Below are 72,089 nucleotides of genomic sequence, written 5' to 3' on the forward strand. Positions count from 1 at the left end.
AAAAAAATAATAATAATAATACACATTTAATTAAACTCTTAAACTCATCATAACGGTCACATAAATATTAAAAAGTCCCTTAAATGCAATCTTGGGATCTTGCATTTTCAAAAATGTAATGAAGCTAACTTTATGCCGCGAGTCAAATGCCTGGCTATTGAGAAAAAGTACCAAATTGTGTGCCAACTGTGAAGCCTAAGTCTAAAAACTTTCCTGTCACTCAAATTTAAGACAAACACCTTCAATGCTGAGAAATCCATGTTCACTGAAATCTTGAAAAGAAAAACTCCCACAAGCTCTCTTCTGTCAGTGTGCATGGATTCACTGCTGTTTTTTTAGGGCCAATATTAATATTAATGTCCATGTGAGAGTACCTCTATACAGGGGGAGTGGCGGTGGCTGTATAAGCCGTGTAATATAAGATGACATGTGGGGCAGATCAACAGCTCTCGTCACGGTCTTTCCTGCTGAGATGTCTCTTCACCTTCCAGTCCAGACTTTATCAATTACTGTGCCACACAGCGACAGCCTGCATTCACAATGACTCCGCTGCCATCAAAACATCAATGCACGTTTAGCGGTTCCTTGGAGTCAGAAGAGGGTATGTTCATTCACGACAAGGAAATCTTACTAGTTTGACGTTAATCCACACTCTCTACTGGCCTAACAAGGGGACTAGCCCGTTCTCATCCCAAGACGTCATCTAGACGCCCTAGGATCGTCATCTAACTGACGTTAAAGGGTATCCTAAAACGTTGGATGTTGACGTATGGTCAAAAGCGTCAGTTAGATGACGTCTTGGGATGAGAATGTGTTGAGGGGACAGACTCTGTTAAACTCTTAGTCATGCTGTTGCTAGACATGGGTGATCATAAAAACGGACTGCACATGACAAATATGTAAGTAATGTCCATGTTTGACATCACATTAAAGTAGGGATGCACCGATATGAAAATTTTAGCCGATACCGATAACCTATAATTCTTAATATTTGAAAGCTGATAACCGATATATCGGCCGATAAACTTAAATCCAAATTTTTATCTAATTTTGAGAGCCTGATTACAAATACAAAAGTCTCACAATTAAATCCATGTCCCAAGCGCACAATTATAATGATGTTCTCATTATAGTGTTGTATAGCCGATATGACAGATTTGCGCTGCACATGTTGTACCGAACCGTATTTTCATTTTTTGAAGAGATTTTAAATCATATTTCAAGAAATTCAAAAACATAAACAGTGCGCAACAAGTGTCTCAGCTGAAGGGAATAATACATTATATATCGGCCACATTTTCTTACCAGGCCGATAACGATAACATTAAAAATGAACATATATCGGCCGATACCGATATGCTGGCCGATATATCGTACAACCCTACATTAAAGTAAACACCTAAATGCAAGTGCAGAGGAAGTCTGGGTTAGGGGAGTTCTAGAAAATGTATATCATATCAAATAGTTCAGAATTGCTCATTACTTATTTTGCAAAAGCTATTTTCACCAGAAAATGACAAAGAAAAGTACATTTATGAAAGACTTTATCTTGAGGTATATATTTAATAGTCAAATGTGTCTTTAAACCAGAGCATACTTAACAAATCAAAAAGGGATTTACAGCTTAACGCACCAGAATAACTTTTTAAAGTTTTAGAGATAACTTTCTCTCTCTCTCTCTCTCTCTCTTTACAAACTAGGGTCTGAAGACAATTTCAGAAAAACAAATTCCAATCTGCAGAATATTATTATTATTTTAACTATTTTATTCAATTGACAGCCATATTTTTAACAGTAATAAACAAAAACCTAGCTGCATTTAGTTCTATAAAGAAAGCTAAACAGAACAATACTTTTGAAACTTAAAAAACTCATGGGGAGGTCAAATTTATTTTGAAAATAGTGCTTTACAAATTCATTTGAACTGGTTTCTCTTGTTTCTCGTATACATCTAACATCTATTTCCGCCACAGAATAAAAAATATAATTGGTAATTTCAACTTTTTATCACTCAATTTTTTCATAATTGTGAGTTTACAAAAGACCTCATTCAGACAACTTAAAGGGATTTGTAAATCAATACGCTGATCTGAAGAAACCTATAATGAAATTTCACGAACTTTCAATGCTCTCCAAAGAAGGCCTGTGAATGGACTTTGATACAAAGACCTAAGCTGCTGGACACACACACAAACATCGAAGAACCTTTATTATTATTGCTATTAGTATGAACATGTGCTACAAGGTTTCCCCACCTCTGCACATACAGGCCTGTATACAGGTCCGCTGTAGAGGTAACTGATCCCTGCAGAGTTGCCTTCGTCTCATGAGGTTAAAATCATTTCGCTGCACAGGCCTGGAAATTGCCTCTCACTTAGACAACTTCAGGTGGGGTAGAGCCCAGTAATCTGCTGCACTTAATGAAAAGTTTAAAACAGTGGGTGAAGGGTCAGGACCTCCCAGCCGGCTGGAGTTCCAGTGTAAATTGTCTGAATTAAGCGCGAGTATACGGTCTGAAATCGTATCCCTGCGAGGAGCAGAACATGCAGTAAAGGCGTTACAGCTCGTTAACTTCCCCCTCAAAACAGATTATCCTGCTACTGCCCATCAGGGAACCGCCCGCGTCCGATTGGCCGAGAGGGCGTTCGTGGGTATTGATCAGGCAAAACCAATCGTGCGGGTTTATGTCCACTGTTATGGCAAATATTTATGGAGGACACATTAGCCAATCATTGAACAGCGATAATGGGGAGAGTGCAGCTGGGGCATGATCTCATCGGGTGAAAATTGGTTGAAGGGCCATTTATACGACAAACTAAACCAGCTGTCGGTGTGCAACTCAATACATGGGCTACCGACTCTGGAAACTTTAACGTAAACTCACTCAAACGAGTGCTGTTTCCGTCGTCGTATGATTCTCAAAGCCCTAAGATGAAAACTACACATGTAGTTATGGCTTTAATAATTTCTCTAACCCTAATTTATACCATAATGTATGTCTAACAAGCAGCCGTTACCCAGATCCCCACCCCACCCCGTCTTACATCTTGTCATCTTCACGAAGGCCGAGGGTCTGAGAGCTTTGAAAGATCTCTGCATTAAGTCAGCGTGGCCTCTAATGATTAGTGTGAGTGGGGAGCTTTCATTTCCCCAGTCCTGGAAGATCACAGGGGACGAATCGCAACACCCTTCTCCCTCTGCGCCGAAAGGAGGTGATTAAAAACTTAGCTGTGAATTGGACCATCAGAGCCCTTTAAGAACCTGTTCTCTCCTCCTCTCTTCTCACTGAGAGGAGCTACCTGGGTCTTTTACAAGAGGATACATCATTAAATGAGGATGAGAGAGAGTTAATCATTTTCACAGTCACCTCCCCACATTCATTCCCACAATCCACCCATTTGCACTCGACATACTTCAGCCATTCCATTCCTCAAAGCTCCATTTTAAAGCCCAATTTAAATGTATGTTTCATTATGGATGCATAGCTCATGTGAGGTCACGTCATATAGCTATTCAAATGATCTAGTCTTGTCTTCTTTTCATGTGTTGCCGTGAAGCACGTTTTGATTTCATCAGGCGTGAAGAGAGTAAAACATGAATCAGCCCACGTAATACTGCCCTCTAAAAAGGTATAAACAATGAGAAGTAATTTTGGGCAAACACCAAATTATATTAATAAAAGACTGCATTTTAGAGATCTAAAGGTGCTTAAATATATGAAAGGGAATAAATTATCTTAATCATTTTTACACTATCATTCAAAAGTTTAAGGTCGGTCTCTTGTATATTTTCACAATAATATTGATCCTCATTAAAGAGATCAAACTTCTGTGCCAAACCACTCTCTTAGAAAAAAGGGTTTATTGGGGTTCTATATATGAAGCATAGGGTTCTTTACTCAACTCCAAAGAACCCTTTATGCTAAAAAAAGGTTAGAACCTTTTTCCTGGTTACAAAGACTTATTTTTGATCCCTTAAAAAGGGGTTCTGTATAGAACCTTTTAGGGGTTCCAAATACCTAACGCTGATAGAACCTTTTCAGGTTCTATATAGAACCTTTTCAGGTTCTATATAGAACCTTTTCTTCTAAGAGTGCAGCGACTTTTGAATTATACCAACCCCAATCTGATTTCTGACGTGTGATGCAGCCATAACACCATGTTCGTTCGTTGGCCAGAGTAGAACTGGTCCTCAACTGAATTTATTTTTCTCCATTCTGTCGCTGATGAAGTTTGGGTTCTTTGCCACTATGGCCTGTGGTTTGCTTAGTTTTTAACAATATTATTGATCTTACTGCACCGACCCTACTGGATAATAACTGAACGATGACATCAGTGTTTTCTGCAGAACTGCTTTATAGCTGAATTGAACTAATTTAATAATTGATGACCTTTATAATGGAACTGAACACTGAACTGACTTCAGCTGAACAATGACACTTGCTTTACAGCCAAAGTGAACTCTTTTTGCATTATGTTACTGTTAACCAGTGTAAAGCTGCTTTGAAACAATCTGCATTGTAAGTGCTACAAAAATAAAGGTGACTTGACAATATAAAGAATTTATTTTCTATTTTCATATATTTTAAACATATGATGGCAAAGCTGAATTTTCAGCATTATTACTCCAGTCTTCAGTGTGATTCTATGCTGATTTGCAAGAAACATTTCTTATTTTTATCAATGTTGAAAACTGATTTGTGTTGAAACTGATACTTTATTTTCAGGATTCTTTAACTGAATGTTCAAAAGAACTGCATACATTGGCCAATGAAGAATTGAATGCATCCTTGCTGAATAAAAGTACAAGAAATCTTACCCCAAATGTTATGTTCTGAATGTTAGTGTGCATATGGTCATCAAATAGGTCATAAAAGTTGGTGAATCAAAATGTTATCAACGAGGTCCATCATATTTTCCCAAGAGTTCCAATAGACTTCTCTGAAAACAAGGCTTTAGCTTTGTTGCTTTTAGGGTGTCAGAAGTTGTTGACTCTCCAAGCATGGCAGTGTTGGATCTGTTCGTGATTGTTAGTGATTCACTCCTTGTTTACATATGTAAAATGAGCCCACCTAATTGTCTAGTCCAATATTCCCTCTCACAGACTGCTGTTTGGTCATTAGAACCAATAAGAAACATGTTTCATGGCATTTGTTTGACTGTTTCGAGTGCTTGACAACATTTGCTACTCATTTTAGAAAGTTCAGTCTGTTTTTACATGAGAACTACCTAAATCAAGATTTCAAAAAATATTTATTTTAAAAATTGTTTTAAACATACTGATAAAATGAGTGGCAAATCATCATACGAGAATGATTTCTGAAGGATCGTGTGACACTGAAGACTGGAGTAATGATCCTGAAAATTCAGCTTTGATCACAGGAATAAACTACATTTTTTAAGATATTTGAATAGAAAACACTTATTTTAAACTACAATAATATTTCACAATTTTACTATCTTTACTATATTTTTAATCAAATAAATGCAGCCTTGGTGAGTTTACGAGATTTTTGAATTATTTACTATCTTCCTTTCAGTAATATTATGTCCAATCTCCTATAAACTCCCATAGTGCAACTTAAGCACCCAAGACAAAACATACGGCATTTCTTCATAACCGAGGTCTCCCTTAAGCCCTCGCCTCTGTAGGCCTGCGAGCATGTGCATGTGAGGCGTGTGCGTAATGTGTCTGTATTCCTCGGTGTGTGAGTTCAGGAGGTGAGGCTGTGTCTGTAATCTCAGACGGTGAGGGTGAGTCCTGACATGCTCCTTTTTCTGCTCCAGGAGTCACATCATCAGCGAGAGCCTCATTTTGCATACTAACAAGAGAGGAGAGGGAAGTCGCACTTGTTCGAGAGGACACACATGGAAACCGCCCTCCCTGTCTACCCACACACCTCTCGGGTTCGCAAGCAGATGACCTGCGGTTCAGCGACGCAAGAATGTCACATGAATATACATTTAGATGAATCTGAATCTCAAAAGTGCTTTGATATACATCAGTAATGACCTGAAAGCATACATTTGTACTTGCCAAAAGATTAATACTCAAATACAGTGTCCTCGAAAAGTTTGGAAACACTCAGATCAGTTTATTAGAAAGATTTCTGAAGGATCATCCGACACTGAAGATTGGGGTAATGCTATCAGAAATGTCCTACTTCCCACTTCTTAAGTCGTGATCACTAGCATGTCATATTCAAGTGCTTTCTTGTCAGAAATAAACAGGAACCAGATTTATAGCCAATTTATAGGGACATCATATTAAAACCAAAATGATATTTAGCATCCCTTTCACTGACAACCAAATAAACATTAATCAAGCTTGCTGGCGATTCTGGAATTTCAGGCTATTTTTCGCTTCAAATTATTATTTATTAAGTAGTTATCTTTTACTTTAATGATAAGTCACTGCTATAGCTATTTTGACAAAAAAAATAAAATAAATAAATAAAATAAAGTGTGCAATCATTCTCCCTTGAAAATATTCCCCATGTTTAAAGCTTATATCCCACCCCAACTCGCAACTTGGGCATCAAAATGATCCCCGAACTTACCAGTGGTAAATACCACGTGAGAAGGCGTTTATGTCCAATTTTTAACTAGGACATAGCATTTACGATAATACCAGTATACTTGAAGGCATCATAATGGCTGCTAAAAAAAAATTGATATTGTCAAAAAGAAAACAATTACTGCCCCCCTTCAATGATAATTGACCATCAAATTCATTTAAGGCATTTAGACCAAGGATACGCTGGATAATAACATTTCCAAACTTTTCCTATAGCATTTCCAAACATTTGGAGGGCAACTTGCAGCTACGGATTTTGATTTTCTGCCTTGTAGCATTCTGGATTGTGTAGACTTAATTTAATGTCAGAATAATTGTAAGACAAAGTTTAAAATGAGAAATTAAGTCACAATTATAAAATATAAAGTAACATTAAAAAAATGCTAAGAAAGTTAGTTAAATTTGGTTAAACTATCAGAATATTTATAGCCAGCTATAATAATATAATTCCAGATCAAGCACTGAGGTTTACACCTCTGAAGTGTTCAACAGGCGTGCATGCTAACTAGTATATGCTAGCTATCTCAGTTTCAGAACAAATTACAGCCTTTAAGCCACACTCTCTGATACATAGCACATCGAAGCACATTAATGGTTTTAATATTTCACAGAAAGAGGGAATCACTGTATGGAAAAGACAGACAGAAATCCAGATAATAGCTTTCAGTTTCATTAAGATAGAAACAGTCTGTGCGTCTTATAATCGAGAGACAATTTGCAAATCATTAAGAGAAAAGTAAGATTACGTTAAAACACTGAGGATCCCATTTCTCAATGGATTCATAATCTTTTTGATAATAGCGATTCAAGGTTGACACAGACTCAATTGGACAGAGAAACCGCCAGTCAGAAAGCAAACACAACTCGCACTTTAACGAGAGAGAGAGAGAGAGAGAGAGAGAGAGAGAGAGAGAGAGAGAGAGAGAGAGAGAGAAAGAGAGAGACAGAAACAGCCACATAATCTCCTATTCAGAGCAGGTACTAATGAAGAATTCCATATATTCTGAAATTTAATTAAAACCCCAAAGATTTCAAATTAGATGCAATTTGAAATGCCTGGGGCAGAAATACATGCACTTGCGTGGCAAGGGTATCAGACTGAAAGTTGATATCGTAATTGGTCTTGATGTATTTTCTGTGTTGCCAGGCTGAGGCGAGGAGCTCATAACCATAGACAAATTCTCAGTAGATTACCTGCTCATTGAGAATGCCATCACTCAGGTCTGCTCTCCTCTAAATTACCCCGCCACTAAAGCTCTCTTAGTGAGACGCAGCTGGCCACCAGCAACACACATGCGTTATGCATGCCGCACCCACTGCACGCAAATATGCTCGGCTGAATATTAAAATATAATTGCCATTCATCCTAAGTAGCTTAAACCATTTCAATATTTTCTTTTTAAAACGATTTGGAGTCTCTGCAGTCATTATTTTCAAAGAGGCAATTCATAGTCTAATGACAGGAAAGCGAACGCAAAGGTTTACTCAAATGTGTGCTTATATGCTTTTACTTGTGGTTTGTTTGAGCTTTTATTAGACAGCCTGAAATCTAATGACACAACAAAGTACCAAATATGATAAACACAGAAATGTCCAGAGTCTGTTCCATTCATTGCTGTAAATGCACGAGAACACACATAGACTCAGGCTCATACGTATGAAAAAAAATTATTATCGTAACCTTAGTTGGAAATAAAGCACCATATACTGTAGTTACAAACGTTACTGCTCCTACTGTCTAATCATAATGAATTAATATACCATATCCTAGTATCTATGAGGAATGTTAACATGGCAACAATAGTTTGTTACACAAAACAATCTATGCAAGCCAATCTAGTTTTGCAAATTCAATTTCACGCACCATTGTGATTCGAAATCAAAGCACGACCTTAAAATACAAAAAAAGAGTATGTTTCAATCTTCCCATTTCCATAAGAGGACAGTGATAATTCCTACTGGAAATCCAAAATTAATTCATATGGGTTCTCCTAAAATCTTTGTGGTTAGACTTTCTTTGAGGAAAAAATGATCATGCAGCCACAGTTTCAGATTAACGCCTCAGTTACGTATGTAACAACAGTTATTGTTGTTAAGTAATCGTAATTAATTAATATACATCTCCTAAAATCTTGGGGCGAACATAGTAACAATAGTTTCTGCTAAACGAAACATCATAGGCTGCCACTGAGTTGAGATTAGCCTGGAATATTCTCACCCAAACTACTGACTCCTGCTGCTTCTGATTGCTTTTTGATGTAAAATCTGTCCATAATTGCTGGTCTAGGATCAGTTTTCTTCGTAATAATAGCATATTGACGAAACAGTTTGGTGTTTGAGCTCTTGTGAGCATCAAAGATTTGCAATGGCCGATCAGAAGTGTTTTAAGTTCAAATCCACTCGCGTCTCAAAACACCGGTGTTTTTGTCCAGTGCTGAGATCTGCACTCTCACAAATCCTCTCGTTATGAATTAACTTATAACAAACAAAGTGTAGACATTATGTATAGGCTAACTGCATTCAGCTCATGCTAGGACTTTGTGATATGGCGATGAATTTAATGCAACAAATGTATATTGCATTCTCACCATAAGAGGAACTTTAGACATTAGAATACATTGTCCTCATCTACAGCATGTTTATAGTCAGCTACCTGAATAATAATAATCTGGTTTACTGGCAAAGAAATTTGAAGGTAATGTAACACGGCCACAGCAATACAAAAATGCAGAAGATGAAACAGTGATAGTTCCTATACTGTAAAATATTACACTCTTAGAAGAAAAGGTTCTATATAGAACCTTAAAAGGTTTTATCAGCGCTACGTATTTGGAACCCCTAAAAGGTTCTATACACTCTATACAAAAAAGGGTTCCTCTGGGTTCTATATAGAACCCTGGGGTTCCATCCTGGCCAATAGAACCTTTTGCCAAAAAAAAATAAAAAATGAAGCGGGGGATGGAACCATTTCTAAATAGAACCATTTCTTCTGCGTATAGGTATAAATTGGTGAAAACTCTCATCAGCCATATTTAATTTGGCATGAATGAAAATGAAGCTGAGAGGGATAGACATACATATTTAAAAAAAAAAAAAAGATTTTTCAGTGGAATATGTTTATACACCGACCAGTACACTCCTTTGAATGAGAATGTCTTTGTTCATTTTTATAACATTAAACATGGCATCTACCCTGACTTGGATACATGGTTACCATGGTACATTTTTGTAAGGACTGTGTGTGTGGGGGGGCATTATTTATTTCTGCTAAATAAAGCTTTATTCATCATTCCTTGCTTTCACACACTTTATTTTTTGCACTAATACATGAAGTGTTGAGGAATTAAAGTGCATCTGTTGGAGTCTTCAGGGAACCAGGAAAGCAGCGTTCCTGAGTGTTTCTGGGAGGCATCGCTCTCCCCTCACATACATTCTCACTTGAGATTGTAAAAATGTCAGCCTGCCAATCACGAGTATTTGAATTTTCTGTTGACAGGCGCAGGCACCTGGAGGATGTGAATATGATAAGTTGTCACCTCGTCATGGAGATTCTCCATTCGGCCTGCAGAGTGAGACAGTAATAATTTTACAGACCTTCACAGTTTCAAAATAACTTTTAATATTATAGCGGGGAAAAAAAAGCTGTTGAATTATAAACGCCTGCCGCTGCGGTTCTTCGACACCACCATCTGTCTTTTTGATGGAGATGAGGAGAGAGAGAGGTGCAGAGGTCAGCCTGTAACGTGGGGACGGCGAAAAACCCACAGCAGCTGCCGGAACGCAGAGACCGGAGACTATTTTCATATGCACTTCTCATTGAGAAGCAAATCAAACTGTGTGGTCGATCTGGGGTGAAGGAAAGTCACTTAAATTCTTAACCACAACATGGGGCCTAACTGCATGTCACCCCTTTTCTTCACCACAGAAAAGAAGAAAGGTGCGAAGAGGAATGGACGTGTCTGCAGTTGCTCCAACCTAAACGCTGGCCTTCATTTGTATAGGAAATGCCTGGTGTAATGATGGAGGTACGCTTACATGACTTAAAAAAATGAGCACACCAAAATGTCGTCAATACCACTGGGAAGTTCTGGATCTCTTCAGGGCCACTTTCTGAGTCAATTAAAGAATCATGACGGTTTTGGCCATAGTTAAAAAGGGGTAGTGCACTCAAAAAAAAAAAAAAAAAAAAATCTGCCATCATTTACTCACCCTCATGTCATTCCAAACAAGTATGATTTTCTTTCTTCTGCTGAATGCAGAATTTTTGTGAAGATTGTTGGGGCTCAAACAACACTGACTTCCATCGCATAAATGGAAAGAAAAATCATGTTTTCAACAACATTTTCATGCTCAATGCGGAATGACATGAGAGTGAGTAAATAAATGATGACAGAATTTTGCTACTATCACTTTAAGATGCCCTGAGAAGTGTATTAGCTTTCATGCAGTGTGTAATGTAACTGTGAATGTAAAAGTGCACGACAAATAAAGTTAGACTCCTGATTTTGAACTGCTGAAACAAGTCGTCAGCAAATCTCATATCCTTTTACATATGTAACAATGTAACAAATTTGCATAATGCCAATCTTCATTGGCTGCCCGCCAGTGGTGGAATGTAACGAAGTACAAATACTTCGTTACTTTACTTAAGTACATTTTTCACGTATCTTTACTTTACTTAAGTACAATAAATAGTGTATACTTTTTACTTTTACTTCCGTTACATTTTGCAGCAATTATTATACTTTCTACTCCACTACATTTCTACAACTTCTGTTACATTTTCGTTACATTTTCTGATCAGTTTTTCCCCTGACAAAACGTAATCTGACCGTCCGTTCGTTGCCCGTTTGTCTCACCAGTGACGTTTGGTTGCCATAGATACAGTATATCAACCCGGTCACACTAAATGCGTCTCACACGCAGTGTGTTTATCGTGCAACTCATACGCGAAAATTTGTTTTTACATGCATAGGAAACACACCGTGTGTAATATATGTTTGGTTTGGTTAGGATTATGGCAAGCCAAGAGGTTCAGAATTACACCATAAATTCATCTCGTTTACTGCCAAACATAGTTATTAACATATAGTAAGGATAAGCATGATGTGTATATTGCCTAATTGCAAGCTTGTTTCAGAAATGGTGACATTTTTTTCCATCATTATTAAACATCATTATAGGAGTAGGCTATTAGGTTGAATGAGTTAGAATGAACTCAAATTAACTCAAAAAATAGAATTAACCCGCAAATAGCATCTACTTTGAGCCACCCTTAAACACTGTTGTAGCTGAGGCCTGGAAAAGTTTGGTTTATGATGTCGACAAGTCGAGAAGATGCTGTTTTTATCAAAATTCTAAAATCTAAATCAAACTTTTAAAAAAAACATTGCTTTTCCACTTATAAATGCCAGTTTTTATTTGATTTTAAATTCTGCTTCAAATTGCAATTCTGCATCCTGTCTGCCACCTCCATTCAAACTCAAAAACTGAATTTTGATTTACAAGGCATTCTCAAATCAATTTGGAATTGTGCATAACCCTGACAGGGACTTCCCAGGATGACTTGAAGGACAAGGAATGTTTAGCATTGTCCATTAGCATGTACCCGCTCCTCCCCTTTCTCTGCCAATCTGACCTCTCAAAGCAAACAAAAGGCTCATTGAAATTTCAAAGCTGTGCGTAGGGGCTCACACTTTAAGCAAACTAATGTCAAGAGTTGAGCTTGCTTTGCTTTCTGCACCTGTGCCAAAAATTATGCAGAACCCAGCCAAAACCAACATGGCCACTTGCAGCGGCTAACCGCTAACTATCCCTCATAACTGGCCGGTGTTACGTGCCGTCCAGGCGCTATAAAACACTCCACTGTGGCACAATGAGGGAGAGGCCATCGTGATGTAAGTGGAGTTGTGGAATGGGATTCTGGGTGCGTTTGGTGGTGAATGAGTCTTTCGCCAGTGGAGACTGTGGCCAGTGTTTAAAGGAAGGGAATTAAAGCCCCTCAGGGGACCGAATGTGTCTGAATACCGTTTGGCTCTACATGTATGAACCGTAATTCGATCTGTATTAAATTCCTATAAAAATTTTATTTGTCTATCGCCAGAGTTGGCCAACAGTATGTGACAAAATGTGGACACATTTGAAGAAACAAATCAAGAGGCACATTTCTTTAATTATATACACATATAATGTTCACATTTTTGGGTAATGTAATTATTTATTTTTTATTTATTTTATTTATTTATTTTTTTTGGGGGGGGAGAAATGAATAGGCCTGTGCAATGACACATTTATCAAAAGTGCTATAAATATATTTATAAATTTTTGTTCAAATAATATTTGTAAAATATTAGAATGTACATTATAAATCTACAATGGTTTACACAAAAAATATATATATTTTCAATACTGATACTGAGAAGAAATGTTTCTTGAGCAGCAAATCAGCACATTAGAATGACATTTGACACATTGTGTGACTCTGATGTTGTGATGATGCTAACAATTCCCTTTGCCATCACAGGAATGAATGACATTTTAAAATTATTACAATGCAAAACAGTTATTTTAAATTGTAATAATATTTCACAACATTGCTGTTTTTATTGTATATGTTATCAAATAAATTCAGCCTTGGTGACCATAAGAGACTAATGACTTCAAACCTCTGAATAGTAATGTACAGTATATCATGTATTTAAATGGAATTTGCTTTGTACATCTGTCATAGTTGTTTTTAACAATACGTTCCTCTCTTAAGTCTGCTGGTTGTTGTTGTTTTTTTAAGTTTCCGTAGTTGCACATTTCAATGCCCAAAAAGAGTTGAACCTCCAAATTTCAGAGAAACCAAAAATTGAACCAAAAACTAACATGATGCTGCCAAATGAAAGTGACACGTTGCCAACATGTCTTGATGGTAATGTTCAAGGGACTGAATACATCTATTATAAATAAACCAAAACAATGAGAGAAAGTTGTTATGAATAACTGGCGGTTGATTTATACAAAAATAAATGTCAGTCGAATTCTGAAAAAAAAAAAACAACAACACCAGAAGCTTCACTATGAACCTGTTCAGACTGCAAATGAATAATTTAGTCCCTGATGATTAAAAAACAATTACAATATGCACAGCGATCAGGTTAAATCTTATTCAGATGCAAGCACTACTTGTATTTTCCACATTCGTTCTTTCTGTATTTTTTTCGTGTCAGGCCCCAGAGGTTTGAACACAATTCATTATGTATGAGCATCAACTTACAGTACTTGACTGCCGATTAATAGAAAGTTTTCAGGATGAACATTAGCAGCATATCATGCATACAATATAGGGCCTTCTTGTTTGTGACTAATTATTTACATAGGCTACATTCCATATGAATATGCATGCAGCACACATGCATCTATTCTTAGTGCATTATAAGTGATGAAATGTTGATTATTCAGTAGTTCTGACTACTTTGTTTGTGAAACAAAGGTATTCAACCATCTTCTTTTACCTCTTTCTTATCTTTTCTAAGTATCCAGCCTGATAAGTTAACTACACCCCTCATGCATAAACATGAGGACAATGACCAAAGCTGTTAATGATCATTTATTTAAATACTTTATTCTGTGCTTGATACCCGCCTAAACTCCAAAGCTCTCGACACTGTTCTGTGAGCGATTCTCTTCCTTCAGTGGTTTGGGAGAGAGCTTTGTTCTCGCCCAGAAACTGACACTTCATATAGTTTATGGTTTTTAATAGTAGCAGGCATAGCAGGAATAGAGCTGAGAGTTGGTGTAAGTAAGTTTAGCTGTGGTAAAATAACTTCCATTAGTTATTAGATTCAGGTTTTAAAAGGAAACCCCTGAAGTTTCCTGTACTTTAATATTTCACAGAAGAGAAATGGAAATGAATTATGTTTTCAAATGTTCTCACAATCTATTCCAAGAGGAGATCAAGTGTATTTTCTCTGCTGAAATACCATAACTTGATTTTTTACAAATTGATTATTTAAAGTTTCATTAAGCTGTTAGCACAACCATATCACAGACCTGCAGAGTACTTGTATTAAAAAAAAAACAATTGTGAAATCTAGTTCACTTATCTCTATAGTGAGCTGTCTTGCTGACTACTCCCTATGCTGTAGAGTTGCACGATTAATCGTTGCATCGATCGCAATCTCCATTCAAACACTCATGCAATCTTATTCCTAAATTACAATGATTCAGCTATCATAAACTTATGACCAGTACGATCAAACCAATTCAAATCTGTATTTGCGCTACCGCTGACACAGAGAGAGCAGTTGTCATGTATAAAACAGCTTCACAAACCACATTATCTTTTCAAAAACATTATCATTATTTCTGTTTCAATAATTCAAGTCAACACAGAAATACTGGGACAGAAATTTAGTTTGCATAATAAACACTGATGTCTAGCAATCAAAATACAGAAAATCACAAAACAATCAGTAAAAATAACCTATCAAGTACATATTCACACCAGATGGTGACAAAAAATGACATTGAATCATTCATTCAAGAGGTTAGTTCAAAAACATCTTTTATGAGTGAGTCATTGAAACATTCATTCAAACTGATTTTTTAATAATTAATTCAAAGTATTTTTAACCTCCAATTACATGTTTAGTTGTCTAGTAAGAAACGTGGTAGAATTGTGATCTCTATTTTAAACTAAATTTTGGTATATGTGTATATATATATATATATATATATATATATATATATACAGTATACATGTCACTCAACTTGTCATAACGTATCCTGGGATTGCATTCTCTTCCAAGATACATGTGATGCTGCCTTAAAACCTGGTCTTCTTGGGAGGCAAAATAATAATGCTGCTCGGCTCCGGGAACAGCCTTCACTGTGGGAGCATGCTTATGATAAATAAGTCAGTTATATAATTTCATAGACCTCTATGTCCTTGCACATCACTAACATAGACACTATGAATGTCCATCTGCAAACACCAAGTACCCACAAACACTAAAACTCTCACACATGCACTAATAACACACACTTCACACCTAACGTAAAAGTGTGTTCCGGATCCATTTTCACCCTTTAAGCACTAAAGGTCATGAAATATCAACAAGGTCAATGACCTTCACTGTGTAAGACCATGTGCTTCCTTACAAGACCTTGTATGAAGGACAATCATCTACGAGAAGATTTCCTTACGCATATTAGAATCTGCTATATGTGTTAAAATAAAAGTTGTGAATAATATTGTTATATTCTATTGTCTATAAAAGATGAAATCTTGCAGGAAAGAAAAAAAAATTCAAGTTAGATATTTGAATACCTCATAGATGAGATTATGAAATTTAAAAAGACTTCAATCTCAATATGGACTCAAACATTTCTCATTAAATTGTCCCAATACCAACTGATCTGAGTAATAGCTTTATATTCTTATGTCAACAATTGTCTCATTTGTGTCTCGTTTCATTCCCTCTGAGGAGAATTAGGAGAAACATCTGAGACAAAGTTAAATGACACATAATTGAGAACTCCATTAAGTCTCCCAAGCTATGACGGAGCAACCTATGAGCAATAAAACGGTCCTCTGGGATGTCTTTGTGTGTGAGGTCTCTCACAATACACATCTAATTTTCTGTTGTGTCCAGTCGGTGCTGTGTTGTCATTATAGCTAAACCTCTTGAATTATATATGTCTCACACATTTCAGGAGGTGAATCTGGTATATTTGTTCCATTAACTTCTACAAGCTCATGAATAAGTAACACGTCACTTAAGTGTCTTTCTTGTAAATTGGTTTATACAGCACCACATATATGAGACCCATTTCATTTTACCATCATTCTCCAGACAGATCTGCAGTCCATCAGTATATGCAGGTTTCAAACGACTCGTTTCCCTGCTGTTCATCATTGCAGATTTATCTCCATTTGCAATCATAAACACAATCAATACATACACTGTATACTTTTAGTCTTGTTGTTCAGGTGAGCAGAAACCGCAAGTTATCAAATATATAAAAATTGTCATAAAATTCCACCTTTGCATTGCAGGAAAGATAAGTTTCCAAATACAGTATATGTTATAAATAAGACCAATTGCAATTCAAAATGCAAAGTGTGATAATATTGCATCTTGAATGCTGAAAATGCTTGAAAATTGTAAACTTAAATTTAAGTGTGCAATGTTTTGGGATGGGCATTTTTTAAAAATATTTTATTCGAATATTCGGTTTCATAGAAATCGAATATTCGTTTATTTAAATGTCCTTTAAGGAGAAAGATGTTATCTTTTAAGTTTAAGTTTTATTTTTTTCAGTTTTTGTCACCATTTCTGAACAAGCTTACAATAGTCAATATACACAACAACCTTACTATATATCTAAAGGCTTTCTTTTAGTTGAAAACATCTAAAAATATGTGTAAACAAAATATAATAAAGAACAAAAGCATTTAAGCTCAAGCAGCACGGACAGAAAAAAAAACGCCTATAAAGCAGACTGCGCAGTTCGTAGACATGCACTCGAGTGAGCATTATCGTGTTTGTATTGTTTCACGTTCATGTTGAGAAAAACAATATCCAAATGCTTGAGTGAGAAAACGCGCCGCGCTGACTTGTTAGTAGTTACTAACAGCACTCTGCGTTTTCTGTTCTTAAACATTTCTCCCTCAACGAAACTTAAATGAAGCATATGTTTCAAAATAATTTTGCGACCAGATGATCTCATCTCGGATCACGATTCCCTCGGGGTCGGCTACAGCTGCGCTTACCTGCAGTTAATGCAGTGATGGACAGCTGCTTCCTCAGTCGACTGCTGTTTGGATTTCATGTGATTTCTCATTGTGGTGGTGATATTATAACTCAGTTTCATTAATAATTGATTAAAAGTAATTTAATTTTGTAATATCATTTTCATTTAAGGAATTCCAAACTTCGCGAGGCAGACGACGCAGCTTATTCACACGTAAATGCGCCTCTATAACACGCATCATGTATTGTTGTGTAATTTATACGCGAAAATGAGTTTTTGATACGCAGTTCATCTGCGTGTAATACACACGCACCCTACACCACTAATTCTACCCAAACGTATAATACACACGCACCCCACCCCACACCTAAACCTACCCTAAGCAACCAATGCGTATCATATGCACGTAAAAACTCACTTTAGCGTATAAATTGCATATGCACAATACACATGCATGCTATAAAGACGCATTTAGTGTGATCGGGTTGGACGATAACATTATGTGATCAAATTCAATCCACTTGTTGAACACGATCCACAGAGCCACCCAGTGCATTTAATTATAACTGAGAGAAAAAAAGAAAAAAAAAACGAATAGTATTTTATATTTCAATTAATAATTGCAGAACGAATATTTGAAAATCCGTGCACATATATGCATAGTGGATTATGTAAAGAATGAATAAAATGATACAATGAAAAATTATATTAAGTTTTTAAAATAAATTATATTAAGTTTACAAAATACTTTAAATAGAAAAAAAGGCTGAAATTTTCAAAAAAAAAAAAAAAAAAGGAAGGGTTCTGCACAAAAAGTGGTTCAATCTGATTTAACTGCATGCATTTAGAAGTTCATAAGAAAGCCTAACCAAAATGTCCAAGAAATAAGAAACTTAAACATTCAAGGACAGTTTCTACTGTAAAAAAAGGTTCTTTATAAACACCATTAAAAAGTGGTTATTCTTAGAACTGTTCACTCTGCTAAACTCAAAATGGTTCTTCCATGGCATCACTGTGTAAATCCCCATTTGAAACCTTTATTTTCAAAACTCTATAATGATTCACTCAATATAACAGGAACATTGCCTGTGAGAAGCATATAAAGTTCCTGCAGTTCCATCACTCCAGCACAGAGGCGTTGCGGGCTTTACAGGCATGCGACAGTCCCAATTTCAGTGCACCCCAAACCTCGCTGTCCAAAATAGCCCGGTGTACCTGAGGGGGCTGCTCTTTGGCATGAATTAATTGTATGTTGACTGAATTAATGGGGTAGAAAAACATGCATATATCTGCTAATACACGAGAAGGACAGCGTGCGTGCATGCACACGAGTGTGTTCGCTGAAGCGTCGGTTCTGAAAAAGCCAGGCGCAGACTGAGGGGAGATGCACGCTGCCTCTCTCACACTAAGAGGTTTGGTGCTTGACCAATCAAGAGTGAGACCGAGCATTGTTAAGAACCTGCGGCTTGATGTAAGGACTCCGCTACGCTTTCCAGCTCAGGCAATGTGCAACCTGCGTGCAGCCCGTGCGCAATTTATGAATAAATTATTTGATGCGGAGTCCCCCAGGAGTGTGTAGCGCTCACCCCTCCTAAACTTAAAGCAATTACCGCCAGGAGATTATTGCCACTCAGCTACAGGCCGCGGTTCGACTTCACTGACTGGCAGACGTCATTTTATAACAGCCCGGGAGCCTCTAAGTCGCTGTGACAGAAAATTCATTGTTAGTGAGTAGTGTGAAAATTTCTACAGTCACGTCAATACGCGAGACCCGATCGGGTCTCGGAAAATGTATTACTCTTCATAACAAAGTGTGTGATTTTTTTGTTTTTTTTTCTGAAGCTGACAACATTTCACCCCTTACGGGAGGCAAAGCGTCCCACCCCTCTTCTCCCCTCTGCGCCTCTCAATTTATTCTCTTTCTTCTGGCTCACAGGTGATTACGGGCGTGCTTTAACCCAGGGGGTTCAGGCCAGGAAAATGAGATGCTAATCGTGCTGTTTTCTGTTTTATGATGGATCATCCCTCGCCGCAGAATCTGTTTTGGTGAGGAGCGATGCTCGGGCCCATAAGATTTGTGCTGCGCAAGTGCATCAATTTAAAGACACACAAATCACTCCTGACATCAAACTATGTCCAGTCGGTGATATATGGACATTAGAAGGGCAGAAACATGTTTTCAAGAGCCTCAGAAACACTTAAACTGTTGCGCAGGCCACAATGCATCTGTAAAGGAATAATGAAAATCTGTCAATATGTCATTCCAGCTCTGTATTATTTTCTTTCCTCCGAGAAACACAAAAGGAATCAGAGCTGCTCTTTCACATAGATCGAAAGTGGATGGTACTTTATACTGCCAATGACAAAAATGTACCATGCACATGTTTTCCCACTCCTGGCTCTGATGAACCCTCAACCATAAACATTGTGAATGGCTTCCTTATAATTTTGGGGATCTCTACTAACAAACTCTAAACAAAACTCAATTAAGAAGTTACACAATAGCCAACATGAGGAGTTCATTGTTTAATTAAAGGCATTGAATTCTGGTAATTTCTCAATTTGCAGTTAAATATTTTAACGTACAGGCCTAGTTTCACATATAGGGCTTAGATTAAGCCAGGAATAGGGTTTAGTTCAATTAGAGCATTTAAAGGGATACTCCACTTTTTTTGGAAATAGGCTCATTTTACAACTCCCCAAGAGTTAAACAGTCAAGTTTTACCGTTTTCGAATGCATTCAGCCGATTTTCTGATATTTAGAAGAATATCAGTAACCAGACAGATTCTGGTCTCATTGACTTCCATAATAGGAAAAAAATATACTATGGAAGTCAATGAGACCAGAAACTGTCTGGTTACTGATATTCTTCAAAAAAAAAAAAATCAGAAAATCGGCTGAATGGATTCGAAAACGGCAAAACTCAACTGTATAACTCTGGGGGAGTTGTAAAATTAGCCTATTTCCAAAAAAAAGTGGAGTATCCCTTTAAGTAGATTTTATAAACATGCAAAAAACACAAATTACTGGTGTGCATCAAAACAATGACACATTTTAAGATGGCTCAAACTTGCATTTTAGTCTGGGACTTGGTTTAAACCTTGTCTGTGAAACTAGGGGAAAATGTTGCAAATGGTCCACTCATAAACCAAATGAGTTTGGATGCAAATCATATATCTAAATGAACCATACCACATGCATCTTGGATCTTGGCATCATAAATGACCATTGACTTTTGCCGAGTATAAGAAAAGCTCTGACATTAACTTCTCATTTTGTTTCAAAGACCACAAACAGAGCAATAACCACTGAAGAATGAGTAGAAGCGCTGTTTAAAACAATCAAACAATTTAGCATTTCAGTGGCATATAATTCCTTCCTGAAGAGTCATTTAAGTATGGTCAAACTTCACTTTAGCCGTTTAGGCTGTAGGGTTAATTCACAGCTGCTGAAGAATGACTGCAGTGCTCACTATGACGTGGTTTTCCAGGCGTTTGAATAAGTAAACAAAACAGATGTTCTCGTCGTGTTCGGTAAATCTGCATGAAATCCAAAATTGCCACTTTGTACGGCGGCACAGTGCAATGTATACAGCACTTGTTGACCGACTTCATCGTCAGCCGCGCACTTTAGCTGTCAGGTCGCATCAGAGCAGCGAAGAGCATCATCCGTCAGCGTGATATCTGCGGCTCTGTCACTCCCAGCCATTTCCCCCCTCTGATTCCTGACCGTCTGTGTCTGCTTAATAAATAACCAGCCTCAGAAATGGCAGAGACACTCCGCGTTAACAGAGACCATCTTGAAGCGTTCCCCCCACCCCCTATCGCAACACTTAGAGATAACCAAGCAAGATTTGGCACAGCTGGAGAGAGGAAGACTCTTTCGATCCTGTTGGCTGACTTTCTATCATTCCCTCTTGCCATGGCTGACTGCCCTGTCCAGCCTGTTTGTGTCATTTTCGCTACAACCCCCCTCCCTTCAAGCCTTCATTTTTGCCAACGCTCTTTCTTTCTCTTGCGTTTTCTCTGCGAGCGGCTGACTTCTCTTCTACACTGTCCGTACCCCCTCCGGCGCATATAAAAGTGCGTGAGCAGACCCTCATGCTCCACATGGCAGTGGGGCAGTAGAGATGGATGGAGCGATGGGTGGACGGAGAGATGGATGGGTGGATGGACAGATAGTGAGGGAGGCGGATGCATGTGTCCCCTGTTGAGACGGAAGAAGCCTTCCCTCCACTCTAACACTCATTACTTACCTCGCCTCCCACAGGCCCACCGCGCGAGACGCCACCATGTTCCTCATGCCACCCGTAATGTGTGTGTGTGCGAGCGGTTATATACACTCAGCACTATTAAAGTCTTCTTCGGCAGGTACAACAGCGCCCACTTTATTTATACAGAAACCACTATTCTCTCTGAACACCCCCACTGCGGTTCCACAAAGATGCTCTCACAACACTGTCCGAAAATGTAAAAAAATAAAACTTCAAGAGGAGTTGTATAGGCATGAAACAGCATTCGCAATGCACCAAACTTCCATAATATAGCACAAAGGCCCATTCACAACAAGAATGATAAAGATAAATTGGCTTCCATAACAGTGGGAGATAACATTTTGTTTATTACAAGTGAGCACTGCAGTTATGTCGTCTGTCTTTAAAAGCTCTTTTAAAAGTTCTTTAAAGTCAGAAGGATTTTGATTGGCTGTCAATGATATCGCTCCTTTGTATCACTATCATTATAGTGTGGCTTTTTTTCTATTTGCATAGAATTAGAATGATTATTAAACCCTGATAGTTATTGAATATTCACAGGGGGCGGAACTTAACTGCATCCACTGGGAAACGTTTTTTTCAGAAGTGGAAGTTTACAAAATATTACAAAGACAAATATTTGTTGTCTTTAAAATGTGCCGGTAAAAAATAAAATAAAAAACTATACCAAAATGTAAAAAAAAAATTATAAAAAAAATTGTAAAACATTAATTTCAAACTAAGTACATTAAAAAAAAAAAAACATCTACAAACTGTTTATCGCTTGACACTTACAAATATTGTAATTAAACTGTATTTGGAGTACTTATTTTTTGCACAATGTACATTAATATTAAGCTTGAAATGTGTTTAAATACTGCGAGGATAGTATAACCTCTGTATAATAACAGTCTTTAAATGAAAGATGTTTAAAGTCTACTAAAAGTATTCTTACAATAGCTCCATCTTATCTCGATCAAATATACTTAAGTATAACTTTATCTCAGTACTATTTCTGGATATCTAAAGCACATTAAGTACACCATTAGTTCCAATTTACCAGACTTTAAGTATAATCAATTTAGCCAAAACTACAATTGCAGGATATTTATATTAAGTAAATAAATATGTAAATGTATTTGTAGAATACTTAGCATAAAATAAATGTATTCATTTTAGTATATTTATTTTTCACTGGGGTGCATGTCCTTTCTCATTTGCATAAACGTGAACTCTGCTTAACTTTCTCATTGTTAGTCACTGACACTTGACGTAAATTACCAATTCTCACTGAATACACTTAACATACAATATCAATATACTTGTACAGTCTACAAATATTACAGATCTAAAACTTCACAAAAATCTTCTATTTCCATTTAATTAACTTCATTGGCACTTGGAAGTTACGAAAACGTAAAAAAAAATTATCGAGAATTTCCCAGTGGCCAAAAAAAAAATAAAAATCTTAAACAGAATAGCATGATGCTATCTTACCAACGCAAAGGTCATGGGTTCAATTCATGAATAATCTGATAAAATATGTACCTCCTTGAATGCAAGGATTTTGTATATTTCCAACTCAAAACAAGATAAATTTATAAAGAAAGCGTATAGGGTTCATTCTGATTTCATGTACTCTTAGACTTTATTGTATTTTAGGTCCATTTAGCATCTAAAAGGTAAGGTAATCCACTTTAACATCCACTGGTTATGCTATGCAAAAAAAAAAAACATACAATCTTCCCCCAAGGCTAAAAATTCATCAACACAATGGGCTCCAAAAATATGCATGAATGTTCATGTTTTGATTTTAAAATCAGGAACAAAGCAACTATTAAACAAAGAAATCAACTAATAGGCTATTTGCTGATGCCCTAATTAAATGATGCCACTAGAGTAAAGGACAGTCATTAGAACGACTCCTTCTGCTGTGTGAAACCTGGACTTGGTGATGTTTTATTCATTTATTTATTTATATATTTTTATCTTGAGTTGTAGAACTCCCACAGACTCCAACTGAGCTCAGAGATTCACATAACAAGCTAATGCCTTTAAAAACTGCTGATGCCGAACATAAAACAGGACATGGAGAAAGCGAAAATAAATCCACACAATGAGACCCCTGCACACACATACACATAGGGAACGGCCACAGAAAAACGTTTTTTAAGCTTTGTTATTATTTGGCCGTCTCTCACTGAATTATAACCTTGAAATGTGTCCAGTTACAGAAACAAGGATGTTTTAATGGCAAGCGGGGCCTTTGATGTAACAAATGATTTAATCAATAGAAATGATGAAAGTAGTAATGATGGATATCTGTTTCAAATCTGCAAACGATGACGTCGCTTAGGAGATTTGGGAATGCAAACTCATGCCAGCGATGAAAATTATGATTTAACAATGGTCTGTCACCGCCCTACGATTTAACATGCCATGCAAACAAGCTCAAACACAAATGATTTGTCACAAACATTTTGACAGATTCTATTCTCTGGGCACTAAGGAAAGATAAAAGACCAGACGAATAATACATTGACAGCATTTTCCCCTGATTTTTGTTGTTGCTGTTGAATAAAAAATTATAACAACAACAATAATAGGCATTTTGAAAATGTAAACATTTATGTTTAATAAAATGCATTTCAAAATTAATGCATTTTATATAATTAATATTTAAACATTTATAAAAAAAAATCTCAATAAACAAATGCTAATAGTAAGATGATTTCTTTTTTCACATTTAAAAATAATTTAATAAAATATTTTATTTAATTATTCTATTATGCCAGCTCATGTCATTCATTTTAAAAATAATGTAATAAAATATTTCAGTGATTCAATTATAATTATTAATACATTTATGTCTGTTCACTCTTGAAACAAATACTGTAAATAACTGGACATACAGTAGAGCTTGTCAAATAATAAACCACAAGTATGAACACACAGTTTCTAAGCTTGTCGTCCTGTGAGATTTTATCCAATTCAGGAAAAAAGAGCCATGTGGCGGTACCTGATTCCAGCTTAATGCACAAAAACCACTTCCACACAAGTGACAGACCACATTACCCCCATCACTTCCATTAGCTTTGATTTCTGGATGTCTGTCGAGAGCAGTTACACGTTTCCTCGAGCGAGCGCCTCAGAAAGAGCGAGTGTGTGAGGGAGAGATAGAGCTGGAAAAAAAGAGTCACTAAAAATGCAGAGAATCGGATAGGTCAGTGATTCTGAGTGCCATGTCAAGCCGTTTACTTTGGGGAATTTAATAATGGCTGTTTGGCCTCTATGGCTATTTGTTCTGCTATTACGAGCCACTAAAATGCTTATGAATCCAGAAAATGTGAGGTAAGAGAGTACTCTACATTTCGTACTGCTTAACCAGAGACTTAAATATGCATGAAGCTCCGCGGGGAATTCATACGGATAGGCCGCACAAAACACACACACACACACTACACCTACAAATATAAACACGGCACACATACAAACATATACTCTAGGGCTGCTGGGTGGGATGACAGTATATGTGTGAACTGGAAGTTGACATTTTGCAATCAACTTTTAATGCTGTTAATGAGCAAGGTCACAACTTGCTGCATTATTATTGGATGCATTGATGTGTCACAGTACTGTAAAAAATAATCCTGTAAAAATACAGATGTGGTTGTCAGCATCATACCGTAAAAATACGGTGTGTTACTGTTTTTGAAATTAACAGATAAATACCGTATTGTCAGCTACAGTATAAAAACTATATGCTCTATAACACTAAAACAGTAACACATCGTATTTTTACGGTATGATGCTGGCAACCACAGCTGCCAGTAGTTTTTTTACAGGATTATTTTTTACTGTTTTAATGTGGCTCGTCCAATCATCAGATAAGTTTTATAAAATTAGTTGTACTAATTTTGTTTTTTTAACTCAAAGAATCATCATTAATATGGATGGTTCTTTTGATTCGAAAAGGAAAAAAAAGTTGTAATTTAATATATAAACCCTTGAATTTCCAGCAAGAATTACAATCATGCGTAAGAATTGGGTTATAATATCCTCAAAACACACACATATATACATTCAAATACTTTTGCATACAAGAACTTGTACACACTCTGTCTTTCTGGAACACAAACATCAAGGCATTTAAAACACACACTTTTCTATTTCTATCTGGGCACTGGAACCTTGCAGTCAGGTAGAGACAATAAAACAGCTTCAACCCAAGGCTGAAAGCTTCATAAGTCTTTAAAGTTTCGGAGAAAGTGTCACACCTCTGGTCCAGGGGGACGGCGAGCACGAAACACTGAGAACGCGGCAGATGCAACACCTCCCAAGCTGAAGGGTTTCAACAAAAACAGCAGGTAGAGTGCTGTCGACTGGCAGCAAGTGAAAATTCCCTCCCCGTTTCCTCTGAGAGAGCACAACGCCGCAATTACCCCCTCAGAGAAACAGTAAGAGAGAGCTAGAAAGCCAGACGCGGCAGGCGAGCACCAGAGATCTTAGATTTCTCTAATCTTTCTTATGCTCTTTACAGTAAGCGCTTGTTTAGTACATCTATTGATAGATGAAACACTGCAAACTCTGCATAGTCATCATAAATAACAACACGCTTGCAGTGAGAGAGAGAGAGAATGGGTTGTTCTCTTGGTCTCTGCAGGTCTCGGCTCTGCGTACGAGCACGCCGGATGCTCACGCTTGCCCTCAGGAGCCGGCCGGGTTTTTATGTACGATTCTTAGAGCATTCGACATGGGAGTTTTTGGAGTAAACCTATTTCGGTCCAAGCCAACATTATCAGTTACAGGATTTTTTCCCCCCTGATTTTCCACTCAATGGACTGTGTTTTCTACTCAATGAATCAAGGCAGAGAAAACAGAAAGAGAGCCAGAGAAAGAAAGAGGGGAAATAGTCGCTGTTTATTAGATACACAGATCAAGATCTTCAGGGAGGAATGTTTTTTTTTTTTTTTTTTCCTACTGTGGCCCAAAAAAAAAAGCTTTTGGACACACATAAATACGCATGAAGGAATGCCATCGCATTAGTCAAAAAACAAAACAAAAAAAAAACATTTCAAACCAAATGGCATTTATTTTCAAGAAAGATTTTATATTATTTAAAATATTCACAATATATGAATATTTTATTGTTCAATGATGTGAATATACATTCACATCACATTAAGAAAATTCATGAATATTAGAATGATTTTGATTATTTTGTCTATTTTTGTCAAAACTATGAAATCACTGAAGTTGCACGTAGCACTTTTCCTATAATAAATGCATCATTAAAAAATAGTATAAATACATATATTGAGGTATATATTTTGCTTTTAAAGACTGAAAGACTTACTTATTTAAGGCCATTGCACAGATAATGATATTTTCGTATGCGTTTTTTCGTATTTGTGATTCGGTGGCTCTGAATTGTCAAAAAACCATTCAAACTCCATTTAAACTGCTTGCTACGGATGCGAAAAATGCCGAAAATCGATTTCGTTTTTCTTTTTTTTTATGATGGACGAAAGTTTCGGAGGCAGTGTGCAAGTGTGATTGACATAATGTGAGGTTGTATTTATTTTTCAACGTGCGGAAATTTCGGACTCAGTATGCGATGGCCTTTACACTTACACTAAACATTCTAAACCATATAGACTTTTAACAAGTTTGTAAGCAGCAGATATACTGTGCAAAAGGATTTTTATAGGTAAATTGACGTCATACAATCGACTAAAAATCATCGAAACACTAGCTGATTAAGTCACAGAGCAAAAATGATAAAGAAAAGTAAAGTTAGTTTGTTTGCAGACGCCAATCTAATGCAATAAAATTCATGCAGGATTAAGGGTGCAAATATTTTCAGCAGGGTCAATGTATATGCAAACCCAGAAGAAAACACCTGCATTACGGAGTCTAACTATGTGAGAATTAATACCGTTTAAATAATTTAGCATGTGCTTCTGTTCGTCAGGGCTTAGGGGATATCGAACACGCTTAAATCAGGCCTTTGTTTCTGCTTTTTGTTTTAGTGAGAGGTGACACATTGATACAGTGGGTGACAATCCATCTCTCTCTGTCTCTCGCTCTCTTTGTGTCCTCCAGCACGAAATTAAAAGCTCTAATTCACAGTGACACCAAAGGTAGATCAGGTCTAATCTGGTGCTTTAAAACCTAACAACCCTCAAAACTTTATAAATTTTGCATTAGGGGATGTTCAACCATGTCCAGTTCAATCTCACTCACTCTCTTTCTCTTCAGAGCCGGATGGCATTGTTGTTGTTAAGTGCTGTTTCGGTGACAGCCGGCACACATCAGTCAGAAATGACTAGCGAGCTGGATCCAAGGGCCTGGATGGTGATCAGGTCACTGCAGTGGGACCTGTTCTCCTGTCCCCTGAGATGACCTGGCCGCTGACTCCAACAGATAACAGCCAAGTTCAGTCACTTGAAGTAATCCTTTAGTGACTAAAATGACTGGAATGACAAAATAGGAGGACGTGATTTACACTTTCCGACATCAATAAAAGCAGATATCGAGGGTATGTTCTACTGAAAGGACAGAAGTGGAAAAAGGCTTGGAAAGTGGCTCACAGTTGAAGGAGAGACAGAAGAACACCGGATGGAAAGGCGGGGAGCGTGAAAACTGCACTTTTCATTGTGTTGGAAAGAGCGGACAGCCTCTCTAACAGGATTTGGTCACCTGATATTGGGGACTCCGTTAATTAATTTAACATTTCCAGAAGCAGGGACCCATAACGGAGCTACTGTTTAGCCTATACTACTTGTAATATCAATAGCAGATAATGACCTTCAATAACATTCTTTATATCTCTTGAAGATAATATTTATATATATGCATATCAGTGTCTATGCATAATATATATATATATATATATATATATATATATAAACTAGGGCTGTCAAACGATTAATTGCATCCAAAATAAAAGTTTGTGTTTACATAATATATGTGGGTGCACTGTGTATAATTATTTTGTATATATATATATATATATATATATGAAGAGTTCAGATGCAAAAGCCTCTAAATGCCATTTGAAATTTTCTTCTTTAATGATGATTTTTATCAAACTTGTATATTTAAGTTCAGTAATTTCACTTAAATAACAATTGCCATTTAAGTGAAATTACTGAACTTAAATATACAAGTTTGATAAAAATCATCATTTAAAGAAGAAAATTTCAAATGGCATTTAGAGGCGTTTGCATCTGAACTCTTCATATATATATATATATATATATATATATATAAATAAATACACGCACATGCATTTATATTTAAGAAAAAAAATATTATTTATATATAAAATATTTATATTTATATATAATATAAATTATATATAAATCTATATACAGTATATACATGAAAATATTTCTTAAATATATACAAGAATGTGTTTGTATTTTTATATATATATATATATATATATATATATATATATATATATATATATATAAAATTATACACAGTGTACCCACATATATTATGTAAACACAAACTTTTATTTTGGATGCAATTAATCGCGATTAATCGTTTGACAGCCCTAATAAAAACGTGTGCTAAATCTACAAAGTCAAATTGAGGTTAAATTGAATTTCACAGAGAAAAGCACTTCTAAATGTTTGTTGTGTTTGCCAGATCTTAGTGCAATGCTGTTAGTGATGTGTAGGTGTATTTATGCATCTTGGCAAATGAGTACCGTATGATAAACGTGCAAAAACTAGATGTCTGCCAATGTCATGACTCACGAAGAAACACATCACTTGCATTCGCATGCATTCAGAACAATTATGAAACGGTGAGTGATTCTGAGACAATGACACTGTGCATGAAACATCTGGTCCAGGCGTGACACGTCGTATCATAACAAACAGGAAACAGACGGCTGCCGTTATCTATATAGCAGAGGTTGGGGTTAGTTGTCACACATTTTACTCCAGTGAATAATACATATTTCTCAGGGTGGGTTCAATTTTGAAGGTCATTGATTATAATTTTATTATAGACACAAACCTTAAATCAAAAAAGATAGTTCATTGAATGCAATTTAGTCCTGAAATAAAACTTTCTTTCTGTCTTCATGTTATTTACTTATTAATCACTGTCTGAGTAATCATGTTAAACACGCATACAGGAAATAAAACCGTGGTGGAAGAAAACGTTGTTTATCCTGAGAAAGAATGAATTTTCATAATGTGCATCGAATGACACTTATCACTTGCACTGTAAGAATCTGAAATTACTTTCACCATAAAAGACTGAAATACACAGTCCTTAAACTGAATTATACGTTCATTTCAAACGGCCTCCCTGGAGGATCAGACAGTGGCAAAAATTACTAGCCATAATTCGGAAATATTTAGATGCTTTAAATGAATTGTTTTTTTCTTATGCATGACCGTCAGCGAAAGAAAAATTGTACTTCCTTACGCAGTGTGTTCATTTAAGGGGAAATATTGAGGTCAAAATCTCTGCAGACTGCAGTTTGCAGAGCAAGATGAAACAGCGGTCCCCTGACAATAAAAGGTGGAAACTATGATAAATAAAATATTATGGAGATGGCTCTCTAATATTGCATTGTCACAATCAATTTCCTATTACCCTTCTCAGTTTTGATATGGAGTGTATTATTTGCTGCTGAAATTCACTTTATAAAGCCAGAGACTCCAGTTTACATATAAACTGCTCCTGTTCCTTCTCGGGGCCCCGAGAATGAAAAGCCCATGGCTATGAGGAATGAATTGCGCATTTGAGATGCAATTAGGTTAGCATGTATACGGCAAAGCGCAATCCTTCTCTCTGCCGCTCTTTCTGCCTTTGCCGGGCTTGTCACGGGAAGTGAACTACAGCCGGAACCAAATTGAATCAAATCAGCTGGCGGCCTCCCGATTAAACGAGCCAAACCCAACAAAATGATTGTCATATTTTTCCAGGCCGGCGCACGGATCTAAAAAGAGATCATTTTTAATAACGGCAAATCGTGGGGTGCGTATTAGTATGTTAAACAGTGAAACGTGTTGGCATTGAGATGAACTGTTTCCACTTACAAGACGTGACATGCTGTAAACTCTTAGCGGGTTTCTCTCGCACTCTTCCCTCTCTGAATGACATCATTAGCGTGAGGAGAGAGACCCTGTTAGGACGAAACACTGACAGGAAGTGTGCGCACACCGATGTGACGGCAGTTAATTACTCTGTTGGCACCTCTTTCTCGGAGCGAAAAATGAGGGAAATGGGGGTCACGTTTTTCACAAACGGAGAAGAGCGGTGTTTAATGACGTGACACCTGGTTTAATGTAGTATGCAAGAAGGTGACAGAGAGAAAGACGGAGAGAGAGTCAGAGGTAAAAAGAGGCTGCCGATGGATTCAGAAATGTACAGCACGTGCAAATGAAGTCGCAGAAAAGGCTGGGAAAGAGGGTGTTGTGGAGAAACCGGGAAACAACACCGACGGAGGGAAGGTGCGAACAAGAATAGGACACGTGTATTCTCTCGGCCCTTTGGTTTGGTGAAGCACAAATTAAGTGACAAAGATCAGACGGGTCAGATCCATGGTGTAAAAAAAGCTAAATCTACATCTCATAATCATAAAGTCAACAAAGAATAAAACAGAATAGAAATCATTAAAGGTACACTCTAGGGGTGGGCGATATGGAAAAAATATCATATCACGATTTTTTTAGGAAAATCACGATCACGATTTTTTTATCACGATTCTTTTTCAAGTTTGTTTTAATATTTTGCAAGTGGCTGTTCATTACAGCCAAACTAATGTCCCTATGTTAAAAACAAAGCCTTAGGTAACAAAAGAAAAAAGAAAGGCATACATTTAGGCCAGTGGCAAAGATAAAATCTTTGTCATTATTTTCTTTGTTATTAAAAAAATAAGACAAGATAAACATTACACAAATTAATATTCATATTAAATAAATAGTGCTTTATTTTTTCAGATGCAGTGGATGTATTTAGCAGAAGCATTGAAGTAATTAAATGAACAAATATGAAATTAAAACACTACATAGACTTCACTGAATAAATTGATTCTTATTAAAGCTACTATTAAAGTTCTCAGTCAGTGAGTGATTTTCTCCTTGTGTTTTTTTTTTTGTTTTATTAACACTAAAGGGATAATTCCCTCAAAAATGAAAATTGTCTTAATTTACTCTCTCAAGATGTTTTAAACCTGAATAAGTTTCTTTCTTCTGTTGAAAATAAAAGTTATTTTGAATAATGTGGGTAACCGAACAGTTGCTGGTCCCCTTATAGTTTTTTTTATAGGTTCTCTCCTGGAAGTTAATAGGGACCAGCAACTGTTTGGTTACCCACATTAAAAAAAAAAAAATTGTTTTTTGTGTTCAGCACAAGAAAGAAATTAATACAGGTTTGGAACAACATTAGAGTGAGTAAATAATGACGGATTTTTTTTTTTTTTTTTTTTTTTTGTGAACTATCCCTTTAACTCTTTCCCCGCCAAACACAGAATTTTCCGTGTTTAATGAAAAAACGCATCTGCGCCAAACACGGAATTTTCCGGGTATCCGTGTTTTAGGTGGTATACGGTAAGGAAGACCGCGCGGGTCTTCCTTACCGTATGTTGCATACCGCATGTCCTGAATGATTGCGCAACTCTTTGATCAGAGAAACAGATCGCAATCGTCTCAAACAGTGGAGTAGTGAGAATGTATCAGACAGACAATGCAGAGGTATATGGCTGAAGTACTGGAGGTTAATGGACTCGGAGTCCGATCACTCTTTATTTGATAATTCTGAATCTGATCGGGACGAAGTAGTCAGTGAGAGAGATGCACATGTTGTCACAGAAAGTTCTAGCCATGGACGTGCCGCAAATAGATCGTATAATATTATGACACTATAATATGTATGTGTGTGTGCAGGCATTTATGTGTGGCTGTCTAAATATGAAGGTGTAATTGTCAAATTATTTCTCTCTTTGTGCACATTTACCACATTGTAATATGTATTTGTGTGTGTGTGTGTGTCTAGGCCTGTTTATTGTAATTCCAATTATTCATTATTCACAGGTAGAACACAGAGAGGCAGAGGCAGAAGTTTTATTGCAAAAGTTACATTTCCCTTATATCCTGGGAAATTTGATATATTTTACATTTATTTTATGTTTTTAATTTATTTTGGAAAGTTTTATATATGAAGGAAACAACATCTGAATGTATTCTGCTTTTAAATGCACTTGTTTGATAAAAATACCTTTTTCTCAGTTTTTTGTCCAAAATGTTGTGTTTTTGACAAAACCTACCTCTGTTCAAGAGGCAATAAAAAAAGAACAGATGAAGATAAAATAAAAACGTTTTTTTTGCCTAAAAGCAGAGGCTCAGATCTTTATTTTTATATATATCATCTTCATATATTCATGGAAGAAAATATTCAGCGGGGCATTCAAATTTAGCGAAAATCGTCAAAAACCCTGGCGGTGGCTGGCAACTTTTTTTAAAAACGCTGGCGGGGAAAGAGTTAAGGACAAGCGGCAGTACTATTTATTCCTGTCGCTTTTAGACCAGCACGCGACGCGTTTAATATAGACGCATATTACACCAGATATTCTCTCAAATGTTTGCTTTCACTTTAGACATAGCCTGTTTATGTAAACATTGTGTGTATTTAACAGTATTAGCATAATAAGACTCGAAAGATAACTTAGTCCAGTATTCAGGCGCTGTTTGACAGGCTTCTAGTTCCTGTGAGCGTCGGGGGTTAGGGGCCATTCACATATCGCGCCTAAAAACGCGTAGAAAACGCTAGGCGCACGCGTTCTCCTTTTTCCAAAGAAGCGCTAGGGCGGTTGCACTCCGGAGGCGTCTGTCGTTGCTAAGCAACCATCAGCTGCGCTCTCCATTACATGAAGGAAATTTCAGCAATGGATTTCCTCCACCGAAAAACCCTTGCTGTAACTCTGTTACAAGATTTATTTACTCAGAAAAGTAAAAAAACGCATACAACATACCCATACTACAAAAACGCAAGAACCATGGGGAATTTCACCAGCTGATTTAGGAACTCCGCCTGAACAATGGGAGGTTCAAAGCCTATTCCAGAGTGGACAAGGACCAGTTTGATTATATTTTAAGAAGAGGTAACAAAAATGGCGAGGAAGCTGATTGGTTGGTTCGTGTCACGTGACCTACGGTGCGCTTGCGGCATTCTGAAAAGTTGAGATGTTTTTATCTCGATGCGGCGCGGACGCGCCTGGAAAAAACGAGCGCGTCGCACCGCGACCGCGTCGCTTCCATTATGAGCGCGCATACCGCGCGCCTACATTTGAAATAACGAACTTGAGCGCGCAAAAGACGCGATATGTGAACCGGCCCTTATGCGGTCAGGAAAGCGCACGTTAGAACAGCGCATCAGCGCGTGAATTAAATGTTTAACCGGCAAGGCTTATGCAAATAATGAACTTTTGTGAATTGCAGTGTCCCGTACCTATTGATTAACGTGTGATCATGTGTAGGCTACGTCGCGTTGTACAGTTGAGAGACGGAGGCGCCAGAACTGAACTGATAGAATGCACTGTAACACGATACTACGATATTTCTTCAAAAGCAGATCGTGGAGACATTTTAATCGTCCACGATTAAAAATCGTCATATCGCACACCCCTAGTACACTCTAAACAATGCTGGGTTGTTTGAACCCAAATTTGGGTCAAATATGGACAAACCCAAATGTTGGGTTAGAAATGTAATTTCGAATTTTAACCCAACTTCAACTTTCACTTTGAAATGTCCATTTTTTGATTGCATTTTTAACCCAACATTTGGGTTTGTCCATATTTGACCCAAATTTGGGTTGAAACAAGTGTAAAGTGTGAAAAACAAGGGCAGTTGGATGTATTACCTGCACATACACTCTAAAATGCAGGGTGGTTTTAACCCAATTTTGGGTCAAATATGGACAACCCAGCTATTGGGTTAAATAAATTGCATTTCTTAATCTAACATTTGGGTTTGTCCATGTTTTACCCCAAATTCTGTTAAAACAACCCAACATTTTTTAAGAGTGTATGCCTACACTTTTTTTTTTTTTTTACAATTTTAGGTTAAATGTATAAGGTAAATGTTAATATAACTGTATAAGAGAATGTGTGTATCTAAGATCCTGTAACCTTCACTACTGGTCCTTAAGTGAGGAAAAGTGGATTTTAAACAAATATTATAGGCTCACGATTATTCAAAAAAAGACACAAAATCTGCATGCATAACTATAAAATATTCATCAAAATGCATTTTAGATATAGTATAGGATGTCACAGTGTGTGACGGCAAATTTCCAAAAGTATAAAAAACATTAGTGCAGATAATTTTTCTGTCATTTTTTATGACATTTGTTAATTCTATTCTATTTAGTGTTTAGAATGCCTTCACTGGAATTCAAGATCAGAGAGTGTTCACTAAATCACTGAAATACTGTATATTAAAGTTTTTATATTGCAGTGAAACAACTTGGAACATTTCCTGAAGCATTTTCATTAACTATATATGTTCAGACGTGTATTTTATTTTTCTCCATCTGTCAGTACAAGCTACTTTATCAGTACCGTAAATCTAACATATATCCTTTACCCGCGATTTTCCCCTTGCTGTGGGTCATTTGACTGCAGGGCTGGAAAAGAAAACGAAATGTGAGTCATAGCGAAAAAGAAAGACAAAAAAAAAAGGGCGAAACATATTTCATATTTTCATATGGTTCATATTTTGTGACAGGCCCTTTCCACATGAAGTGCTGGGGTTGTGTGGAGGAATTATGACAGACTGGTTTTCACAGCTCCACCGAAGCCCACAGAGTCCTGCCAAGTGCTAAGAGCTGCCAGCAACGGTGACCTTTTAATACGCCACAAAGACCACGGCACACAGGGTCAGCTTTCCACGGACAAGGCAAGAGGACGAGAAGAGAGAGAAGAAAGAGAGCTCGGCCAGACTCTTTTAATGTGCAGTCACCCACAAAACCATAAAAAGGCCTTCATTTTATGCTTAAGGAAAAACTAATAGGAAATGAATTTTGAAATGTCATGTTTCACTAGGATTTGTGTTTAAAATGCTGGCTCGATCAGTTGGTAGCAAATGTAGTCAGTTAACTTCCTCTTAAAGAGGAAACTAGATATATCTGAACTCATTCAGGGATTTAGGGAGCTGCAAGCTGTGTGTGTGTGTGTCTACTGAATGTGTAAGAAACAGCTAGTAGGGGGTTGTCACAATTCTTCTACTTGTGCCTGCTTGTGTAACCACTCGCTGTGACCAACCTCTCTCTTGCTCTTTCTGTCTGTCTGCCCCTGTATCCCATTAGAATGCTGCCATAAACTCAGAGGATGCCAAAATCCACTATGCGAAAGCCAAGTCACCAGGCCAGTTTTTGCATTAGAGGCAACCTAGTACTGTTAAAACATCACCCTTAATCAAATTGCGTCCGTCAAACTAAAGCAAAGAGAGCAACACATTCACACATACTGACTAACCATCCAAACGGAGATTCCTATTAAACTGTATTGTATTGGCAAATTTTAGAGCATACTGTTAAATAATACAGAAAACGAAAACAATGTTATTTTGTCCGTTTATAAAATACGGAAGAGGATTAGGGCAAAGCAATAATAATAAAAAAAACTCGAGATTAGTCATTATATTGCGAAATTAAACTCAGAATAAAGTCGTGTTTCGAGAAAAAAGTCGAAATACAATCTTGTGAATAAACTCATTACATTTCGAGAATAAAGTCGTTGTGTTTTGAGAAAAAACTCGATAAATTTCAAGAAAGAAAAACTTGAAATGCAATCTTGAGAATAAACTCATTACACGACTTTATTCTCGAAATTTAATGAGTTTTTTTTTTTCTCGAAACACAACGACTTTATTCACAAAATCTAAAGAGTTCATTCTCAAGATTGTATTTTAAGTTTATCTTTCTTGAAATGTAACGAGTTTTTTTTTCTCGAAACACAACGACTTTATTCTCGAAATGTAATGAGGTTATTCTCAAGATTGTATTTGACTTTTTTCCCTCGTAATTTAACGAGTTTAATATCACATTATAATGACTTTAATCTCAAGATGGTTTTAATCATTTTTTATTATTGCTTGGCCCTGATTTTCTTCCGTAATAAAATAAACAATTGTATTTAAAAAAGTTCAAGGGGTTAACAAAAATTTTAATAAATGCATTTACATGAACTTAATGTTCATTATAAGACATTATTATAAGACGGTAAGTAAGCCAAATATATTGCAAAGGGAAGTACTGAACTATTTATTAACTGTCTAGACTTTCTTATTGTTAAATTCCAGTTCGTAGTATTCTTAATTATATGTGAAGTCATGACATAGAAGTCGAAAATATTTAATTTATCAACAAACAAGTTAAGTTACTCAAGTTCTACATCACTATGCTTTCAAAATCAATGGATGCTTTCTAGGATTCTCCAATTTACAGCATCTATTGTGAAGGCGTTGAACATGTAAAATGAATGTGTGATGTTGGACAGTTGGACTGAAGACAGTTACGTCAGAGGAGAGCAGGTGGCTTCTTTGCGTCTGTTTAGCATAAGCACCCGATGAGCACACACACACACACGTGATTCTCTGTCATCACTGGCCCCTGAGGCAGGTGTGGCCCCACACACATGCAGTTTAAAAAAAAAATGGCCCCAAAATGAAATGCTGCTGCTCCACGTCCCCGTTCAACCCGACCAGATCGGCTGTCACTCCTGACATCGCTTGTCAGAAGTTCTCCTTCACTGCCCATGGACAACATGGGGGTCAAAAGAGCAAGTACAATGGGCCAAACCATCCTTCTTTTTTTCCCTTCTCTTCTCAGCAGACACTGAACTCAGAAACGACAAGAGAGGCTGGGTTAAAACTAGCTGCCAGAAAAACAAGCGCTGCAGAACGAGTGAAGGGAAGGAGAAAAAGGGACTCGCTTCCATTCTCTCTCATTTCTGATGTCAGGAACAGCAGGATTGTGCTCTGACAGCCAGGGAAGCAAAAGGCCAAAAATGTCCCTAACACCACACCGGGGTGAGAGTGACTGCTTAACTTTGGTTTTGTGGGTAAAAGTCACATGCATCTTGAATATATTAAAACGGTCGTTCTTCACTGGTTTTACTTCAGGAGATTTTACATTGGACATCAAGTCCAGGAGACCCAATACAGCACTGGAATTGTTTATTGTCCGATCATGATTTTCAATGGTTTCATGCTCTCAGTCTCCAGTAATTCACCACACAAAACTCACTGTGGTCAGCACACAACATTATCCTCACTGCACATAAAATTGACTTATATTTCATATAGTATACTTGCTTTTTACCTTCATTTTGTAGATAGTTTTCAAGGGAATGTCACTGTCTGTGCTGCCATCTGATTAATTTGATTAACTTATACCAAGTGCCAGATTAAAATACAGTTTAGCTGAATGCACAACCTTTGCCATCAAAAATTAAATATGTGAAAATCCACAAATTTAACCATTTAAAATCTGTGAATGATAACTCTAAAACTTCCTTTTTATGAAACGTCTATCATAAGATCTTGAGAGGTTAACGTTAGATGACGACGGAAATTCACTTCACCCATTCAACTCGCCAGTCTCATGCATGTCAAACATGATGCAAAAGTTTCACAATTGTGCTAAAGACTCACAAACAATATTCTTCATTCTCTGAAGCCTATATTAATTTTACTCTTGTAAACAATGATCTTAGGTGGATTCTTTTGACAAAATCATAAGCATTAGATTACCATAGCTTAGCAAATACAACAATCACGAGATTAAACTGTTTCTTATGTTGAAAACTTACTTAGCCAGTGTATTAAGCAATGTTGTTGTTGTTTTTTTTCTTCCCTGAATTGCTTCATTAAAGGACGAGTCAATGTTTTTGAACAAATCATTTCTGAGTGTGTGTTCGCGTATACAGAAAATGATTCAATAAAATAAAAACAATAACAACTACGATCGATGCCATCTACTAGCGCAAATTACGTACCCTCACCATGCAGAAAGATTCAAATCACTGGGATCCTCACCTCTAGTCCGAGCAGAAATGGTGTTCACAACATTTATGGCACTGGGTGGACAGTCACAATCATAGATATGGTCACAATCCTGAGCATCGTCTTTCTTTCTTCTTCGCAGATCTCATGACGGCATCTCATCTGGTGCTGTGTATGAAGTTCATAAGGCACACTCTTAGAAAAAAGGGTTCAATGTATGTAGCATAGGGTTTTTTACTCAACTGCAAAGGACCTTTTAGAAATAACCCTTTTGGCAATAACCCTTTGGCAATAAGAAATAACCCTTTTGGCACAAAAGTTCTTTATAGGCTATTATTCATTCATATATTACATTATTCTGCAACATTTTGTAGTTCTAATTAAATTATTGTTTATTAAACTGTAGTAGAAACTTAATATGTAAGGAATATTTGACGACAGAAATCATCTGAATCATATTTCATCTGTACGGTGGCCGAGAGGTGCAAAACAAATCACAATTCTAAAAACAAAAAAACAAGTCAGAAAACACAACGACAATTCAGAAAACAAAATAACAATTCAGAAAACACAACAACAAATCTGAAAACAAATTAACGTCGTTGTGTTTTCTGACTTGTTTTTTTGTTTTCATAATTGTGATTTGTTTTGCACCTCTCGGCCACCGTACATCTGTCATATGAATCAATCATATGAAAAATATTGCACACCCGAGGTGTAACGGCCATTCCGCTTCGCGTCCGCATTACCACCTCGGGTGTTCATTATTTTTCGGATAATTCAACGGCCTGAAGTCAATTATTCCGCTTATACTACAGTTACCACACCTCAAAACATTGTTCAGATGATTCATATCAAAACGTTTGTCATGTTTTTGACATTAAAAGCGCTCTTGTATGTAGGACTAATTTCTTACGCATCTAACTTTAAACCCATGCCTCCGTTGCTAATTCCAAAACGTCATTATAGAGTTAGTAACGGAGGTTTACTGTCTATGGGTTTGAGCCACTGATAGCAGACTAATGTAGCCTAATGATAGGGGGGAGACTTACAATTCGCTGAAATATTCGAAGACCGACTGTTTCCATCGACTGTAGCAGGTCTTACTAAACACCAACTGTGTGAACACCATAGGTGAACACAGACTGAACGCGCGTTTGGGCATGATCAGTGAGAACAGAAGTATCAAATTACATCCATACAAAGGCAAAGTAAAGAAACGAAGAAAAAAAGGCCTTTAAAGTTGTTATACCAGCCAGTCAAACATGTTATGGGCATGTGGTAATTATTATAATAGTAATAGGTTATATAATACTATCTATTATAGAACCTTTTCTTCTGTTCAAACAAGAACCTGCATCATATGCCAAACAATTTGGTGGAAAAGTCATGAATGATGATGATGATATAATAAGTATACTAAAGGCCTAATGGAAGATCCGCATGAAACGCCTGACACGACGGACATGATTTAACAGGTATGGCCTAACGTTAGCTATCAAAAGCTGTTTTAATTTATCGTTAGCGTGTTTGATTGTGGTTACATCTGTCGTGAGTTTATACTCTATAGAAATACTAAAAAAATCGCAAAAGTGATGAAATATCGAAGCTAAAGTGCAATACCCTGTCATTGATGTATAGTTTGTAAAAAAAATATATATATTATTTTTGACATCATTATAAAAAGAAAACAAACAGACCTGTCCTGCTCTGCTGCCTCTGAAGGGACTTCTCGATGACGTCACATATTAAGCGCGGGATTAACCCGTCCTTATGGCGTCACTCTGTAGGCCAAAACGCGGAAGTGAGTTAGCATTTTAGCACTCGGTTCCCTCGCTCTAAAGCCTATGGGGTTTTTGAATGGGTTTTTGCTAAATCGCCTGAAATAAGGTCTGTGGTGAACAAAGCCTCTAAATATTTTCATGTTTTGATCTATGACAGGGATTCCCAAACTGTGGTACACGCACCCCCAGGGGTACGCGAGCTGCCACCAGGGGGTGCGCGAGAGGAAAAATGTAATGGCGGTCTGTTTTTTTTTTTTAAGTGATATTTTTCCATTAAAAAAAAAAAATAATAATAATAATAATAAAAATAATAAATAAAAATGAAAAATAATATATATATATATATATATATATATATATATATATATATATATATATATATGTAGCCTATATATATATATATATTCCAAAAGTCTATGGGGAAAATGCATAGTTTTTCGACCGAGGGAACCCATGCGCCGCTATTTTTTTTTTTTTTTTTTTTTTATTGCAGAAAGGTAACATATACAGACAATAACAGAACATAAACAACCAAAACAAAAATAAATACATAAATAAATAATAAAGCATAGTTCACATTCAATTTTAACAAATAAGAGTATTACAAAACACCAGGGGTATTGAAGAGTGCATCATAGCATTGTAAATATTTCACAGATTTTTCATTTTTTAACAATCTTATTGAAGAAACGTAGGAATCAAAGTCATAACAAAATAAATTTAACATAGGAGATGAATTAAGGAATTTTTGTTTATGTATGTGAAATTTTGCTAGCTTCCGAGTTGTCCTACAAAGTGACGTCATCACTTCGGCACTCTATTTCTGCTTGATAAAAAGTGTTGATATAAAAAAATATTCGAATATTTCAGAATACAATGATTTGCAAATGAATTGAAAAAAAAAATGTTTGTTTGCTTGTTTTTTTTTTTTTTTTGGCATATCAAGAATTTATTTATTCATATTATTTTGCCAGCCCGTGTGGCAGGTACATCAGCATAAAAGAAAAGTTATTTCAGAGGTAGCCTGTATTTACATTTGAATTTGTATATATTTGCATTGATGAATCATGCACAGTAAGACCATTGACATTTATGGTCATGTATGATTTCATCATACAAGCAGAGATGTTGTTTTACTCTGCTTTCAGTGTGACGTTTTCTAAATATCACTTCACCCTCCGTTTCTATTACATTTTGTGTATTTGCTTTATACAACTATTTTACTTTATTTTTTGGCTTTACCTATTTCATTCTATGCCAAAATTGATTAGCTTGCACTTTTTGCTCTCCTCTCTTCTTATGTGTGATAAAGTCACACCCCGAGCACTTGACCCCAGATCTCGACGTGTTGACACCTCTGTTCTATTCATGAGGTTCAATTAGATTCAAGCGCACCACAGGCCTGGCAAACAAGGGGCCGGTCGGAGGAGACGGGCCCCATATCAAACATGCTCCTCAGGCTGGAGAGTGGGTAAATGTCAGAGGGGAAAGTGTTCCCGGATAACCTGCACGCACATTCGCCGGTCTAATTAACCCGGAGCCGGAGAGCGGGGGGAGAGGATATGACAAAAGAGCTGTGATGACTTACATCAGCGCTACATCTGCTACTCTACACATTTGCCTTCTAGGGATGCTGGTAATGTCAAACTCAAATAGCAGTGAGAAAAAAAGACGGGTGTTCGAGAAAGAGATCCAACAGGATTTTAATGCAACCATGTGTAATCATAAATCTTCATTTAAAAAGGCTAATAAATTGCTAGCAATAATAATAGAACTTTAATTCATTCTGATTTTTTGGACAAGAAACCAAGTGTTTTTTGGGACGTCGCAACTCTATTGCATGTCTGTGAAATGTAGTCGCCTCGCAGTGCCAGCAAAAAAATTAAATGTTTTTATTATCATGTGAGCCATTGGCCTATGACGTCCCTGGCAATGTTTACACATTTTATTTTTGTTATACTTTTTTTACACTGTTTTGTAGCTAAATGCATATCACTCTGAGCTTTTTAGATATGGATTTCAACAGTACTGTGTCATGTTTTGCTGGGGAAAGTGTAGTACACAGTAAAAGGCAACGCAGATTTGTATACAGTACATTTATTTTTGTAACAATGTGTTACGTGTAAACAGAAAACTAACTTTTCAGAGATCTGAACTCATTGTTTTGAGGGAGAACACATATTTTTGAATTAAGCCAAAGTGATTGAGAAAATGTAATCTTGACAAGCAGTTTTTGACATTTTGGTAATTGGTCTCATTCCATCCAACGATATATGAGCTGTATTTATATCTCTAGAAAACGGCAATCTGAGGTGTTTCCAAGATAGCTACCATGAGAACTACCTTGCCTTAAAAGGAATTGTGCTTGTTGCTATTCTGTGCAACTTGCTATTGCAAAAATATGTTAGTGGCATCTATAGCTAGTATCTCCACTTAATGTGCATGAAAGTTACTCCTGGAACTTTGGAGATAATATTTGTGTCATTTCTTCCACTTTCCAGTTTCTGTTAGAGGGTGTATAACCCGTCTGGGCAACTGCATCACTCACAGATTGATAAACATCCAGTAGTTTCTTAAACGGCCACTGTATGCATTTTTCTGAAGCGCTGTGGGATTTGATGGTGCAGCACTGACACTCCGTCTTTCATTCTCTCTTTCCATCATAGCTGTGAACTCCACCTCTAGCTTGCGCGTCTAGTTTTTTATGATATTAGATTCATGATAGTTGTCAGGCCTATTTTGAGTGTAGCCTTTTTTTTCTTTGTAATATATAAGGTTATGTGACATCACCACTCTTGATATATTCGATTTCTTTTTGATCGTTTCGGGTGGAGGGTGTCAGGTTTTTTTTTTGCCGCCCAGCACTTGACACACTTTGTGCAGGGGGCAGAAGGCTCGGCACTCGCTCTCCTTTTGCTCATGTCCATCGGAGAAAAAATGAGGAGGGGGGAAATTAAACTGTCAAAAATGGAATTGTTCTGTCATCAGCATACCACCATTCTCACTCGTGTTGCAACATCAACCATGTTTCTAATTCTGCATCTTCTGCTCTTAAAATTTCAGAGGGAGGCAAGCAATGGATGTTTGATGGACTGTAGGTGATGGCATTCTCTGGGAAAGAGTCAGATGTGAAGATCCACAAATGACGTTTGAGGAGAAACCTCAGGTCATGACCCTTTGCACCAGGTTGACCCACTGATCCTTCTCCATAGAGAAACAAGCCTTCCTGTGGGAATAATCAGGTTTAGTTAATCGTTTAAAGATCATTTTTATGATCTTATGACTTATTACCTTTTTGCTATTGAAATATATATATTGAAATACACACATGTATATCAGCGAAAAGTTATGGTGAATGGTATTGCATTATACACTCATAGAAAGAAGGGTTCATTGGCTTTTATAATGACAAGAAAGAACCCTTTTGGGGTTCCACAAAGGTTCTTTACAGGCTATTATATTACATTATTCTGCAACGTTTTGTTGTAACTTAATATCACATTTTAATCATGCTGATTTTTGGAGGAGAAAAACTGAAATGGCACTCTTCGTGTGATATTGATTAATTACATAAAATGATATAAATACATTTTCTAACCCCCATATCTTGAATTTTGTGATCATTCACATGCATTCATAAATACATTTTAGGGTCTTGATGTTTGTCAATAAAATGAAATATTTAATCCGGAAAGGACAAAACAAATAATACTGAACGAACCCAAAAGGTTCCATATAGAACCTTTTAGGGGTTCCAAATACGTAGCCCTGATAGAACCTTTAAGGTTCTATATAGAACCTTTTCTTCTAAGAGTGATACTGGAAAAACGAGACATTTGTTTTCTCTCTCTCTTTTTCTACTCCTTTTTTTTTCTAAAGAGTAACGCGATTTTGGGGGCAGTATATGCTTAATTAATGTGCAAATGGTCTTTCCGTGTGATTCGCCCGATCTTTACTCTAATAAAACACATAATGATCCAAACTCAAACACTGCAATCCGCAGTCTAATAAAGACACGTCCATCTATTGTTCCCCAGCAGCTGACCTGGACAGGGAAGATGTCCTCTCAGGACCTCCTGTCCTTGCGCTAACAGACAGCGTTAATGAGACCTGATTTGTGGGGCGCATAAAAAACGTCGTGAATAGGGGAGGAAGCCAGGCATGTTGCTTTAAGTCTTGCCCGTGTCAGCAGCACAATTGCCTTACAAATCCCACCGTGAAGACCTCCGCATTACACACTCGGTACGGCCCACCCCACCGGCTCACACCTTGATTACTCTTAAGGGAAGGTAATCTTTAACATGCACAAATACCAGCAGTGGAACCCAAAGCTAAGACCCACGTGCACTTACACAGTCATAGTTGATGGGAAATTACTGTAATTCCCCCCTGAGTTTTGGGTGCAAAGGCAGTTCCCCCTCCTTTCCTAAAGCTGCTCTCCAAATCCATGTTTAGTGGCTGCTGCAGATAAGCGCTAAGCGCCGGCTGCCATTATAATTGACGCGTATCCCTCTTTAGTTGAAGGATATCGGAGAAAGGCATTATCCAGCTCTATTAGAGTTTTGTTTTAGTGGAAACTGTTATCCTGCTTCACCGCAGTAAACAGCATGCATCACCCTGGGAAAGAAAACTTTTAAATGTGTTTTTGTTGTTTGTTTAATGCTTGATTTGTTTGTTTCGCTCTTTGATTAACATTTATTCTTCTAGTTAGTTTAAGTGTTGTGCTAAGAGTTGAAATTGGTTTGTAGATAGTAGTACACATTAATCCACATCAGAATAACCAGATGTCAGTCAGCTGTGGTGAGATGCCTTGCTGTCTACGGCCTATAAAGACAGCATCCGAATTTAAAACGGCCTACGGAGCCAGCATCAAGTGTACCAGAGACTCGACATTTGGTATTAGCATAGCTAAGCTAATGCTGTGATACTTTAATTAATAAAATATTACACAGATATCGGACAAAATTTAACTATTTAAAACCACCAGTGTTGTTAGTCGTTGTAAACTAAAACGACTTTTTGTTAATTGAAAGAAAGCTGAAATAAAATATAAATATTAGATTGGAAATTTAGAGCGGAAATTAGAAATGAAATAGAAAAAGTGTGAGTTGAAATACTAAAATCATTACTAAACTAAACTAATATAGAAATAAAATAAGTTTTTGTGTTTTTGTATATTTATACGTTGTTGGTTCTTTGTGTGTACGCATGTTGAAACACAAGCAACAAAAAAATCCCCCATTTGGATAATAAAGTAATCAGTACAAGTTCAATATTTAGAATCTTTCCAAAATTTTACTACAAAGCAAAATGTTGCTTCCTGTAATGCCTGTTTCAGATTACGTGATTTTAGCCCGATTTTGGCACAATCCCTTTGACGTAGGGTGTCGTGGGGATTCGTAAACGACAATGGGCGTCGGGACGCAAGATTCGATCGTATCATCTCGTATAGTGTGTCATAGTGGGCGACAACCTATGTAGCATCTGCGATGTTTCACGACATCACGACAAAAAGACTGGCATGTTTAATTTTTTTAACGGTCGCCCACGATGGTTTCGTCACATCTATGAGGTTGACCAATAGGAGCACAGGAGCTTTTCCGTACACAACTTTCAAGAATGGCGAAACGAAAGAGAGACGATGGTGCTAACGTTAAAGCTGAAAGTAAAAAAAATATATATATAAGAAAACAATATTTTATCTCAAGTTCTCTTTGGAGGATTGACAGCCCATACTGTCCTCTTTGAGCAATCCAGGAATGTGTCCATTGTCGGGTTTTCTTTCTGACACAGGACAGCCAATACAACACTCACCGCTTCATCCATTGTTTGTTTACGTTCGTTTCCGGATGTCACTCGCTACTAGTTTCGCCTTCTTGATGACATCACGTGCCTCGTTAAAGACGGCATGTGATGACTGGTCAGGAAGCAGCGTGTAGTCTGACATGTGTCAAAATCGTGTAATCTGACACAGTGACTGACTATCGTAACGGACCAAAAAAAAAACAAAAAACGTGTAATCTGAACTATAGGCTTAAGTCGTCACATCCTCATTAAACACCTAATATTGGGGAATTTTAAAAATAGGCATTTCCAATCCTGGAAGAACTTAATCATGTAAATGTCCCTTGTAATGTGACTGAAATATTTAATTGTAAAAAAAAAAAAAACGAATATAAAAGAAAACAATTTTTTTTTCTGGTCTATAAAATGATTGCCAAAAAATTAAGTAATCATTTGACAAAATATATAGGAACTTTTTACCCTTCATTGCCTTAAAAATGTTGTGGAGGGCAGTTTGCTAGGTTTTACAATTGAGCTATCAGTGTGATGACAGTCATGTGAGTGGGGTGGGGGGGGGGAGTCTAGAACAAACTCAGAATTAAAATACTTCTCGACAGTCAGAAAAATGGTGTTTCTTTAAGGCCTCTGCATTGCATCACGGGTCAGGCCCACACTGCAGGCAATATCGGCCCTGAGAGTGGCTGAATTTCAGGCTTCCCTCTGGATGATTGTGTGGTCCTGTAAAATCCGTGCAGGTCTCAAGCGGCCGGGGAAAAGGAGAGCGAGAGAGAGAGGAGAACGATGGCGGTTTATTCGGCATACGGGTAAATGAAATCTCCAGCACGCATAGGTGAGCTCCCGCAAGACTGCGCTTGAAATTCATAAACACTGTGCATATGAGAACTCTGAAACAGAGAGGAGAGCCGGGTCGCCCGAGTCAAGAGGGTTTGGAGCCGCGGAGAGCGCTTTATTAAAGATGAATCAAAGACAAATAAAATGAATGTCAGCACACATGTTCAATTACAGGCATTTGCCATGGTGCATTGGAGTCGAGCGGCTGCTAATCACACTAATCGATATGTAAATTTAAAGTACAACAACCGACACGGCCTCCTGTGACCATACGCCTATCTTTAAGCTACTTTTAACTCATTAAACGCAGGTTTCTCCTGCGTACCGGAATACAAGTTATGACATTTATTTGAACTCACCAGAATAGAAAGACACGAGGAGAGGAGAATAAATAAAAGTGACATTTTCACCTGTCTTGCAATATACTGAAGTTTTAATGAATCAGGAGGCTTTGTAGGTTTTGCAGAGAGGCACTCGCATAGATATTATGGGATGTCATCTCCTGACTGATGGGATCTCATGTCTCAAGAGTGAGAGATCAACCTTACAGGCGGTTATTTTTTCTTTATTTCATGTTTTACATCAAGGCTGATGCACATACTGAGTGTGTTTCATTGTCTGATGACTGATACGTGGAATATTTAATAATGCCAATTATTTTGCACATTTATTTTTTTGGGGTCTATAACTACTACACATTTGTTGTTTTCTTGTAATACCACTAAATTGTTCCCTTGTTCCGTGGCACGGGATCTCATCACACACCCCTAAAAATAGCGCTTTCCGACATCTGTCGAAATGTAATTTTGAGTGTCCAATGAAATCATCATGACTTGACCAAGGTAGTTCTTGCAGACAAACTCATCCAGGACAAACCAGCTTGAGAGAAATTTTTGAACAACAAACTACAGATTTGGAAACACAATTTCTGTCTCTGGTGGGAAATTAAATTGTACCTCCCTGTTCTCTCTTGTATTCTTTCTCTCACCCTTTATACCTCTAGGAGGCAATGTATCTTAAGTATGTTGTTATCAAGCACGACTTATTCCGAAGAATTAAGTGTCGTGATCTCAAGCTCTGTGGATCTGTGGTGCTCTGGGACACGTATACCCCCCCCCCACACACACACACACACAAAAACTAAATTCACAATCCAGCCCGCTGACCTGCGCGTTCCCTCAGCGTCCCCTTAACATGACAAGCGTCTTACTGTGAGCTTTGGTAAATCATGCAAACAAGAGCGGAGAGGGACACGGGCCTCCCCTCTGTCTTCCGAAAATTGATTTACAAACCGCAAAGGTCCCAAAAATGAACCTGCGGTACATCAGTGAAAACATGAGGAGATGCCTTATGTATGAGGAGTCACATTGAGCGTTTGAATCTTCATGACCAAACTAATGAGCATTCAATACATAATAAACCTGTCTGATTTATCGGTATGATCATGTTCAGTAGAATTTAAAGACCCTCTGTGGTAAAAATACATTTTTTAATGTTGTTTATATGTCTATGTGGTGTTTTTAAAATGTTTTAAGACAAACCATGTGCAAATTTGTTATGTTGTCCAGTCATTGCTTAGGATTTTCTACTTAAAAACTGCAGTGAACCAAAGACACTTGTGGTTTCAAACCTCCCATTTCCTATCGTCACAAACTTTCTATAATGTTCAGAGTGTTTCTAAGGATGCCTATTTGGAAGTCTGCTGTCTGATCATGGTTTGTGTAACATTAGCAACCAATTGTTCACTGTTTGATAATGTAGTCAAGCCAAAGGCAATTTATATCAATTATCGCTAGTGTCCGGCGCTGTAGAGATCGATACATTAAACACATTACCATTATGACTTGTACCGGCGCTCTTCCTCTTCTTCTAGTTCCTGGTTCACACAGATAAGGTTGAATTAAACCACTTGTCATTGTGTAGCGTTTACTACAGTAAAGTAGCCTGGGTTTCCCCATACGCCCTTTTGCGCAGCACAATTTTATTTACACTGCTAGGCAGTCTGGATACTATGGACCAAATTTTCACCTCAGCAAGGGGACCAATCACAGAACGGGGAGGGAGCAGCAAGACGATAACGACATCTATGCGACACACCGAAGCAAATTTGTTTATACCGATGGATCAAACATGGCAGCAGATGCAAAGTTACCTTTCAATGCAGCCTTAGATATTGTTCTAAGTAGTTTAGAACGCAAATAAATCTCTGACTCACCGTCTTCTTCCTCGTCTAATTTCTGTCGCTCTGCATACGTCATCTGGTATAATTGAAACGATTGCCTTTGAGCTACATACAGGCACATTTGATTGACATTCGTTGAACCCAATAAACGGCTCTGGGCATTCGTAAACCACACCTTAAATACAAGAAAATGAACATGTGGTTCCCAGATCACATCTGATGCTGCGTTCATGTGCTATGGAAAATAGGATATTTTACACTTGTGAACTTTACCAGTGTGTTGCGTTCAAGTGCTTTTGTTGTCGTGATGTGGTAAAAAGATGAAGATCCAGACCTGTTATTTAGCTAAAACTATTTTAGATTGCTTAAGTCATCTACTACAGCAAGAAAATGATTTATCAAAACTCAAAAGGTAAATTATATGCTGTATATTTTCTAGATCATGAATAGTATATATATATTTTTTTTACCATTCATGACTCTCACGGTGCTCTCCACCATTTTGAAATGGTCAAAGGTTATCTCATCTCGGCAACTCGTCTATCAAAATATTCTACGAGTTGCCGCATGGTAAATACCACATGAGGGGGTGTTCATGTGCATTTTCCACGTCGGCTTTTGGTATTTACCATAATTACCATAGCACATGACGCAGCATCAATGTCAGTGAGATGTGGTCTGACGTTAGCCAGGCTAACAGTAAAGTTGACCGAGTGGGTCAGATAGTCCGAGCTGATGTGATTGAAAGAAGTCGGGGACTCATTTACATATTCATGGTTCCACATATACTAAATGAAGGGTGTGGAGTAATGCAAATTTTTAACACAGAAAGCTAAATTAAATTAAGTTAAAATTAAGCTAATTGAAAATAAAGTTTGGGGAATTGAACTCGGCATCAAGGTTTTCAACATTTTTACATATTGCTGATTTAGCATCAACCTTTTTGGTTACCTGTTATTTTTTTATCTACTTTGTGTGCATGAAATAGACATTGGCGGTCAAAACACATCATCATAGAAGTGCTGCTAATTAAACAAAGTTTCAGGCTATGTTTACACGGAATCGATTCTGAAGAGAAAACGCAAAAGTGGCGTTGCGCCATCACCTTTTATTCTGTGTTTAGACGAGCGTTTTGTGTGGGAAATCCGCGTGCAAATGGTGACGCAAAAGTGTATGAAATTCAATGTAGTATGCACTTCAGGCGGCTGTGAGTGCATACTACAACAACACCAAGTCCACACGCCTGCGTACATTACAACCTTCACTGTCAAGCAAACTTTTGCGTTTTTACCGTTTACACGGGAACGCGGCGGTGGAGCGTTTTTAAGATTTCCACTCTGGAGGGTGGTTTCACTTTTTTTGCGTTTTTAAGCCTCAAAAACACCGTCGCCGTGTAAACGAAAGGCACATCCGATAAAATATTTTTACGTTTTCACCCGCGAGCGTTCTCGTGTAAACAGGGCCTCAGTCTTTGAAACATTGCTTTGGCCATTCAAAACGATTTCTGCTTAAAATGGAAATTTTGATGCATCACTAATTATAAGTGCATTACACTGTACTTTATTTTACAGGCATGTCCTGGATGCTGTCAATAGAGCTTAACATATTTTTCTTGAAGTAGTCTTTTGAATTCACGCTTAATAGCACAAAAAGAGTATAGAGAGTTGGAAGGAAATGAACTCGACATCCCAGCTCTGTGATGCTAACAAAGGCTCACATCATTGATATGCTTAAACATATTTTCCATTGGTAAAACACATTTGATATGCGCCGCTCCTATTTTAGTCACATTTTAAGGCGTCTTTTGTGCGTCTCTTCCTTACAAGCCCGCCAGAGCGCCTCTCTCTCCACCAACAAAAGCAGTTAAAATCAGTGATTGCTTTCAGAAACTTTAATTACAACTGGAAAATGGCATTCTTCCATATAATAGATTCCGATTGTTTCAGCATTATCTACCGTGCAAATAAAATCTACTGTATTCCACAATATTCCCAGGATTAATCACTCTCTAAATTCTAATATGCTCTTGAAATGGCGAATAAAAATCAGGCGCTGTTGTTGATGTGATGGAAGCTGTGCGCTTTCTCTTTCTTCCGCTCCCGTCTCTCTCTCACACACGCGCACACTTTGAGCTATTATTATGCATATCCAGGTAGAAAGTTAATTAACCCAAAGCTTAAGCTAATTATGATAGCAGAATGCTATCAACCAAACACTTTCAGTCAGACAGCTGTCCAGAATTTCATTTGCTAATCATTTGTCTTTTGGCGGAGCATATGGTAGGTTTTCATGCTATCAGAGGCACAACAAGCAGCTGAGAATCATTAACTAAAAACAATGTGCATAAAATCAGGGGTAGCTTTAGCCAGACAAAAAGCTGAATCCTTAGCCTATAAAAAAAAATAATCATTGTTTGTCAGCCCTTGCCACTTAGAAATTTAAGCTGATAGCGCAGTGTATGTGTGACTGGAATCCTGATACGCCAATGAATTGTTTATATTTATATGCAAATGAGGGGCATGTTTATTGTTTATGCGTGCTATGTTAATAAGACACGGTCCTATGCTGGAAGATTTAAGCCTGGTTGTATCGAAACCCATTTTTCTCTTAATCAATTAAATTCTTTTCTTTTTTGTTGGTGGAACATTTTCATATTTGATGGTTGTAAGGTCATGTTTGTTTTAAAAGAAACACTTGAAAGTCTAATTAGTTTTTCACATGTGTTACAGGAGATGACACAGATGGACCGAATTAATTTGGTTCCCTCCATTTCCCACAAACAGACGCACGCGGGAAACAACACGACGTCGTGGCTGTCCTCCTGCAACCGCACGCTTGCGTTTTCTGTCCTCAGGATAAATGATGCAAGGTCATGTTTGCCTTTAATCTTGTCAGTTTATGTGTGATGACATCAACTATGGCATGTGCACTGATAAATAATGCAGATGAGATCTGAATACAGATCTCTTAAAGTATATATATCAATACTGCAAAATACTGCAAACAAGTTTGGTTATACCAACTTGCCACATTATCATAGGATTTAATTAGCATGCAGTCCCAGGTGTGTGTTTATTGGCTATTTGGATTCAAACCTGGCTTGTCCAACCAGGTTTTAGAGGTATTATAAGTGCTTTTCTATATCCTCTGACTCTCTCAGTACAGTGTAAAAACTAATCCTGTAAAAAAAAAAACGGTAAACTACTGGCAGCTGTGGTTGCCAGCAGCATACTGTAAAAATACGGTGTGTTACTGTTTTTAAAATTAACAGCTAAATACCGTATTGTCAACTTTAATTTAACAGCTTTAACTGCTCTAACACAAAACAGTAACACACCATTTTTACGTGATGCTGGCAACCACAGCTGCCAGTAGTTTACCGTTTTTTTGTTTTTTTTTTGTTTTTTTTACAGGGGGATTTTTATAAATGTATACATTGTTATGCTGAGTTCAATCAAGAAGTCTTATTATTTTAGCTATACTCACCTGTATTAACTGTATTTAAAGGGATAGTTCACCCATAAATTAAAGTCCCCGTGAACCGGAAGTTGCAAACGATTTTTCTCCAGTGCTGTGACGTATTTCCAAGTGAAACGGAATATTGAACAGAGGGCAGGGTTTTACTCTAGCGCTCCTCCTCTCCATCTCTCGCTCATAGCAAACTAACGGTTTGAGGGGAGTGGTTAAGCGTTTCCCCACCCAAACTGTGAAACCTACGTCATCAGAAAAAGAAACCGTTGCAGACCAGAAGTAACTTTTCAGATTTTGATTAAAGATTACTAAGGTAAAACATTTTTTTAAATATATGTCTTCTTTTCTGTTATGAAGAGAGGTCTTTCAGGTGTGGAATGACATGAGGGTGAGTAAATGATGACAGAATTGTCATTTTTGGGTGTACTATCCCTTTAAGGTGCGTGTCACATAATCTGATGATGGCACTTTGATATCAGGGAAATCAGATAACTCTGTCAAATGTTGTTCATATAGTGCAGTGATATAGAACAGGTAGTTGTAGGAAAGTGTAGTGAAAGTAGTAGAAGGCCACATAATGGACATACAGGACATCATTAAGTATTCATATGTTATAAACATACATAATTTAACCCCTGTGTGATCCACCGTACCCTCATACTTCCATCCAAACAGAAAAAAGCACACTGGAAATAAGTGGCGTTATCTGGGAGTGAGTCTGAGTGATTGATATCAGGATCTCTCCCCAATACTCCTGAAATCAAACGACTCGGGCGCTCCTCTAGCATGTGACACGGAGCTCGAAAAACATCTCCGCCTCGGACCTCACCGGTTAAATTGCCTCTGCTGGCGCCTTCACTCGCCAGCATTGGATGACAGATAAATTGATCGAAATATTGGAAAATAATATCCTGCCCAAACTCGTTGAACCTTGATTTCCAGTCTTTTGAATTTTTCATACGGGAACAAAATGAAAAACGGTTCTGATGTGTTTTTCCTTCCTTCCTTTCCTACACAATTATGTAGTGCTCATTTGCAATAAGGTCGGCCCATACATCAAACGCTGTGTGCGCTGTAAACACAATGTGGCCCTTTTTTTTCCAACGGTCCCAAATCATTGTAAGCACAGGAAGTCAAGTAGGGAGTCTATTGGCCTGAAAATAATGTTGCCGAACTTCAATAAATCTATAAATCTGACACTGCCCTTCAGGGCCTCATTAGATGCAGAAATCTTTATTACAGTTAGTGTTGCTGGTATCAGTTAAAAGAAATCGCCTTTTGAAGCTTGTCAGAGAGATTGAATTAGAAGGATATGTCAGATGAAGGAGGCGGAATAATTTGCAGATCCTCTTTAAGCTGATGAAGAATCAGACCCTTGCAAGTTTCCAGGCTGTGTGTGAAATTTAGCTCTGATTTAAATTGATAGATTTCATTGGATGATGCTATGACTTTTTTTTTTTTTTCGATAATTGCATGAATCTAAATGTTTAGGTTTTGTTTATGTGCTTTTTAATTTAAGCTTGACTAATTATGTCTGAAATGTTTACCAATTGCATTTTTCCCAATAAAGCTTTATTTATTCCAGACACAGGTCCAAATACATAAATACATATTAGCCTTTATATTATAATATATTAGCCTTCGTTGTACATATTAGCCAATGAAGCTGAACAAGCTTGCAACTTGGTTTAACTATTTACAAGCCAGCATACTAACACAACACCTCTATTCCAAAGCACAGCCTTGTTTACTACAGCCTACATAGGCACCTGCCTTCTTAGGCAAAAAAAGGTGACCGATTATGAGGGGAAACTCAAATCACAATTGATTTCAATAGTTGACTGTATAGCTCGTCTTTTGCCGCAATACTATCACACAAATATTGAGTAAAACTTTTAATTGAGCTGAACTTTTTATTTATTTGATAGTTTATATAATATTTGTTGTATATGAAAATTAGTTATGCTAATTAGAGCCAGACCGATATATCGGCAGGCCAACATTATCGGTCGTTATTAGGCATTTTCCAAACTATCGGTATCGTCAGTTATAATGGCCGATCGATTAATATTTGAAAAATAAAATAAAAACGGACACAAAGCTAGCTAATGTCACTATCATCAGTCTTTTCTATTGTGACAAAAAAAGAAACAAGTTTCTTTTTAAAATGCATTATCGTATTATTTTAGTAAAAACTCATAAATAACTACAAATAACTAATGTTAGGGAAAACTGTTAATGTTTTGTCGTGCGTTTCTGAAAAAAAAAGAATTAAAAATATCGGCCGACATATTGGAATATCGGATTTTAAAACCAACAAATATTTGTATCGTTATCAGCCTTCAAAATCCTTTATCGGTCGGGCTCTAATGCTAATATATATCATTATAAATTATATATTTTTTAACGCAATTTTTGATTTTTTTTACCTCGTTGCAGTGCATTGTGGGAGTGATGACATGTAATGCTAAAAATCTGACCAAAAAAAAAAAAGTTAAAACTTAAAATGTTGCCTATGTAGTCAGCTCACTATGTTTTGAAACAGAGCCTCAGTCTCTCTCTCTCTCTCTCTCTCTCTCTCTCTCTCTCTCTCTCTCTCTCTCCATCTGTGAATTGAAGTTTCAGTGACGGATGTTTGTGGCAGGAAAGACCTCTGTCACAGGAAAATGAGGTGATCTATCATTTTAAGATATGGTCTTCATATACTGTTTACTCGGAGATATCACTTGCCTCCAGCCAATTTTGACCGGGGACATTTTGTGATATAGCGGTGATTTGTATGGTATCACAGCAACAATAAAAGCAACCCCTGAACTGAAAACAACAACACACAGACTAATACACCCGTTAGTTTCTACTCTCCCGCCGTGTTCTTACATTTTTTTGTTCATGCGATATCCTGCTTATATGTTGAAACAAATCGCATCCTGGCTATGTTTTTTTTTTCCTCTTGCTTCTAGGTGTATTTCCAACAGATCCAAACTAATTTCCCTCATAAGGATATATTCAGTGGGCAATATAAATGGTCTCTGCTAGAAGCCACCCAGCAGTCTTGTTATAGACAGAAATGCTAGTGACAATGTAAAGTGCAGGGTTTCTCTTTTTTGCTTTTCTGCTACACCGGCCAGATATGTGTAATGACTGTGATAGTGTTGAACCATGCACATTTCCCCCCATCTATCACACAAACACACACACACACACACTCACTCGTGGTCCTGTATATCCTCAGCCCCAACATCATCTTCTCTCAGCAGTTTTATTTGTCCCTGGACGCTGGGAATAGCGAGAGGGCTGTAATATAGGTGTGCTGGTGATACTACAAACTTACTGTAGTCGCTGTACAGCTTCATGATTGGTGTGGCTTCAGACTAGACAGATGCATGTAGTGTCTAATTCAGTCTCCTGCTTTGTTCTTTGTGGTGATTAGGTGTTCTTCTGGATGCCCTTTTGACCTGTGTTTGGGCCTACTACAAACTCAACGCTGCGTCTCATTCAAAAGGTTATTCATATTCCTCTTTACTTACAGATTTGTTTATATGTATTTTGATTAACTTGATAATGCTTTCAACTACATGAAAAAAAAGTTAGTGAGTGAGTGAATCTCATGAAACCTGTCAAACACACACAAAAAACTTAATTCAATTTTATTAATATAAATCTGCTGAGAGCCATAATGTACAGTAGGATAGATAGATACACTGTAAAAAATAATCCTGTAAAAAACGTTAAACAACTGGCAGCTGTAGTTGCTAGCATCATACCGTAAATATTCGGTGTGTTACTGTTTTTGTGTTAGAGTATATAGCTGTTAAATTAAAGTTTTATACTGTAGCTGACAGTATGGTATTTAGCTGTTAATTTAAAAAACAGTGACACCGTATTTTTACGGTATGATGCTGGCAACCACAGCTGCCAGTAGTTTACCGTTTTTTTCCTGTAGTTTATTATTTTTTACAGGATAGATAGATAGATAGATAGATAGATAGATAGATAGATAGATAGATAGATAGATAGATAGATAGATAGATAGATAGATAGATGGATGGATGGATGGATGGATGGATGGATGGATGGATGGATGGATGGATGGATGGATGGATGGATGGATGGATGGATGGATGGATGGATGGATGGATGGATGGATGGATGGATGGATGGATGGATAGATAGATAGATACTGTGTTGATACTGTAGATAGATAGATACTGTAGATTGGATAGATAGATAGATAGATAGATAGATAGATAGATAGATAGATAGATAGATAGATAGATAGATAGATAGATAGATAGATAGATAGATAGATAGATAGATAGATAGATAGATAGATTAGATGGATGGATGGATGGATGGATGGATGGATGGATGGATGGATGGATGGATAGATAGATAGATACTGTGTTGATGCTGTAGATAGATAGATGGATAGATGGATGGATGGATGGATGGATGGATGGATGGATGGTTGGATACTGTGTTAAAACTGTAGATAGATAGATACTATAGATAGATAGATAGATAGATAGACAGACAGACAGACAGACAGACAGACAGACAGACAGACAGACAGACAGACAGACAGACAGACAGACAGAGAGATAGATAGATAGATAGATAGATAGATAGATAGATAGATAGATAGATAGATAGATAGATAGATAGATAGATAGATAGATAGATAGATAGATAGATAGATAGATAGATAGATAGATAGATAGATAGATAGATAGATAGATAGATAGATGGATGGACGGATGGATGGATGGATGGATGGATGGATAGATACTGTGTTGATACTGTAGATTGGATAGATAGATAGATAGATAGATAGATAGATAGATAGATAGATAGATAGATAGATAGATAGATAGATAGATAGATAGATAGATAGATAGATAGGTATAAAACACAGACTTAATTGCCTTTATATAAAATATGTCTTCTTAGTTGTTGTTTTTCTTTTAGATTAGATATTTGATGAACTACAAAACCACGGATAAGGAGTTGCATAATCGTGTAAATTACATTTCAAGGTTTAATTTGATTCTGATTAAGCTAAACAGCGATTCCACTCCGAGGTGTTATATACTGTGAATTCTGATGTAGATTCAGACATGTGTGTTTGCTTTCATAAGTTACGTATGGCTCAGCTGTGCCATGTGGCATTTCATATGTCCGCCAGAACCACGTACCATCTGTGGAAGTATTTCCAGAATCAACTGTTTCTTCCATATTTCAGCTATAGCGCGTCACGGCTCTGGGGTCGGGGCAGGCCTTTCCATTACCGCCTTCCTGATGTCTGTCAACATTAGCTTTCCCAGAGTTAATGATCCAAACTAATGTAACAAACTCAAGAAGGGTGTTGCATGGCATTTTAATCAGTATTATTTCAGTTTAATTATAAAAGGGCAGTATGATGTTTGTTAAGCAATCCATACCCTAAGTCAATGTAGCAAAAAACAGACATTAAGTATGCATTACGCTGTGGTTAATAAAAATTACATGGCTGATGTATCATGCTTACTTGGCATATTTCCTCTAATGTTTGATTTGCCAAAGGAGCAATGTCACAAGGAATAGTACATTCTGCAGATAGCAAAATAATCGTATTTTGTTGTCTGCAGATCTTTTGTGATGGTGTTAGAAAGCTTGTTAGAAATTTTTTGTGCTTTAAGTTTATAGACTTGGTCAAAATGGTTTCTCCAGATTCATTTCAGTAGGGAGCCTCGGGTCGGGCCTCGGTAGCTCGTTAAAGGGCATATTGCAGGTTAGAGGACCCAACGAGTCAATGCATAGAAAAACAATGTAGGAACTAGATTTTCTTTAAAATATACGTATAAACACGCCACAGAAGCTTCTGCAGTCGTTTTTGTGAGAAAATTTTACTTCCGCGTCTGAAAATGGGCGTGGCGGGCGTGACGCAATGAGCGGGAGAGCGGTCGATTCACACAACAGGAAAACAATGAATCGCAATGACATTTCGGACGCTGAGGAAATACTCGTATGACGGATCAAGCCATAAAGTTATGAGCCTGCTATGCTAAAGAGATCAGGGACAGGCCAGGATAATGTCAGACAGAATGGTCAGAGAAAAATTGAGCTGTGATGTGAGGAGAACCAGTGGAGAACAGGACAGGTGCCTTTTAGGTGAGAGACGTACTTATAGTATACACGTTCGCTAACGATATACACTGTGCTCACAATATTGTACAGATTATTATGATCCTATAACAGGCCAGCAGACATTAGTATGTTTAGGGTAGATTTATATACTATTAAATGTATAAAAACTTTACTTGAGTATATTTCTATACTAAATTTAGCATAGGCTATACTCGGGTAAATTTTTAATACATATTTTTCACCTTGGTTATAACATAAACAGAACATTAAAGGTTTGAGTATTTAAACAACCAATTTTGTTTTTCAATTACAAGTTTTATTTAGGGCATGACATAAGTTACCTATATAACACTATTTGATGCCATTGGTAGTATACGACGATCAATATTCTTGCTTCGGCATACCATGTTGAACTCCATCATATTGCCGGGATGCTAATCATTTTAACTGAAGTGAACGCTACACACGACCGTGTTTTCCGAGCCGAGAGGAGAAATCCCGTCTCTTCACCTGCTCAAACCGCACCAGGAACGAAAGATAGGCTATATAGCACAGTCACTTTTATTGTAATGGAAACTTGTGGACTCGATCTTGAAGTCCTGACAGGCTGGAGTTTTTGCAATCTCCACAAACACAATATTTACCATGACGATGATAAATTAAAATGCAAAAACTAACGATAGCACACTGACTGACGAGCGCTCTCACTGAACACCAGCCTGCTCTCACTGAGCCGAGGCTGCGGCTCCCTGCTATGACGTCAAATGACGCGACGTTGAAAAAAAAGCCGTTTTTACTAGCAGTCCAAGAAACGCTCACTTTATCTTCTAAATTAGTGTCCTTATGTTGTTTTAAAACATTTTAAATCCTGCATTAACTTTTCATATGGTATTTTCATACAAGGTTATCTATAAATTTCGATTTTTTTTTTACCTGCAATATGCTCTTTAACTCGTTGCACTGTGACAGTTTCACAATGATTAATTAAAACACCTTTAGCCACATAATGTCAGATGGAGTCTATTTTAACAACCGACCTTTCTGTACCCAAAACAGAGTGCTTTACCATCCAACGGGTGACTCCAGATGTTTTTCTTTTTCTTTTAAAGAAGCCAAATCTATCCTGACCACCCTTATTTGTGGCATTAGTAGAGGTGGGCATAGATTATTTTTTAAATCTAGATTAATCTTGAAATTAATCTAGATTAAAATGGCTCATTTGAATTCTCCCGAAGGCATTTAGAATATGTGTGCTACCCAAATAATGACTAAAAGTAAGTCTTTGAGAATAGTTCGCCTCGCGTAGGGATGTGCATTTCTGCCAAAAATGCAATTTGACAATCGAGGAGCAAAAGTCGAATATCATTAAAAAAACAACAACAACAAAAAAAAAAACTTAATGACCGAAAGGGAGGCCAATTTCATCTTTAGCGATTTGTCATCAAACAAACTGTTTATTAATGGGCTATATGCACGCATAAGTTCCGCATTTGACGTAAGGATGCTCGTCCATTTCCGGTTGTGTAGATTAAAGCGGAGGAAAACCGGAGAAAACGGGATTATGGCAGAGTCTTCAATATTTACTGTCCTCCCGTCTTTGATACGAAACGTACGTACGTTTAGATGTAATTTTATATATAGTTATGTTTATTTAATATAATTTTAAAAAGAAGCATAAACACAACGAGGGGTGTCTGTTTTATCTGTTTTTGTGACTAACGTTTCATTAGTATAACCATGGAGTATAAAATTCAATATAAATTCTCGGTATTGCATTGGACTCTATGATCGGCGGAAGTTATCGAGCATCCTTAATCCTTCACCGGAAATAACGCCGTGCATAGAGCCCATTGAACAAGTAACATGTTTTTGTCTTTTTTTTATATATAAAATATGGTTTTTAATGTTTTTTTTAAAGATGCACAGCGAGGCTGCATTTATTTGATCAAAAATGCTGTAAAAAAAACATTAATGTTGTGTAATATTATCGTTCAAAATATGTGTGTTCTATTTTAATATATTTCAGAGTCATATAATAGTTCAGTGTGAGGAACAGACCGGTGTTATTGACTGATTATATTCTCTTTCTGTGCAGTTCTCTAAAAGCATGAATCATTCCAGCTATAATGTCACCATGGCTCATTGCATAATTTTGTTCTGTTTGTAGCTTAACAGTTTCTGTTCATGATTTGCCTCTGTTATGAGAATGAGATGATTGAATGTGCATGTTTTTGTTTTTCATAGATTTGGAGAGACATAACGGTGAGGGAATGATGACAATTATAACAGTGCCCCATAAAAAGTGCAGTTGGAGGGAATTTTTACAATTTAGCTCTGAGCTGAATAAAATTGCATTAAACGGTGATGGTAGGTTTATAAGCTTTGGTGGCATGGAGTAACTTACGTGTGGAATGATTTGATCATTGGGGACCTATTGTGTAATTTCTTCCTCATTTTAGCCCATGCTAATATGGCATATGCGATTAGGTCTGTCTTTGGGAGCTAGCAAAGACCTCCAAATCAAATTTGGGTCCTTGACCAGAATACCAAAGCATATTAAACCCAGAAATGATCTAGTGATGCAAATCATTAAACACATTTGCATTTGCTTACTGAAGCTTATCACAGAAATTAAACTCCCGTATTGAGAGCGAAATAGTGTGGGGGAGAGAGAAAGAAAAAAAGTGTTAGGTGAGAATGAGGTAGATCAGAATCATGGCTTTGTTTTTCAACATTTCCATTCATTGCAATGGAAAAGACAGGACTTGCTCTCATCCAGAGATGCTGAGCACATTAAGGCACAGATAAATGCATTTAACACTTTCACCGAAAGCATTTTTTTGTTCTTTTACATATCTTGAGTTACAGAGATCATTCACCCAAAACTACAATTCTGTCCTCATGTCGTTCCAAACCTGTAAGACTTTTATTCATCTTCAGAACACAAATTAAGATCTTTTTAGAGAGGTCTGTCTCTCCATTGACTGCTAAGCAACTACTTTGATGCTTAAAAATGTTCATAAAGACCATCGTAAAACTAATCCACATAAATTGAGTGGCTTAGTCAAAATTTTACGAAGAGACTTGATCGGATTATATGATGAACAGATTGAATTTAGGCTTTTATTCGCATATAAACATTAAAGCAAGAACCAATGAGGTGCGTTCTTGTGTTACGCAGCACTGTTGAGCTTCTGCAAAAACGTCTCGGGTTATGACTATAACCCTTGTTCCCTGAGAAGGGAACGAGACACTGCGTCGATAAAATCGACTCTTTGGGGACGCTCCCTAAGCGTGCGCCTCTGAAGTATGAATGAAACTAATCCAATCCTGATTGGTGTTGCGTCGTGACGTAACATGTGACGGCATACCCGGAAGTATAAAAGTGACGCTGTCACAACACACACTAGCCTCGCGATGAAGCAAGACGCTCAAGGGTCTGAAAAGGGGGCGTGGCAACACGACGCAGTGTCTCGTTCCCTTCTCAGGGAACAAGGGTTATAGTCATAACCCGAGACGTTCCCTATCGAGGGAACTCAACACTGCGTCGATAAAATCGACTCTTTGGGGAACGAGTACCCACTAGGCCACGCACCGAACAGACCCGCCCCAGAGTGAAACTGATTAGGCACTCAGCAAGGGCCGAGTACGTGTGCACCGGGCGTACTGGGAAGGCTGAGACTGTAAAACCTGATGAAAGTATGCGGGGTAGCCAGACATGGGGACTTGTGACTTGGTGACTTGGACTCGAGTCGACTCGAGTCGCTATTTTTATGACTTGTGACTTGACTTGACAAAAAATAAAATACTTGAGACTTGACTCGGACTTGGGAGTTAAAGACTCGGGACTTGACTTGACTTGAGACATGATGACTTGAATGACTTGAGTGTTAATCACATCATGTTTTCAGTTTGAATATAAAATATATAAATTATGTAAAAAAAAATAAAGTTGATCCAGCTGGAGCGCAGGCTGAGAATAGCGCTGTCATGACTGGATCACGAGATCATCAGTCATGCCCGCACACCACGCCCACTTACATCAGATCACATCAACATGTAAGCCGGAGGGATACCGAGGGTCGTTGCTTTCGGCTTCAAGAATTTCTCAAAACAAGATGGCAAAAGAATAGCGCTTTGCAAGACATGCAACGTTAAGATCGCGGACAGCCAGACGACAACCTCCAATTTCGTCCGTCATTTGAAGAGCCATTCTGCCCAGTAAGTGCTTGTCAATTTGTTAATGTTATCTGGTTAGCTCGTTCGTAGTTAGCTAGCTAATGTAAGTTAAAGGAGAACTCCGGCGCAAAATTACACATTTCCTAGTCAACCATTATCTGAGATTTGTTTTCATGATTGCCGAATGTAAATAGTTTTATCTATAAAAACAGTTTAGCCTATAACGCTAGTATATAAGTTAGGGCATAGAGTAATGACAAATAAAAATAGCTTGTTATTACCACAAGGCTCAAAATAGCCCCACACTAACATAATAAGTGTCCCTACATTCAAAACGAAGCATTGAGAACTTTGTCAGTGTCCATACAGTTTAATAAGAAGATATTTTATACACACAGTCAACTTCGCGAATACAGGAAGAAGCTCAGGGAGTTCAGTTTTCCTGTAGGAACCCCTAGCAATACTGCCCTACAAAGGCAAAGCGCAGTAACTACACATTTGGTCAAAAATGAGTTAAGACTTGTAATGGGCTTTATGACATGTGTTCTGTCTTGTGAAAAAATATCTGGGTTAAATTATGTCCCATTTCGGAGATGCATTACCACATAATCTACCCATAACATGTTTTACTGGCTGGTATAAAAACTTTAAAGACCTTTTTCTCTCTGTTTCTTTGTTTGTGTAGTTAGTTACTGCACTTTGTCTTTGTAGCAACCAATAACGTTCCGGAGGGAGGATTTCTACAACTTGCTTGAACAGTTCCATTTTATTCTGAACACAAATTTTAAACACACACCAGTCAACAATAAATCAGGTTTATATTAATATATTTTCTTAAATGCATTTTAAATAATAAAAATAAACTAAAAATTTATTTTTATCAAACTTGACTGGGTGTAATTACTGGGAGTAAGTGAGTAATGTCTAATGCTTTTTGAAAACTTAAGGCTTTTTTCATAAAACAAGTCAGGACATCATCTAATTTTTGTATACATTTTTATTTCTTTAAATTCGTAAGCTAGTAAATTAATGCGTCATTGTACCCAAATGCACTTCCGAATGCGCCTCTGTCCATTTCAAACCAAACTGATGCCCATAGATGCACGTTTAGAAGAGTTTTAATTGCATGGGAGGGAGTAGCCAGCTAGCTCTCTGTTTTGTTTGAACATCAACATAAGTGATGTTACCCCGCCATTGCTGATACATTTAAAACATTTAAAACATTTCAAATTGCTGAAAATTTAAAACATTTCAAACACACTATTGGCAGAAGTGAAAAATAAATAATTGTATTAAGTTACAATTTTGTTTGATTCCATGATGTATTTTACTGAACATGAGTATTTACAATGCAAATCCAAATTATTGTAATTTACTGGCAAATACTTATCTTGTCTTTTCACTTTATTAAGATCAGATTCTGCATGTAAAATTACAATAATAAGGTGACTTGACTTGCACTTGACTTGACCTACTACAAGACTTGACTTGACTTGACTTGACATAGCCTGTGACTTGACTTGACTTGACTTGCCCCCCCAAAAAATACTTGGGACTTACTTGAGACTTGACGGTTAAGACTTGAGACTTACTTGAGACTTGCACATGTGTGACTTGGTCCCATCTCTGGGGGTAGCCCAGCCGGCTGCCTCACAAATCTCCTGCAGAGGTACTCCCGACAGAAGGGCCCTAGAGGAAGCCATGCCTCTAGTCGAGTGAGCCCTTAAGGCCAAAGGTGAAGGAACCCCACGCACCTTGTAAGCCTCAGTAATAGCCTGGACAATCCAGTTACTTATAGTTTGTTTGGTCGCCGGGAGCCCCCTCTTAGGTGACCCAAAGCATACTAACAACTGGTCAGATCTTCTCCAAGAAGCAGACTTTTCCAAGTATACACTCAAAGCTCTGACGGGGCAGAGCAAGTGAAGCCTCTCTTCTCCCGCCGACACATGAGGTGGAGGATGGAATGCCTGAAGGACTACAGAGCGAGCCGTACTCGAAGGAACTTTAGGCACGTAGCCCGGACTCGGGTGCAAAAAGGCCTTTACTTTGCCAGGGGCAAACTCCAAGCAAGCTGGCGTTACCGCCAGGGCCTGGAGATCTCCCACCCTCTTAAGAGAGGTAATCGCTAAGAGAAAGACCATTTTCAACGTTAAGTCCTTAGGTGAAGCCGACTCTAAAGGTTCGAAGGGAGCGAGGGACAACCCTTCCAGAACTATTGCCAGATCCCAGGCAGGCACCCTGGACCTGATCGCCGGCCTCATCCTCCAAGCACCACGGAGAAACCTAATGACCAACTGGTGCCTCCCCAGAGGTCCACCATCTACTGGCGCGTGGAAAGCCGAAACGGCAGCCACGTACACCTTAAGAGTGGACGGGGAGAGACCCGCAGAGAAACGATCCTGAAGGAATTCCAGAACTGAAGCCACTGGGCAGTTTACTGGATCCAACCTTCGTTCTCCACACCAAGTGTGAAACACCTTCCACTTGAGGCCATATAATCTCCTGGTAGATGGGGCCCTAGAGCTAAGTATGGTTTCAACCACCTCAGCTGATAAGCCAGCATTTAGGTACTGAACCCCCTCAGAGGCCAGACCCACAGCTTCCACAACTCTGGGCGAGGGTGGAAGATTGTGCCCTCCGCCTGAGACAATAGATCCCTCCTCAGAGGAATCGGCCATGGCGGAGCTATGAGGAGTGATATTATATCCGAGAACCATACTCGTGTCGGCCATCTCGGGGCAACCAGAAGTAGACTGATGCCCTCTTGACGGACCCTCTCCAGGACCCCTGGGAGCAGAGCGATCGGGGGGAAAGCATACAGGCGAAGCCTCGGCCAAGCCTGTACCATGGCATCCAACCCCAGTGGGGCTGGATGTGAGAGGGAGAACCAAAGTGGACAGTGGGACGTCTCTCGAGACGCAAACAGATCCACTTCCATCGGTCCGAACCTCTCCCATATCGACTTCACCACATCCGGATGAAGTCTCCATTCCCCGGGCCTCAGCCCCTGCCTCGACAGGATGTCTGCTCCCCGATTCTGAACCCCTGGGATATACATTGCCCTTATTGACAATATCTTTCCCTGGGACCAAAGGATAATCTGATGCGCCAGTTTGCACAGAGGGCGCGATCTGAGTCCCCCCTGTCGGTTCAGATAGGCCACCACTGACGTATTGTCTGTCCGTATAAGGACGTGGCGACCCTCGATGTCTGGGAGGAAGCTCCTCAAAGCCTTGAATACCGCCATCATCTCCAGGCAATTTATATGCCAAGTGCGATGATGGTCCTGCCACAGACCCCTGGTAAAGCGGCCGTCCATGACCGCGCCCCAGCCCGTAAGGGAGGCGTCTGTCGAAACGGTTTCCCGGCGACATGACACCCCCAACACTGGCCCTTGGGATAGGAACCAAGGCTTCTTCCATATTTGCAGAGACTGAAGGCACTTGCGCGTTACTCTGATCATACGGAACGGATTTCCTTTGGGTGAGAACCCCTTGGTCTTCAACCACCACTGGAGGGGCCTCATGTGAAGGAGGCCCAGAGGAATAATGTTGGATGCCGCTGCCATGAGGCCCAGCATCCTTTGAAAGTGTTTCACAGTGACGGCCTGACCTAGCCTCACCCTGGACACCATCGCCAGAATTGACTCGATACGTGCGGGAGACATACGTGCCTGCATTGTAATCGAGTTCCACACGACTCCCAAAAAGGTCGTGCCCTGGGACGGTTCTAGCACACTCTTCTTCAAATTGAGTCTTAACCCCAATTTTTGAATATGGCCAAGAACGACATCTCGATGCCGAACTGCCATCTCCCGAGACTGGGCCAAAATAAGCCAGTCGTCGAGATAATTCAATACGCGAATCCCCTGAAGTCTCAGTGGAGCAAGGGCCACGTCCATACACTTGGTAAATGTGCGGGGAGAGAGTGCTAGGCCGAACGGAAGAACCCGATATTGGTATGCTTCGCCCCCGAAAGCGAACCTCAGGTATCTCCTGTGACAAGGAAGGATGGAGATGTGAAAATAGGCGTCTTTCAGATCTATCGTGACAAACCAGTCCTCGGATCTGATTTGACTCACGATTGTTGGAATGGTCAACATTCTGAATTTGAACCTTCTCAGAGACCGGTTCAACACCCTGAGATCCAAAATTGGCCTTAACCCCCCATCCTTCTTTGGAACTATAAAGTACCGGCTGTAAAACCCGGACTCCCTGTCTACCGGAAGAACACGTTCTATGGCTCCTTTCGACAGCAGAGTCTGTACTTCTTGTTCCAACACCTGAGCCTGCTCTGGGACCACCGCAGTGAGCACCACCCCAGAGAACTTGGGGGGGCGGTGCGCGAACTGCAGTCTGTACCCAACTCGTATTATCTGCAGGACCCATGGAGATATGTTGGGAAGATGATCCCATCCCTCTACAAAATCTGCTAAGGGTACCAGCCTCTCGAGGCTGGCCTCTGGTGTCTTTTCGCTGGAAATTGATGCGGCCCGAAGCGCTGTTAACGGCGGACCTGCATCTTTTCCTAGAGGGCCCCGTTGTGAGAACAACCTCGGTTGTCTCACTGCGGAGGGGGCAGCCCTCTGAAGTCCTGCCTTGGCTAGGACCTCTTTTCCGAAGTCCTCTTAGCCTGAATGACGTCCCTCAGGTCGCCCCTCTGGCTGGAGGACTTCGGTTTTTGGGAGCGTTTCCTCTGTTGCCAAGACCCCGGAGGGGGGGCTCTAGAGGAAACGCTCTCCTTCTGCTCTGCCCTGTGGGAGGAGCTGGCTGATGGCTGGGGCTGATTGCTTTGCCCCCCCCTACTAGATTTGGCCTTCGCTTTCCGGGGGAGGTACTGCTGGAACGCCGCAGATTGTTTTCTCGACTCCTGAAACCTGTCGACAACCGAATTAACGGCGTCGCCGAACAGGCCAGAAGCCGAAAGCGGCGCGTCCAGCAGGAAGGACCTATCCTTTTCTTTAATTCCGGATAAGTTCAGCCACAGATGCCTCTCCGTGGCCACCATGGCCGCCATAGAGCGGCCAATAGCGCTGGCCGCTTCCCTAGTGGCCCGGAGAGACAAATCTGCGGCCTTCCTCAACTCCGCGACATCTTCAGGAGTAGGCCCCTCCCCCTCATCCAAATCTTTCAGGAGGTCGGCCTGGTATGCCTGCAAAATCGCCATTGAGTGCAGACACGAACCAGCCCGACCCGCCGCCATGTAAGCCCTGCCCACCAATGCAGATGTCTCTCTGCAGGGCTTACTAGGCAACACCGGGGTCTTTAGGGAAGACGCCGATTCGGGAGAGAGATAGCTCGCTAAAGCCTCCTCCACCTTCGGCATCTTCCCATATCCCATATCTCGAGCCCCCATAACATTGCTGTAATCTATTACATTGGGACTCGAAATACGGGACGAATGCGGTCTTTCCCACGTTCTCGAGATCTCTTTATGGAGATCAGGGAAAAACGGCAGACCCCGGCGGTGAGGCTGTGACCTGCGCTGCAGGTAACGCTCGTCCATTTTACTGGTGACTTGCGTTTCCTGCTCATGTTGTGGCCAGCTGATGTTTAGTCTGGCCACAGCGCGTGTCACAACCTCCACCAGCTCCTCATAACCCAGGCCGCGTGATGGCGTGCTGAGATCACGGTCGTCCGCATCGATGCTGAGCACGTCCCCTTCCTCAGAAGTAGACAGCTCAAGCACCGGGACCTGATCGCGGGTAGGAGAAACCGCAGCGCGGGCTCCCACACCACTCTCAGAGGCTGCGGGACCAGCCGATGGCGAGCGAGAAAATGCCTCAGCATTCTCACTCTCCTCCGCCAGATCCCGCTGCGAACCCCAGGATTTCAGTCGCCGCATCGCCTCGACATATGCGGGACCGGAACCCTGGGGAACGCGAGCCTGACCGTGCTCGTCAAAGCACGCCAGCCGGGAGCGCAGCACTCTAATAGGCAAAGCCTCACACATTTCACAAGCAGCCCCCTCGAGAGCTGCCCGTGCGTGCTGCACTCCCAAACAATACACACATAGAGAGTGTGCGTCCCCACCCGTGATGAAACGAGGGCAGGGATGCACACACCTCTTGAATTGTTCACTGGCCATACTTTCTTTCAATAATAAGACAAACAACACCAAATAAGACAGACAGTTTCAACATAAAGCGCTTGCTGAAGAGCGAAAGCTAGTGTGTGTTGTGACAGCGTCACTTTTATACTTCCGGGTATGCCGTCACATGTTACGTCACGACGCAACACCAATCAGGATTGGATTAGTTTCATTCATACTTCAGAGGCGCACGCTTAGGGAGCGTCCCCAAAGAGTCGATTTTATCGACGCAGTGTTGAGTTCCCTCGATAGGGAACCAGTGAGCTTTGTTGACCAATGAGGACTCGATCACTTTATATGATGAACAGATTTAATTTAAAGGTATAGCGGAGGATCTTTCCGAATTTTAGAGAAGACCCGCCCTCTTCAATTTTTTAAAAAAAATGCACATGCACAAACACAACACTCTTGCTCCCGAGAGGGAACGTCTATACGCCTTGCACAATTATGTTGCAAATTCTAAACTAACTAAAAAACATTCATAAAAAAGACAACATGTCAAATGCCCTTCCGTGTTTTATTTACTTATTTATTTACTGATCGATTGAGTGACCGAGGACTCAAGACATAACCCTGTATCACACGAAATACGTTCTGAGGAAACTATTTTGCAAATCGCAATTACGTTACATAGCAACATATAAGCAGTGCTATTACGTTGGTCCTTAACCTAATATCTCTCATTGTTAATACATTATTTTTATACATAGTTGCATATGGAGAAGTAGCTTGTTGCATTTGTGTAATAATAAACACACAAGATTTTAGAATATTTCAGCGTGACACCATTTTGGACAAAAGGCTACTTTAGACAAATTGAGATGTTTACCGTGTCTATGCGGTGCATGACTCGTGCCAGGGCTAGCATTGTAGCTTGCATTAACTTTTACTAGTGATTTTAAATGGATTTCTCCAAATAGCGTGACAAACTTTACCTGTCTGGTAGAATCTTCGCGACTGCGGCATCAGTGAGAAGCCCAACCTGTGCTTTTAGCGCACGCCAGCGTGTGATATTCACCCAAAATCTCTCTGGTCTTGTTTCTATATTCTGCGGCCTTTCTCTTCTTATCATACACTTAGTAAACATTTTTTCTCTTTCGACCCTCAGCCATTTTCAAAGGAATGGCTGAAACCGTAACTCCGACATAATACACATGAAAGTGAAAACTACATAGGGATGAGCACGTAGCCTACGACGGCCTTACGTAAACATATCACCAGAATGATTGACACTTAGGTGGACCAATAGTATAGACTACCCACCCGGAAAAAGAAAATCCTCCGCTATACCTTTAAGCTTTTATTCACATTTAAACATTGATCAGCGAACATAAACAGAAGCTCAACCAAACCTGCTTGACGTGCGAGAACAAACCTCATTGGTTCTTGTTGAAGCTCAAACGTGATTGGTTCTTGCTTAAGCTCAAACCAGTGTATACTGTATTTGTCAGAATGTAAATGACAATGAAAAACCAAACCGTTCTAAAAACATCACGTAACAGTTACCTAATCATCATCATGAGTCCTCTTAAAGTTTGATCAATTCATGAGTGATTTAAATTAGACCCAAATTATAGTATGAGCTGAAAGTTTCATCAGTGCCCCATATTTAGCAAATCTAGCTAATAAACTGTTACGATTCACCGCACTTGAGGATCTGCCCTCCAGCCATTGTCCGCAAGGCTTACGGAAGGCTGACATGGAAGAGAAGGGTGATCTGGAATGATTAGCTTTTCAGCATCTCAACGCCTTGTCAATTACAGCAATAGATTCCCGACTTCACAAAATCTGACAGCGCTGGGCATACTTGTCAGATCTGCGTAATCCAGCTACCGGGTGGCTGCAGGGTGGCTGGGGTATCTGAGAGTTAAGGGTCGTCCCGACTGCTGCCGCTCCCCCTTCCAAATATAAATAAATATACCTGCCTGAGCGATTTGGAATTACAATAAGGATCCTCAAGGTCTTTTATGGAGACTGAGCTCGCATACAAACTAATGATCACTTGGAGATTTGTGTGCAAGTGTGGGCACATTGATTTCTCTGACAGTTTCTCATCTCATAGTGTTTTTTTTCCCTCTTTCTCTGTCTCCCTAGACTAATGTAGTATTCACTGAGTCTATAGGCCATGCCATGTCACGTCTAGACTGCTAGTTTTAGGGGATTAGGCCTTGGATGTTGAATAGTTCAGCCAACATTCAACATTTATTCAACAGGTTGTGGATTTGGTACTTTTGGGATGCTTCATGACTCTTTAAAATCATTTTTTTTTTCCTTTTGGAAATGTCATAAAACAGTCATAATTAATTTTTTTGTGATATATTTTCTCTCCCTTTGTGAGATTATGTGAGATTTTTTTTTATTTATGTAGAATTGAAAAACCAATTGTACTTTTAAAGAAGTACAATTTTATGTCTTATGCTCACCAATGCTGCATTTATTTGAAAAACAATACAGTAAAAAAAAAGGTAACATTGTAAAGTATTATTTCAAATTAAAATCACCTTTTTCTATTTTAATATATTTTAAAATGGAATTTATTCCTGTGATCAAAACTCTATTTTCAGCATAATTCACACAGTCTTGAGTCATGTGATCCTTCAGAAATCATATTATGCTTATTTGGTGCTCAAGAAACATTTATTATTATAATCAATTCTTAATATTACTGTGTGAAAATATGATTTTTAAATATGATTCTTTGATAAATAGAAAGGTCAAAATTATTATAAATAGATTTACTATCACTTTTGATCAATTTAAAGTGTCCTTGCTGTATAAAAGTATTAATTCGTTTAAATCAATCAATCTATCTTACTGACCCCCAACATTTTGAATGGTAGTGTACATATTTTACATATTTGAATGTAAAATATTTTTACATCAACATAGCAGATTAAAACAACTTTGATAATAAATCAAAATCAAATTCTGTTTTATATTTTACTCAAATTGTGTAGTATCTCTGGCACTTGACAAGGCTGGACATAACAACACCGTCTCAACCAATGGC

The sequence above is a fragment of the Pimephales promelas genome, chromosome 17, assembly GCF_988280905.1.
Source record: "Pimephales promelas chromosome 17, fPimPro1.hap1.1, whole genome shotgun sequence".
In the NCBI taxonomy this organism is placed as follows: domain Eukaryota; kingdom Metazoa; phylum Chordata; class Actinopteri; order Cypriniformes; family Leuciscidae; genus Pimephales; species Pimephales promelas.